Source organism: Stegodyphus dumicola, chromosome 2 (genome assembly GCF_044657685.1).
Source record: "Stegodyphus dumicola isolate Sdum_Otavi_A_Nest chromosome 2, ASM4465768v1".
Lineage (NCBI taxonomy): Eukaryota > Metazoa > Arthropoda > Arachnida > Araneae > Eresidae > Stegodyphus > Stegodyphus dumicola.
The window spans coordinates 7,335,323-7,407,411 of NC_140769.1; the positions used below are offsets into that span (position 1 = coordinate 7,335,323).

General features: G+C 34.1%; 1 long non-coding RNA gene across 1 annotated transcript; it reads right to left on the reverse strand.

The window, feature by feature from the left end:
* Positions 1–3,033: 3,033 nt before the first annotated feature.
* LOC146998353 (uncharacterized) lies at positions 3,034–45,554 on the reverse strand. The gene is made up of 3 exons (XR_015039289.1): positions 45,451–45,554; positions 15,084–15,138; positions 3,034–3,327 (listed from the first exon to the last, which is right to left on the reverse strand). It is a non-coding gene; the product is annotated as an uncharacterized LOC146998353 (long non-coding RNA).
* Between the last annotated feature and the right edge of the window lie 26,535 nt (positions 45,555–72,089).

Consider the following 72,089-nt stretch of genomic DNA (forward strand, 5'->3'; position numbering starts at 1 on the left):
TAATGTACAGAAAAATGGGTTTTTCAGCTATCGCATCACTTGTACCTATATTGCTTTTAAGGTTATGTTGTCATTGAACATACTCACAGGAAATCAGAATTTTATGACTCTACCCATCTGTAGAGACACTTATGCTCGAAAGCAGCACAGTTTAAGAATTGATTAATTTTTTAAATTACTTGCAATGCAATCAACACTACCGTTTTTATTTCCTAGTACGCAGTAAATGAAGTATTTCTACCGCTCTTCAGCCATTTGAATCCATCTGAACGATGTTTCTGCATAAAATTTCCCCATGCGGACAGAATAAAAGACTTTTTCTTTTTAAACGGATTGTTAAATGGATTCACAAGAATTTTTTTAGGACGTCTCTACTTATACCTAGAGTACGTATCTTTGAGACGTCTCTACGTACGTACGTTTTTTTGGGACATCTCTACGTATACGTACGTACATATCTCGCATAACTCAAAGACAATTAATTAGCCGCAGAGCGTTGAAATTTTGTATATAGGACTGCTATAGCATATAGTTGCCCACATCCCGATTTCATTGCAATCGACTGCACCAAACTTATATATATATATATATATATATTGTTTCACAAGAAAACAGTAAATTTAAATTAAATTTAAATAATTCTCTTGCGCCATTGCTGCAAGGAATGAAATTTGAATTTAACAAATATTCACTATTCGTAGAGAGCAAGTATAAATTAAAAAATTAATTAAGAAATTTTAATTGCAAAGAAATAAAAATAATTATTGCTACGAACTAATTTACAATATCATTTAAATTCTAAGAGCATATGTAAATTAATTGCACTTATTTAAAACCATGAAAAAATATATTATTCCATAAAATTAAAATATTATTCCTAAAAATTGCATAAGTGAATAATTGTTGAGTGGCAGGAGACAGACTTATCAAGGGGAAGTTGCCCCATACCTAACTCTTCACTTACTCAATTTCTGTTTCGTCATCCATATAGGCAAGGGTAAAAGGAAAATTCAAAACCAAAAGTAAAATCAAATGTTGTGCATTACAAAAAATTAAAAAAAAATAAACAGTGTAATTTTGAGAAAAGCAAGTAAATGACTAGATGTTAAAATTAATTAAGTTAATTAAAAGTCAATTAAGAGTAGAAAACCAAATTTTTTAGAAATCCAAAATAATTTAGAAACTCTTGCCTACAGGAAACTTACCCTACACGAATTATGCATGTAAACCTAAGAAAACTATATACAACAATTAAAATATAAAAATAAAAATAATGAAAAAGACAAGTAAATAACAAGTTTTAATTTAAATTACCTAGTTACATTTTTGAATCTCTGAGCTGTACCAGCATTTGCTAAAGAAGTTGAGTTGAGTAGTTTGTACTGCACTGCTAACTCTAAAAAGAAATCTGAAAGGATTCAGATTTTAACGGTCCACAAATTAGTTTGTTAAGGTTTCTAACGCTAAAAATAGAGGTCTGTAATGCAATGTAAAGTTGAGTGTAAATCTGCTACCTGTGAGAGCTATTGTAAAAAACCATCTCGTAAATCCCCAAAATGTAAAAGTAAAATGCTTGTTAGTGTGCAAAACTGTTGCCAACTATGAGTCATTGTAAAAAGTGTAAAAGCAAAGAAATCTGAAAAAAATGTAAAAAAATTGCATTGCTACTTTATGTGAAAATAGAGTTGCAAACAACTAAAGAGTAAACATTTCTTAAAAAAACATTTTTTTAGTAAACAAAATTTCGAAAAATTGTTTAATTGAATTCGAATAAATAATTTAATTCAATTGAATAAACTTAAATTGAGTTAGAAGGGAAAAGAAAATTACGAATTGCAATAGAATTTTTTTGTACTAGACTACATATTTAAAACTGAGGTTACAAGTTTAATCAAAACTTTAACTAAATACTGCCCAAAGGGTAAGGAAATTGGAAAATAATATATATATCTTCGCTCAATTCTGGCTATAATTGAGACTATTGAAAAGAGTTGGCCCTTCATTAATGTAAAGGGAAAAAATCCAGTATTGATAAAATATACACTTTTATAAAATGTTTAGAAGTGCGAGATTTGCTTAAGTTTACTCTTAGTAGAATAATGAAATAAGTGATTTGGTGCACCTCTTTCAGTGTCTTTTTATCAGTGGGACCAAAAACTAACTTGATAGTTAGCTTGAGGTTTTGTGCGCTGAAAAATGTACCTTCCTGCCTGGTGGCAGATTTTTTTTTTTTCTGCATAGAAACTCTAGTTTTTGTAGTAAAAATTGTTTTTAACTGTTTTTGGCGTTTTAGGTTTTTCTGCATTTTATAATTTTTAATGAAGATGTTCTGAGTTTATGTATTTTTCTCCTGCCGCAAAGAGAGAATTGCGTTACTTAAATGAGAAATTTTTCACTAATAAAATTCAAAGAAATATGTTGAAAAGGTATTTTTCTTTACACAAAACCCTCTTCAGCGGTAGAAGATATTGAAGCTCTATACACCGGGACGAGCAACTGGATATTGTCCTAAAAATCTCTGAACGATATGAGAAAAGTCCTACTCAAGATAGAGCCCACCAGCGGCCGAGCGGTAAAGTCGCTGAACACTGGTAGTTCGGTCCGAGGTTCGAATCCCGCGAACGGGCTGGCTGCATGGGCGTTTTCGGGGTTTTCCCTATGTGTAACGTGTATACGAGCCAGTTTCCCTTAGAAAGTCCTCCACGAAGGCATCCCTTCCCTTAGACAGGTAGCCCTCGAGGCTTTGCCATAATCACATACACACACACACCTACTCAAGATAACATAGAAGAAATATCAATGGTGCCATATGAAATTGTGTATGTGATTTGATTCAAGCTGAAAGCAGTTGAATATTTCTGACAACATTTATGGATTATGGATGTATAAATGCAATACTATTTGGTGATTAGATGCAGTTACCACAGTCAAATGAAGTCAAGCTTTCCATCACCCTCTATCATTTCATCATGAATGATATACACAAGTACAAAAAAAAAAAAGGATCAATTATTTTATTGCTTTATTTTACAACATAACTCAAATTTTGCATAGTAATGAGCAGTGAGTTTAGCAAAATAAATCAACACGTGAAAATTAAAACTTTACTGTACACAGTGTATTAATAATGATACCTAAAAGGTAATAGTGAATTTCATCGAAAGTAATGCTACAGATTACGCTTCCACTTGACCGCATGAGGATAGGGAAAATTTTGGATGCTTTCTCATATTGCGGGAGGACAGGAGAAACAGGTTTTCCCTTTCATCCTTGTAAAAATCAGTTGGAAGCGTCCACACAGCGCACAGGTGTTTCTCTTAGCCATTTCTAATGTAAAATAAATGCAAAAGTAAAAGAATTTGTTGGAAGTAAAACAATCAGTATATATTTTTGCATTATTTTTATTTCCGTTTTTATCAGTAACATGTTACTGAGAGTAAAAAGGCGAAAAATGAAATACAACTAAAAACGCTTTTATACAATATTTTTTTATAAATTGATATAATAAGGAAGCAATTATAAACAGAAAAATAATTTATCAGAGAATTTTATAGAACTAAGAAACTAAGCAATTTACAACATTCATCTACAATTTTATATCACGAATTAAAGCCTGGGGTACCACTGAGAATAATAAATAAATTATTAAATATATTTATAAATGATTATTTGCATATTTTTGGCAAGGGAGCCCCACATATTTATTATTCGTGGTATAAAATCGTACATGAATTTTACGTAGAGAATTCCTTAATCTCCTGTTAGAATATGAGAACAGATGTTTTTAAATTTATAAATAAAGCTTGTGCGCAATCTATACACATTCCTTTCCAAGTAATCAGAACTCCATTGGATTATGAAATGCGTACCAAACCAGAAACATATTGTTATTAGTGTATGGGTTCGTAATTGATTGAATGTACACAGACCCGATCATAACTTGATAAAATTTATTTTTACCAAAAGAAGCATTTTAAAGTTCTAGAATTTTCCATAAAAATACTCTTATAGTTATTCACAGTATCACAAAGCACAATCAGTTGTTACGCTTCAAAGAATTAAGAACGTTAAATAAAATCCAGAGCAAAGCATATCCAAACGGCGAAGCTAACACGGAGGTATCTCAGTACTCTGAACTCATGCTGAATAAACATCCCGGAAACTGATGTTCTCCCCGGTCTGGTACAGTTCTCCCGTGGTCGTCGAAAAATCTCTGGTACTTTCCACTTCTCAAAATTACTGGAAAGCATATGAAGGCCGGATACGGTTACAGTTCCATATATCGAGTAATTACACTTATTTAATTACAATACCAATTTACAATTAAACATGGATCGGACAAAAATGTCACCAAGATGGGTAATTTTTGGCGATTTCTCGCCAAATTTGGATACAACATTCAGTTGCCCAAACCACTTCGAGCTTGGCGGTATCTGGATATCTGGACAAATTAGCAAGATAGCCATTTACTCAATGCTCAGTGCTACTACTCAGAATGAAGAAAGCTTAACCCTGGAATCTTATTTACCAGAAAAGTTGCGCCTCTTCAGCTTTTCTTCAATACAAAAAATTTACATATAATATTGCTAAAAATATTTTACATTCATAACAATACTTTTTTCTAAAAGAAAATATCATCATTCGTCTGGACGCTTTTGTAAATGTACAGGTACTGAAATACACTGAAGTGACAAAAGTCATGGGATAGCAATATGCAAACAAACAGATGGCAGTAGTATCGCGTAGAAAATGTATAAATGGGAAGTGCTTTGGCAGGGCTTTCGTTTGTGTTCAAGTTATTCATGTGAAGAGGCTTTGACGTGATTATGGCCGCACGACGAGAATTAACAGACTTTGAACGCGGAATGGTAGTTGGAGCTAGACGCATGGGTCATTCCATTTCGGATATCGTTAGGGAATTCAACATTCCGAGATCCACAGTGTCAAGAGTGTGCCGAAAGTATCTAATTTCAGGCATAACATCCCACCATGGACAGCGCAGTGGCCGACCACCTGCACTTAACGACCGAGACCAGCGACGTCTGCGTAGAGTTGTCAGTGTTCACAGACCAGCAACACTGCGTCAAATAACCGCAGAAATCAATGTGGGACGTACGAGGAACGTGTCCGATAAGACAGTGCGGCGAAATTTGTCTTCCTTGGGCTATGCGAGCAGAAGACTGACTCGAGTGCCTTTACTGACAGCACGACATCGCCTGCAGCGACTCTCGTGGGCTCGTGAGCATATCGGCTGGTCCCTAAACGAATGGAAAACCGTGGCTTGGTCAGATGAGTCACGATTTCAGTTGGTAAAAGCTGATGGTAGAGTTCGAGTGTGGCGCAGACCTCACGAAGCTATGGACCCAAGTTGTCAACAAGGCAGTGTTCAAGCTGGTGATGGTTCCATAATGGTCTGGGCTGTTTTTACATGGCATGGACTCGGTCCTCTGGTGCAACTGAACCGATCATTGACTGGAAATGGATACCTTCAGCTACTTGGAGATCACTTACAGCCATTCATGGACTTCACGTACTCAAACAACGATGGGATTTTTATAGATGACAATGAGCCATGTCACCGGGCCACAATTGTTCGGGATTGGTTAGAAGAACATTCTGGACAATTTCAGCGAATGATCTGGCCACCTAAATCGCCCGACATGAATCCCATCGAACATTTATGGGACATCATCGAGAGGTCAGTTCGTGCCCAAAACCCTGCACCGTCAACACTTTCACAATTATGGACGTCTATAGAGGCAGCATGGCTCAATATTCCTGCAGGGAACTTCCAACGACTTGTTGAGTCCATGCCACGTCGAGTTGCTGCACTTCGCCGGGCAAAAGGAGGATCGACAAAATATTAGGAGGTATCCCATGACTTTTGTCACTTCAGTGTATAGCGGATTTGCTCGGAAAATTTAACTCACTCCAGATGTACATGAAACATCGCTGAATTTGAATGAGTGGAAACGTGAAGGGTGATTTGTATCGCATGGTTTTAAACTAAACTTTAATGCAAGAAATATTAAAGGTATTTAAACGAGAAAAATGCTCCAAAAAATACGATAGAAAGTTAAAAAAAATAATTGTAAAATATCTGATATGCCCAAACTGAATTGATATTTATGAAATATGAGGACATTGTCCTAAAGTTGAGCAAATATTCATGGAATTTCGCACTGAGTTAAAATTACTATCCTTATCTTAAATCGTTTATCTGAAGACAAATGCTAGATAATTCAAAGCAAAATAGTGCCAAATATAAAACTACGTTAGTTTGCAAACAATAAAATCAATCTATTGTAAGGCTCTTAAAGCAGCATCCTTAGCACATGATTAACGCTTTGGTAGTTTCAATAAGACTAAGTATCTTTGTCATATTTCGTGACTGCCCTCCATAGATAACATAACGTTCTGTTTATTTTTATATAATTATTTGAATATTCCCTGTAGCATCCAAAGAATAATTGCATATTTTGATTTGACTATATTGCAGCTCGTCAATTTCGTGCGGTTAAAGAAACTAAACAAATGGCAAAAACGAAAAAACGAAAAAGAAAAAAAAAATTACGAATATTTTGCGCAATTACTCTTGTTGAAATTTCAAGCACGTTTCAATTATTATAGTATACGCAAAGAATTTCAAGCATCCGCTTCTGGTGCGGGGCTGAAATTTGAGATATACAATGGCCTATGTTCAAATAGAGCCTACTTTCTACCTACAAATACAATTTCAAATCGATGGTTTCAGTAAAATATTCAAGCATATATGCCTAGATATATGGGTCATTTTTTCTTGGTTATTTGATTTTAGAGAAACAGAGAAAAGTTATCTTGCATGCAAAATATAGAAATAACATGTTATATATTTTAAAACAAATAGAACCTTTCCTAAAACAGTAATTTTTCTCAATAGCAACAATACATTGCCTCCATAATCTTAATTGAATTTAGTTTATACTCCAATTACTTTTTAAAGCACTGAGATTTCTTCTTTAAATCCGAAATTCAGCCCATATCACATTCGAACATATTTCGATACTGTACTATGTTTTTTAATATTAAATATTTTTTATATGTTTTCAGATTGGTTTTGATTCTTGTAAATAATTGTGCGATTAAATTGACATTTTTCTGAGGTATTTTACTGATTTGCATTTGACTGCTGTAGAGTGAGTGATATCGGTGATCTTCAGTATTCCTCGCACGTTGAGAGTTTGCATTGTCTCTGTTGCATACATTTAAAGCTGTTTATCAAAACGTAAATACTGAGAGTGAATTCTGTAAAATTTCAGTCACTTCTTTCGACTATAGCATAATTATTAAAGAAAATTAAGAGATTTCTATGAAAGCATAATTCACAACAATATATTTTCTAAAGCCTTTTACTATGTATGAAAAAATTTACAGCATTTTAAGCAATACGTATAAAAAGGTTGCACGTGTAATAAATCATATATCAAACACGCAAAGATTCGGAAATGAATGACATTTTAGAGAAATTTTTTTTCCAGAAAGTCCTCGAATTCATTTTCTTCCATTTTAATTATTTTTCAAATAAATAATTTAAAATTAGCTGAATATTTCTGAAAGCATAAAAGTTTTGTTATTATAATATAGAGTTAGCAAGTTTAAAGATTTTAACAAAATTTTTATAATTCTGAAAAATTAAGAAATTTTAAAGATTTAGATTTTGGATTTAAAGATTTAGGTTTAGTTTTCGGAATGGTTAAATCTTCTTTATTATTCATTTACAAAATTTGATAGTTTTGCATGATTTCAGGCTTAGATCGAACTATAGAAAATAAATCGAAGAAGAATCTATCGTTTGAAAGGAAGCCAAATTTTACGTCAAACTCCATATTTTAGAGGAGTATTATATATAAGATATATATAATTACAAAAATATACTTTTTAAAACAAAACCCAAAAGTGACTAGTTATTTTTGTGCTTTGAGCTGCAGAAAAATTATCATTAAAGACATAAAGTAAGAAATTTAGAATTAATATTTCACAAAGACCAGAAATTGAAAATCTGAATTAATAAATTTCAAATAAACATATAAATGAAACAATGAATTTCGTCGATCAACCAACTAGAACGGAATGATCACTACTATCCGATTTTATATACTTTTTTAATTATGTATGCATATAGACATACATATACACATCATGTGTAAGTGTGTTCTGAATTGAAATAGCTAAAATGCTTTACATGTGAGAGCTAAATGAATTATTTAATTATTTTTGGACGAAAAGGAAGTGAACCTCATTTCGCAAAAGCTTTTTAATAATTATAATTATATATAATTATATATAATTATTAAAAAGTTAGAAAATCATATTTTTTGCAACCATTGCTTTTGTTTACGAAGATTAATCTAAAATGTTGCATTATATTTATAAAATCCTTGAAGTTCCGGACAGTTGGAAGTCTTTTATTTTTGTCCTGTTAATTTTCTCAGGAATTTAAATTAAGATTTGGAATTAATAAGTTGATTTCAAATTTAGATTTGCAGTTTTAAAGCAAAGATTCATATTTCAAATTTTTTACTTAGTAATCTTCTATTTATAAAACCATTTAGACACATGCCAAATATATGTTTTTGTTTCTTTAGTTTTATTACTTAGTTTTGAAAGGAAACCAAATGAACCTTTTTCTTTAGATAAAAATGATAAATTTGTATATTTATAACCCACAGCTTTAATAACTCACATTCGACATCAAGAGGGAAATAGATGTTAACAGTGAAATCAATTTAAAAAGAACACAAAAGAAATCCTACGAGCCTTGCGTTGCAAAATTTTCTCTTCTCATCCGCTCAGCTTTTCGCGGTTTATCGCCAATTTAACAGTAAATTGCTATGTATAACAATGCATTTCAATTTCCTCCCGCATCAAATCTATTACGTTTTTCAAAGTGGTTCCAAAATAAGGGTGAAATGTGTCAACGGCAGGTTTCTTAAAATTCAAATATGAAGTGTTTACTCATTCAAATATTGTATCTCACTTTTGACGATTCTAAGTACTTTGGAGAAAATGATTTCAGCTTTTCCTCTTACATTTTTGTGTAGTTTGTTATGCCATACAACTAAGTCTTGTCTGAAATTTATTTTTATACCGGACAGCTCAATGCATACAGACTTCATACAATATTATATTTATATTCAATACATACAGACTCTCTTAACATGATCGAGAAATTTTAAACACGGACCTCGTCTAAATTGAATTTCTATCCACAACGTTCTTTAGCTCTTCAAAAATAAACGTGATTAGAGAAGCGTTTAGTTATTTTCATAGTGAGCACCTAAGAATGCATTTCAGCAATCTATACTTGGAAGAACGCAATTTTACACAATTGCTTTTCTCATCTATTAGTCTCTAAAAATAGGCCTTTAGGCTGGTAGTTAAATAAATATCTTGCCATGTAGAGTTAATACTTAAAATTCTTTTAAATGCACCTTAAAAGATGCGAAGTCGTATATCAGGAAAATATTCGGTTTTGATATGACATGTGGATTTTGATTTGCTCGCGGGTATTTAATTCGCCAAACAAATTACTATCAGATTTTATTTTATAATACTGTGATCGACAATCACTTTGAATGAATATTATCTACACTATTAAAATATGTGCGCGTCAGTCTGTTTGTTTGCTTGCGACATAATCTCCTGCGGAACGGCGGGAAGTCGAGTTTCGAGAGAGGTACTTCGGATTCCAAAAATTTCTGGGAAGTCATTTCGACCATTCTCTCTTACGGACGACATCAGTCAGCCGAGATTTTAATTAAAAACTCCTAGAACGCTAAATTTTTAACCCACTTTTCCGAGTGGCAACAGTCTCGCACGCGGAGATAAAAATCTGCTTTATTTCGAAAATCGCTGCCACTGCTCGCTTCCAAATTGTAAAGTTTGTTAATTAAAAATTTTTAAGCTTTACAAAATATGAAATAAACATAGCACTGCGAAACATTAAATATAATGGATTTTAATGAAAATTTCACGCTACCGCAAATATCATCTACACAAACAGTTCGATTTGGAGTGTTTAATCATATTTTGTCAAAGGAATTTTGGCATTTGAATGAAACAGACTTACTTTAGAATATTGTGTTGTGAAATTTGTAAAAGCGTTGTCTTTATCATTAAGTATAAGGCGTTTGAAAAGAATTATCACGCTTCCTTCCAGAGTAGAACTGTCATTAACTTCCAGTTCTGTTTCAAAACGTCAGCTACAGAATGTCACCAAATCATGTATACAGCTTTAGGTGCTAATGTTGTATCTGTGAAGGTTTGGTACCGGAAGTTCAAAAACAAGGGCTATTACATTCCAATGTCAGAGCGCTCCGGCCGGCCGGCCGGCCTATCGATGTTAATGATGCGGCCCGGCTGCGATAACTTGTGGAAGGAGAGCAGTATTGTTGCCATGCCATTGTTGTACAATTAAACTATTGAAGAATATAAACAATGTAACATAAGATATTACAAATGTATTATTTACTTCTTAGCATCATTTCTGTCTAATTAAATAATCACGTTAATACCTATATTGTAGTAGGTAATTGTGTGAATAGGTGCATACAAAAGGATAAATTTTCCTTAACCAGTTCTGTATATAACACATTAAATAACCATTCGAGTAATGATCACAGTAAAACATAAACAATATAGCAATTCTAAATTACAAAACATTATAAATAACATTGTTTGCGTTGTGTGACATAATGTCGGGCAGTAACCCGTTCAAATACTATGGTTCAGTGCAAAATTAATTAAAATTAATTACAGTACTCAAAATAACGTTTATTTATGGTGATAAAAAGTAAGAATACAAGTTAAAGTTTGCATTGGTAAATATCGGAAGAAACAACGGAAAAAGTTAACATACCTTCTTTAAAAATTTAACATTGCACAGTTCCCGGTTGGGATCCCTCATACAAAATTTGGATACTTGATATAGGTGCAAACCTAAGACAGGATATCTGTCACGAGGCAGGGAATAATAACTATACGTCTGTAAGATTAAAAGACAATATGAGAAAAGTTAATCAAGGGCAACTCTTTCGGAAGCCAGGCTTTCCACCCCACAGCTGCTTCCAACCGGTAGGACTCCGGTCTTCCCAAAAAGCACCGGCCATACTTAAGTCAGGAAATACTCAGGAATTCTTGCTTCAGTACGACTTTCTTCTGTGTAGGTTGTTTAATCGTTCATCACACCAAGGACTCCGAGCTGCAGGTCTCCACTCTGTACCTTAGATGTCATCACTTGTTTTTTTTCGAACGTCTAAATGAGAATTTCTTTTCTCCGTCTCTCTGGCTCAGGCTCCGTCAAAAAAAGGTGAATAGAAAATCTTTTCTCCGTCTCTCCCTCTCTGTAAAACACTGCGCAGCCACTTTAATAGCTGACGCGCTTTTGAAAAATTTGGCGAAGAAGGTGATCAGCAGGAAGCCAAGCACAGCAACCCAAACAGAGAAATCTTCACGGGAAGGGGTTTCCCGACTACCAGAAAGAACCCGCAAGCGCAGTTCAACCATTCGGCCTCCAAGGCCACTCCGCTGGGTCAATAACTCTCTGCAGACGAAAACAAGGGAGGGGGAACTAGCCTCGCTCGAGGTGCAAACCAACATGGAGAGCTTCCTATCCAATGACTTCCCCCCCTCAATAACTCGCTGTAGAACCTTTCCCTGCTAGAGATGTCACAGCAACCGGGGTCTCGTTTAAGTAAAACTCCAGATGGTGCAAACATCCAACATGTGTTCGAACGCTTGGGCGAAAGAATTTCGGGGTGCAGTAATCCTCTGATAAGGGATTCTGAGGATGAATTCCAAGCCGACGGTTGGGATGAGAAAATTTTCAGAACCAGTGAATAGTTATTCAACACAAACGAATTTGGAATTAAAAATTAAACTTTTACATAACAATATAACTCATTAAAAATGTGAGCACTATATAAATTGTTTCTTCAGCAGCATTTTAAGTATACACACACATTAACCAGATTGAGTTTCAATTACTATTGATTTACCTTACCACCAGTCAGAAAATATGTATTCGACAACTTTAATAGAAAGAGGGGTAAAAATTAAGTTACCTTGAGTTAAAAAAAAAAATTAACACACTAAAAGTGCAGCAAACAAAAGTTTAAAACAATTAAAGTTAAAAGTTAAATAGCCTTAAGGGTCAAAAACAAAAACTAAGAAAACCAAGTAAACTTAAGTCTCTAAACTCAAATGAAAACTAAACAACATCCACTTAAGAAAACTTTTAAAGCAAGTAAACCAAAATTTAAAGTTTACAAAAGTTACAGTTTAAACTTACAACCAACTTTAAAAAACTAAAGCAAAAAAATTAAGAACTTCAATTACAGATCAAAACTGAATTAAATAAGCAAAACTTAAGCTTGTAAATAGCACCAATTAGTCGCGCTATGCATCACATAAACTTGATGTACAAGTTCAGTCGCTAGGTGCTTGACGCATGAGCTGACTCAGGCGGATAAGGACAGACGTGTTCGGCTCTGCACTAACCTGCTAGAATATCAACGCAAGTTCAAAATTCTGGGCTAGATCTTCACCTTATGATGAAACGTGGATTTCCTTCAACAACGCAGGCTGAAAAGGGTACTGGTCTTTAAATCTTCAAAAAAATCGATTTTCCGATTTTTACATTTTATGAATATATAAACATTTCTGAACAAAATGCAAAATACCGCGTTGTAAAATTCGTATTATTTCTTGAGTTATGAAATTTACATCGTATAGTAAATCAGCGACGCTCTTTTAAAGGGACAAATATGGTGGTTGTTTACATTTTGGTTACCCTGTATACAAGCTCATATTTTTATTATTATGCAAAGAAATATTTAATACTGTTTTTTTAATTTCTTTTTCGTGTAGGGAAAGAAGGATGGCAACTACTCAACTTCACTGCTGGTAGTTTGTTTACATGATAATTCTTATTACCACGCTGCTAAATCTAACCTCGTTTGAGTGTTTCTATTTCGGTCTTTCATATCAAGTTCGTTTTACTGAGTAAACGTTTATGTAAAGATATTTGTTTTGAAATTTGAAAATGAATAATAACATCAAAAGAGCTTCAGGTCAAAGACCGAAGAAAAGGAAAAAGAATAATTTTTGTGGAAATCAGCACACAAGAATGAATGATAAAGATGCAAATGTCTCTGCATCAGCAAAAAAACTTCTAGATCATTTAGTAGTATCAGGTGGCGGCGAATTTGAAGGGTATGAAATCATTGATAAAAGTTTATTATTTTCTGGATTAGAAGAATACTTATGCTGTCATATTTTCCATAATAAAATTAGTATTACTTCTGAAGTAGTATATGGTTTAAACATAAAAATAAATATTTCATGCTGCTCTTGTAGGGTACTAACATCTATAAGAAATTCCAAGCTTGTAGGTGAAAAACAAAATGCTTCTGATTTAAACAGAAGATTTACTTTAGCAATGAGGTATATTGGAAAAGGATTGACAGAATCCAGAACAGTTTGTGGAATTATGGATCTACCATCACCTGTAACACAGAAGTAATACGACAAAATTGTAAGGTATATGCATGCTGCTACACGTAATATTACAGAAAATAGTATGAAGATAGCAGCTGACGAAGAAATAAAAATGACTGGTTCTTCAGATTTGGGACATTCTTCACGTTTCGGTGTAACTTCCATTATTGGTGGTGAAACGGGTAAAGTTATTGATCGTTATGTCTCAAGTTCCCACTGCAAAGGTTGTGAGACTGGAAAAAATATATCCTCAAAGGAAAGGTATTTGAAATGGAAAATGGAACATAAAAAAGTATGCAGTAAGAATCATTTAGGTTCATCTGCACAAATGGAAGTGAATGGCATGTTAAATATGTTTTCTCGATCCGAAGAAAAGTATAATGTTCGTTACGTTAATTATATAGGTGATGGAGATTGTAAAACTTTCTTAGCCCTTACGAAGGGCCCGTATAATGTTCCGATTTCGAAGATAGAATGTGTAGGCCACATTCAAAAACGAATGGGTGCCCGTTTGAGGAAATTAAAACAGGAATTCCGTGGCAAGAAACTGTATGACAAGAAACCTCTTAGCAGTAAAGGTCGACGTACGGATGTGATGATAGATCAAATTACATCATATTATAGTAATGCCATTAGGAAGCATTCTGACAATTACCATGATATGCAAACAGCGATATGGGCTATTTAGTACCATAAACGCTCAAATGATAATGAAATAACGCATGACTTTTGCCCCGACGGTGTTGATTCTTGGTGCGCATACAAAAGAGCAGTTGTAAATGGCAAAAATGAAAACTTTAAACACAAAAATTCAGTTCCTATAGCAGTTATGGATGCTATAAAACCTGATTAAAGATTTGTCCCACCCAGACTTGCTAAAGAGATGCATTAATGATCGAACGCAAAATGTGAAAGAGTCATTAAATTCATTGATCTGGACGTTCTGTCCGAAAACAACAAACAATAGTAGGAAAATTGTAGAAATTTCTGCAAATTTACCAGTAGCCAACTTTAATGATGGAAAACAGGCAACGCTGTTCGTCATGAAAGAACTAGAATGTATACCTGGAGCTAACTGTGTAGCATTTGCGGCAGAAGCAAATATAATTCGTATTGAATTCGCACAGAAATGAGCCCAGGGTAATACTTTAGAGGCTCGAATTACCAGAAGAAGGGAAGAAAAGGAAGCTGATGAGCTTCATAAACAAAATGAAGGAGTAGTTTATGCTTCTGGTGCATTTAAATGTGTTTTGAAAAATATACATTAGATAAAAAGTGATATTGTATCTTTAAATTGGATTTTCTCAAATTGATAATTTTCAAGTTTGCGCGCAGTCTTATTATCAAACCATATATGTTATATTATCAAACCATAGTCTTATTATCAAACCATATATAAACAATTTAAGTGTTTATGCTACTGTTGTTACTCTGCATGCTAAAACCAAAAAATTTACATATGTCAATACATATACGTATAGCTGAGGAAAAGATGTCCTAGCTGAGGAAAAGATGTCCTGACTAAGAGAGAAATTTTGATACTTTACCGAAAATGTTCCGTTCGCAGCTATGTCCCGCATAGAGATCAACCAGTAGTTGAACCTTCAAAAAGTGATAAAAAATTACATATTTTTAAATTTTAAAAATGTTTTCTTAATTTTTCAAATTTAAGATATGATTTTTTATATAGTTTGGTTTTACAGTAGAGGTTAATGTATTTCGAATACATTTTTACCAAAAATTGTTTTCTATATGCAATATTTTCAAATTTATGATACGCGCAACATTTGACAATTTTTATCTCTTGTGTACATTTTTAAATTTTTAATTTACAAATTATTTATTTATTTACAGTGTTCATTTCATTTATTTATTTCATTTCCAAATCTATTTAAGGTATAAAGAAAAAAAAAGTATAACTTTTTAATTATATAATATGAGTTTTCTGTTTTCGAGTTTGAGTATTTTTATGATCGTTTCGACGAGCCCAAAGGTTCTGTGCCCCCTTAAACTGTAGGGTTCTGTGAAAAACCAGCACGACTGGAGGCGACGTTCCGTCTAGCTGAGGAAAAGATGTCCTGACTAAGAGAGAAATTTTGATACTTTACCGAAAATGTTCCGTTCGCAGCTATGTCCCGCATAGAGATCAACCAGTAAGACGAGAGTTCTGCTTCTGAAGGATCACGGGTAATTTCTGATACGGCGATATCTGTAGTTTGACATCGTGTACGAAAAAAATGGATGCCGATTTCATTAAAGAAATACGAAAAAAAAAAACTATATTTACCTGCTGTTTTATGATAATATAACAGTCTAAGCCATTTTTTAAATGTTTATGTACTGATTAAATTTGAAATCGTGGAAATTTCAGAATATACATTATTTTAGGGCATTCTTGTACTTTTGGTGATTTGTTTACAAATTTTTTGTCCCAAAATTTCATCAAATTTGTTATATTTCATATTGACCCTACACATGTAGAAATGTTATCATTGTTAATATCATGTTATCATGTTAAGAAAATTTGTTTTTACTAAATTTAAGGTGATTAATTTTTTAAATTCTTTTTATATGCGCGACTTTTTACCAGTTACTTATCACTTAACTTTTGTATTGCATAATCAGCGACATACTGTAAACAACATAAAGGTGCATAAAAAGGAAAGCATAACTTAGGTAATAATGAGAATACTCGTTGAATTTGTATGCTATTATTTTATGTCATTAATAAAAAACCTTTTAGATTATAAATACATTAGGAACTATACTTTTATTGTAAATGCTATATATTGAAACATTTGAAATTTATGGGTTTATTATTAAGCACGATGAAAACGATTAGTATATATATTCATTATTATAAATCTTATTCATCATATTAATACTAATAACATGCATCAACAACTTTTAAACTATCACAATTCTCTCTCTGTATATCCAAATATGGGACTTATTAGATGTGTATTTAACTGTATATATGAATATAAAAATGAACATTGGCGAAAAGTTTATTTGAAGCACAGCCACTGTAGTCATCAGTTCTCTGCACATTTTCCTCGCTATGGAATGCACAGCTGAAAAATAATTGATAAGCATAGACACAAAAGAGTTTAGACGTTTTTGTTTTGGGGATAATACATAATTATATCCTATGTATGATTTACACAGTATTAGCATGGCATATGAATAACAAGAAATTTAACATTTGATCACTTTAAACATACAGTGCAGAACGAATTATCGTTTGTGTATTTATGCTTTCTACCACCTTTCTCTTACCTTCCATGCATAACAAACAAGTTTAAAATAAAGAGAGTGTGAGCGATATAACACGGAATTTGAAAGCAAACGTCTCTTTCACCAATCTGGGCGATAACTGATTCCTGTTTGTTAACTGATTATCATGGCATATGAATAACAAGAAATTTAACATTTGATCACTTTAAACATACAGTGCAGAACGAATTATCGTTTGTGTATTTATGCTTTCCACCACCTTTCTCTTACCTTCCATGCATAAAAAACAAGTTTAAAATAAAAAGTGTGTGAGCGATACAACACGGAATTTGAAAGCAAACGTCTCTTTCACCAATCTGGACGATAACTGATTCCTGTTTGTTAACTGATTCAAGTCTGTTTACCAAGTGAATATGGTAACCCAGCTACGCAGTTTCATGGAAATAGGGGTTCTGAGAAATGTGTCTTTCGACGCCATGTTCCTGCTAGCAATAGCAAGCAAGATAGCGGTTTCAGGTGTAAATTGAAATGGTAGTACGTGTTGACGCTGCTATCAAGGAAAAACGTCGAACTTAGTTCCGGCTCCAAAAGGTAATGCTATATTAAGATAATGGAAGATTACAAGTGACTGCATTCACCAGCTGGACTCAGTGCGACCTCGAATGGGATCTTTTGCCACGCCTGCAATATAGCCTCGACGTCCGCTCCTTCGTACATCTGCCTTTTTCTCACACATACAGCTGCATCTTGTTGATGCTATCATCCATTCTGCACAGGACGTACAAAATAAGGTTGATCTGTTTTTCGACTCACGACCACTAAGTTTTTGATGAATTTTAGATGTCCAAAGCTTGCATTTTATTTCATGGCTGCATAATCTCGGTTAGATGTTAAGTTTATTGCTGCTAAGTTCTAGTTTAACCTCCAATAGCAAATAAAGTATAACAATGTAATTGCAATTGTCGCCCAGAGGGTATAGTGGTTAGGGGAGGTAATCCGCTGAGTTGGCTTCCGACACAGGTATAGATATATCCATGTAGAATTGGTTACCAACTCGGCGGGAGTCAACCACTAGCTACCAGGCCGCAGCCCTGGGCAGCCGACATTTATAAAATGCAAAAAAGAGATATACATGTGCATACAAGGCACTTGAAGAAGAAATAATATACAAAGAAATATATACATGTGCATACAAGGCACTTGAAGAAGAGTACAACAATGAACAAAGAAATATATACATGTGCATACAAGGCACTTGAAGAAGAGTACAATCAATATATATGTAATAATAAAATTCCATAGTCAAGAATATACTTAAAATTCTAACTGTATGTTCTTTTCATTTTTAATGGCGATGTTCTCTTATTTGAAAGTACGTGAAATTAAATCCACAGCCCCGTAGTCAAGTTGTTTTTCCCGCCTTTTCTACACGTACAGTTTTAGAATGTTCTGGAAATATTTCAAGCGAACTGGATTGGCTGACGAGGCTGACGTCATTTCATGGAAGCTCCGCCTTTCCAGAGGCTATAAAAAGACTCGCAAAAAGGAATATTGGGAGCTTTTTCTTAAATGTCACGATGCAGTAAACTTCATACAAAATACAAAAAGTTATTAGTAATTCTTTTATTTACTCCGGATATCTGATTTTTGTAACTGCTATTTTCTCCTGAATAATAAATAATGGATCCTGTTTTTTAAACTTATCGTCTGAATATTTAAGCTACGACTACATTTATGATTCTTCAGCATTCTATTTATTCCGGACAAAAGCTGATACATCACACATATATATATACATATAAATAAAACTCATATACAGATATATACACACTTACATACATAGATATTCCGAAACAAATAAAAGTATACATACTCTCACTCATATTGATATTTACACCCATGCATATACATTATCATGATAGTTAAAGTTTACAAGAAGCATGCCATTGAGGTAAGCGTGATAAATTAGGTACCGTAAATAAAAGATATAAACATGTACAGATACATTACAGCATTCAGATACAGTACAAACTTTATGTATGATAACCTGGCACAGCATAAATACAAAATTACATATTGAACATACATATCACATACTTTGTTGCTGACATATTGAACCAGCTTATATAGACTTTTATGACTACTATCTTCCAGTGTTAGAGGAGTAATTGCTAGTACAATAGTCAAATATTGTTTTCAGTTTCTGCTGGGCAACTTTGTTACTTTGTAGATTCTGGAACCAATTTGGCCAGAATCTGGCTCCCGGTTGCTTGAGGCTGTTAAGTGCTGTGTGTGGGCAGAAGAACACAAAATGATCTGACTCCTTTCCTTCATACATCTTCCGCTTTGGCTTGAGTGGTTAGGGGAGCCTACTACGGTAACAAAGGGCCAGGTTTGAATCCTGGAGAATACATGGATGTTTGTAAATGTACAGTGTGGGTGCGGCATGGCGGCATTCTAAATATACGGCGAGCTGAAAGTCCTCTCGTGTAGATTGGTGGAAGACCCTGGAAGACCCCGGATCCTTCCCCCGGCCTGCTCTTCCTCAAAATTGGGGGTGGAAAATAGAAGTGGCTCTGGCAACCATTGTTCCATGTAATATGGGCAAGACAGTAACAACAGCAATCACAATTAAAGTTTCTTGCAGTTAAAGAGTCTTATTTGTAACAGTTTTGTAATTCACATCTGACAGACTGATTATGAGCGCTTTTCATTCAATAACACAAGAGTCTCTGTCCTCTTTCGCTTGTTGTGATCAACTATTTTCCTAGTGTAATTTAGTAAGAAATGTACATGGAGATCGCAAGAACATTATTCGATTAAGAATTAAAATTATTTGAATAAATTCTTTGTTTTAATCTGCGTTTCGTTTCTTTCTAACTGCAAACAAACATTTACCGTATAGAGACGCGTATTTCAGGGACTGTTAGGCGTTTCGATGCGTAACCTCTGAAAAATCAGCCATTGCTCTTCCTGGAATTAGAACTACCAACATTCGATTTCCCAACAGAACATGCTAACCAGTTACACTACTAAATCAAGCAGAGGATAACGCGAGAATTTCTTTAAATGGCGCCTTTGAAGGAGGTGAAATACAACACTCAGTCAGCCACATTTGGCCGAAGACGAATTATTATCCAAAATATTTTAGATAGTTTGTCACTGTAACGGCGCTTATGCTACTGAAAACAGGATATATGAAACGTAACGTGTCCTTGACAAAATTCAATGCATGTATCTTCCAAATGCTAGCTGAGGATTCAGAAACAAAAGGTGAGCAGACTAAACTCCAAAAACTAACAATATCACAGGAAAAATCTCAAGCCATGATATTTCATAAGCCTTCTCAAAAAATGACCAGATTACCAATATTCCACATTGACAACAACAAAATCAAAATAGTCAAATCCTTAAGATATCTTGGAATTACAATAGATAATAAACTTAACTTCATTGAGCACCTACAGAAAATTAAGAAGAAAACCTCCAGTATAGCTAACAACCCGAAAAGAATGCAAGGTGTCGGATGGGGCTTAAACACCCAGATACAAAAGCTGTTGTATAACACTCTTATTAGAAAAGATAGCACTGTATGGTGCAGCAATATGGGCGTCACCAATGACGGTGAGAAAACAAAAGCAACCTCAATCCATCCAAAGGCCCTTTCTTTTAAATTATTCCCGTGCTTACAGAACAACCTCAAATGCTGCAATGTTTCAGCTCACCAACAGCATCCCCCTATTCGTAGTTGCGGAGCAGGAACATGCAAAGGCTTGAGTTCTTCAGCTAAGAAAAGACTGAAAAATTAAAAATGAGATAATAGCTGCCAGCTTCTACACCTCACCGACTCATCCATATGAAAGACATCCAGCTAGCCGAAATAATATAACACTATGCATAAGGCAGAATAGATACCAAGCATTATATCCAAAGATCTACACTGATGGTTCTGGCATAAACAACGGAAAAGGATGTACTATGAAAATATATCTCAGTGACCATGAAACAAAAGACTTCAAGTTCCAACTTGACAAAGAGAATAGCGTTTTTCAGTCGGAGCTGTTCGCGATTTTGCAGGCAATCAACGTAAGCACACATCATCATTTTCCAAAGACACACATCTATACAGATTGTCTCTCGGCAATGCATGCACTCGCGAACCCAAATAATAGATCACCATTAGCTCAGGAAATTCTTAGAAAGTCCTCCAATGCCCAAGGCCAACACTTCTTTATAATCTGGATCAAGGCCCATGTTGGTCATAAGGGAAACGAAGAGGCTGCCAAATTAGCCAAGAAAGCTGCACAAGGAATCAATGCCAAGAAAATAAGCATCCCCTGGCCAGCTTCTCACCTCAAACTAAAACTTCAGATCACAACTAAAGACTTATGGCAACAACGGTGGGACGATGCAAATACAGGCAGAAGAGTTTATAACCTCTTCCCCAAAGTTGACTCTCCTCTAATCCCTCTCTCCAGACATATCACGTGGTTTATCACAGGGCATGGTCCCTTTCAAACGTACCTCTATGCAAGAAATCTCTCTTCATCAGACTCCTGTGCACGTGGTGAAAAGGGTCACCCCAAGCATTATCTTTTTTTCTGCCCGTTGACAGATTCCCTTCATCTAAAGAAGCCCAATTCAGAAGAGGATTTATTCCCATTTCTAAGATATGCAGTCAAGAATAAGCATTTGAGGAATAAAATCACGAAGGTTATTGACTTTTTGGCAGTTAGAAGTCAAGAGCTATGTAGTGTAATTTAACCTTCAAAGAAATGCTCCAGCCATAGCAAAATAAAGCAATTAAATGCAGATATAATATACTCGGGAGTACCTTTATAGGAAGAAATAAGCATCGCAAAACCATATGAAGCACAAAATAGGTCACTCACAAGTAGGGTAAGGGGCTCCTATCTGTTTACTTCAGGTAAATGGTAACAGATGACCCCTACATTTCTATGCAACATAAGATCACCAATTACCTGATAAGTAAATACATATAATAAATAGCCAGTGTGATAAGGTCACATAAAAGAAGAAGAGACTGAAGATTAATATGGACAAGGATGTCTCGTGAGAATAAGCTGAAAATTATTATCTTTTTAACTTACAAACACGTTTTCAATAGTTGTTAAAATAGTCTTTATTAAAATAATTAAATCGTTGGCAATGTTAAAAACGCAAGCTCGAGAGCCACGAATTGCTCTCGCACGTAAAATGTATAGAATTGGATTTTTAAGGAAAAGACAGTTTTTTCTCTTCAGAATGGTATGTAGCTATTTTTTTTTAGCATTCAATAAATTTTATTATGCTGTGTTTTGTTTTCAACCTGATGTCACAACCCAGGGTTTGCATAGCGGTTTCGGCCACTATACCACAGCAGTAAATATTAAAAGTTGGTGGCAGCTTTTAGGGATTGTTCCTGAGAGTAAATTTAGGAACGGACTTTTTCGCCTATGAACTTGAGTTTTATGTTAACAGTCAAGAGTTTCTTCTCTTCAAGAACGATCTAATTTCGCGTGCAAGGACAGTTCGCGTGGTGAAGCCTCTTCAGTGACAAGTGACAGTGTGTCAAAAGGGAACGCCAGAGGAAGCGTGATCTAGTGCCACAAAATAGTGGGTAAAGGTGTAGAATTGGGTGGCCCTTGTTTTTTGGCCATTCTTTTTTGACGCCAATATCGGCGCCAAGAAGGTACAATTTTAAGATGGCCGCAACTCAAAACCAAAATAAGAACAGAAGACACCATCAGTTTTGAAATTATTCCTAATGATATTTCATATTTCACATTTTATAAGAATGTTAATATTTTTAAGAATAATAACATGCAACACTTACTTGAATATATTAAAACAAGTTTTTACGTTATAAAAAGAATAAAATTTATGTAATATTAACGATGGGTAAAAGCTTAGAATACACTTCGTAAACAAAGTTGCGAAGGCGGAGCTAATTGACGTCCATAAATGGGTGGGACTAAGCTTGTGACGTTACAATGTATTCTCTCATAGCCAGAGTTGATTGTGGTATTCTCTATAGATATAGAAATAAGTATAAAAATTGTTTATATTTCAAATTACCATGGTACAGTAAGTGAATTCTACCAATTACTAAAACTGTAAACGACGTTCTTACAAATTACCTTATTGCTATGTAACGGCAAAATCTGCATTATTTTCTAACAGTTTTAAACTTCATATTAATGAAAATAAGAAAAATATATTTATTGCATATCAGAATCATACACAGCTTTCATATCACTGTTTCTTAAATTCCTAAATCTCGTCATATTCTCTATAGGCATACTAAAATTCTAAAATTAGTAAATAAAAAATATATTTTCTCACAATGATGAGGAAATAAGAAAATAAATACTACAAATTTGGAACACTAAGCAATGTTTTTCACTCACAGAATCAATGAATTCATATTATCAAGTGCAATTACGATAACACTGCGTATTAAAATAATAAGTTACTTTTAGGGTCAAAGTTTACAGTTTTGCTACTGTTGAGTAAATCGTCGGACTATCAAGATTTATCGTAAGTCGGAAAACATTATCAACATATAAAAACCAAGGAATTAAAAATAGAACTTAAATACAACAAAAAGTTAACTAAAATATAATTTACCATCAAAACAAATTTAATATATACAAACGAAATATTAACCATTTCACATTAAATATATCACATTACTGCGCGGCATCACACACATCCTCGCTTTGCCTATGTGCACAATGATCTATATTTACTCGAAAAACACTACTTACACAAACTCGACGTCCATGTGCACATCGATATATTTTCACATAAAAAAATCCGAGAATTTCACAAACTCGGCATCGCGCACAACCTCGGCATTGCGCACTCCCTTGACTTTTCCCATGTGCACATCGATCTATTTTCACTTACAAAAAATCCCAGAATTCCACAAACTCGGCATCGCGCACAACCTCGGCATTGCGCACTCCCTTGACTTTTCCCATGTGCACATTGATCTATTTTCACTTAAAAAAATCCCAGAATTGCACAAACTCGGCATCGCACACAACCTCGGCATTGCGCACTACATTTCCCATGTGCACATCGATCTATTTTCACTTAAAAAACATCCCAGAATTGCACAACCTCGGCATTGCGCACTACCTTGACTTTTCCCATGTGCACAGCGATCCATTTTCACTTAAAAAAATCCCAGAATTGCACAAACTCGGCATCGCGCACAACCTCGGCGTTGCGCACTACCTTTTCCCATGTGCACATCGATCTATTTTCCCTTAAAAAATCCCAGAATTGCACAACCTCGGCATTGCGCACTACCTTTTCCCATGTGCACATCGATCTATTTTCACTTAAAAACATCCCAGAATTGCACAAACTCGGCATCGCGCACAACCTCGGCATTGCGCACTACCTTGACTTTTCCCATGTACACATCGATCTATTTTCACTTAAAAAAATCCGAGAATTGCACTAACTCGGCATCGCGCACAACCTCGGCGTTGCGCACACCCTTGCCTTTTCTCATGTACACATCGATCTATTTTCACTTAAAAACATCCAAGAATTGCACAAACTCGGCATCACGTGCAACCTCGGCATTGCGCACTACCTTGACTTTGTCCATGTGCATATCGATCAATTTTCATAAAAAAAATCGAAGAATTGCACAAACTTGGCATTGCGCACTACCTTGGCTTTGCCCATGTACACAGCGATCTCGTTTCATGTAAAGGAAATCACACAGTTGAATAAACATTTATAATTAAAAAAAACCGCGCAGTAACATTATAAACCTAACATTTCAACTCAGTTAAAATATAACTTACGTTTTCTTCAAATATGAAGCTATAGCATAACAAATTGTTTTTAACAAGAAGCGTAGGCAAGATTACGACATAAAACGCATATCCAAGCCTAAGATAAGTAAACAACGAGACTTGTGCAACATCTTCTAAAATTGAGCCTGATGATGTAGTTTACAATTCGTAAAAAATAGAACTTACCTAGACCGCTACTTCGACATCTCTTCCGCACCGTCGGAAAACTGCGGCACATACAGATCTTTTATGCAATTCAAAAAGTCTCGGAATAGATCTGCTTCCACCTGATTTCTATATTGTCTTCGCCACATATACTCCGCAAAATAGGAATAAAAAATATCTTCCGACGATATCCGAACACTGTTCTTACGGAATTCCCGCTTTATATTGCTCCACATACTTTCAATGTTGTTTGTACGAGCACCAGTAGTAGGTTCAACAAAGTTCAACGAATGGTTAACTCATAAGTGCTGGAAACCTTCATTCTTCCAACAATCATACGATTTCCAGCAATCTGAGATAATCATCGTCCCAGGCAGAATTTTTCGCCTTATAACCTCCAGCAAAGTCTCTCTCGATCTGTCTTCCACAACCTCAAAATCCGTTTCCACTCTCTCTTTCGATTCCACCAAATACCCATTAACCCTTCACTCGTCTACCTCTATTATACTTCCTTTTACCAAACTTGCTTTCATCAATCTCCACAATCATACCAGGACCTCCGATCATCTCACTCTTTTTCACACATACATCCATACACACTTCTCTACAAAAATTACGCCATTCAACCACAGTTTTATTCGATTTCACATTCACCTCATTCATAATCAGATTCGTACCGGATTCATACACCCACAAATATGAAAATATTAAAATCTCAATAATACTCATATTACTCTCTTCAAACCTCTTACAATGATGAGCATTCACACTTTTTTCACGACAAACCCATTCGTAGCCATCCGATCTATCCTTGCTTTCAATCAAACGCATATCTTTCATACAAACAGGACAAACAGACCGAGAACTAATCAAACCTTCATGTATACACCAATCAATAAAAGCTTAATTTTTTTTCATTTTGTTCCAATTCAAAAAAAAAAAAAAAAAAAAAAAAAAAAAAAAAAAAAAAAAAAACGCATATTAATTTTTCCAGACATTCTACTTTCCTAGATAACAGAGAAAGATAGCGCTAAATTTCAAGCGGGCTACTAACAGTAAAAGAAAATGCTCACGCAATCAAATAAATAAATAAATAAATAAACCAATAAAATTTTAATTTAATTTTTACTTAAATTACTTACGCAGTCACAAAAACGATCAATAAAATTTACATTTAATTTTACATAAATTACTCCCGCAATCACGGAACAACCAATAAAATTTACATTTAAGAAAGTCGCAATGATGACGTCATATCAGGTTGAAACAGAGTTACGTTAACCCTAAGGTGACGGTACGGATGCTGAAACTAAGTTAAAACTATCGTGGTAACCAGAAAGGGCGTTTTATCGCCAAAATTGAACAAAATTTTTCGCCAACCGAAGGGGCACCCAATTCTACACTAAAGCCAAATAGGGAAATTTTCCGGAAGAATATCGAAGTAAGTGCCAGGAGAGTTAATCGAAGGCGTCTTCAAAATTGGCGAGTACCATTTTTGTGATTTTGGAGAGGTTATGCCAGTTATTCGAGACTAGGCTTATTTTGGATATAGAGCAGGAAAAGGTTGTCTCTTAATTAGCATTTTTTATATACGCTTTGTTTGTAGGCATAGGTATTATCATTAAGTGTTGTAAAGCAATTTGTGTTCAGAATTGTTAGGGAATTATTCAGTTTTGGAGAGATAGACCTGTTGTTTTTTTGTATTATTGTTTTTCGGGGTAGGTTATTTTTCTTTAATTTTCCATAATGGGTGAGTTTATGAGGAAATTTACTAAAGCTCTGCTATTGGAGTTAGCGGAGGAGTTTGAAACAAATGTGTCTCAGGCAAATAGAGTAAGAGAAATTAGGCAGGCTATTCTAAATGCCGAGGACTATGAAGAAGAAGCTGCGAAAGAATACGCGGCAAGAATTTGGGCTGCAATTCAGCAGAGCAAAGCAGAAGAAATAGCCGAACAAGAGAGAGCAGAACGTGAACAAGAAAGAGCAGAACGGGAACGTGAACAAAAGAGAGCAGAACGGAAACGTGAACAAGAGAGAACAGAACGTGAACAAGAGAGAGCAGAACGGGAACACGAAAGAGCAGAGCGGGAACGTGAACAAGAAAGAGCTGAACGTGAACAAGAGAGAGCAGAACGGGAACACGAAAGAGCAGAGCGGGAACGTGAACAAGAGAGAGCGGAACGGGAACGGGAGCGAGTTTTTGAACTGGAAAGGTTAAAACTGATGAATGTGGTTCAGTTGAACAATCTAGAGAAAAAGAGGTTAATTTGAAAGATCTAGTACTGCGTTTTAAACCGAGTAATATAAATATTTCATTATTCTTTAAGCTATTTGAGAAACAAGCTCTAAAAGAGAACGTTAATGAGATTGATTGGCTCTCGCAATTAATTCCTTTATTACCTTACGATGTAGCCCAGTTAATAGTGAAAGAACCAGCGGATAAAGGGGATGATTATCAGCATGTTAAGAAATTACTCATGCAGAGATTCAAGCTTAGTTCTTGGGCACTAAAAACAAAATTTGAAGAACATTCTAGAAAAAACGGAATGTTATGGGTGGATTTAGTGTATGAATTGAGAGTGTATTTAGAGAATTGGTTGGATTCAGTAGAATTTCAAGATTTTGAAAGTCTTAAGGAACTTATGCTCACTGAGCAAATTAAGCGGCGAGTCCCCCTAGAAATAAGAGAGCACTACTTAGACAATTGGGAAGAATTTAAAACAGCTTCCATTTCAGCAGAGAAATGCGACAAGTATGAGGCTTTGCGAAGAGATACGAGGAAGTTAGAACAGAGAGCGGGGCTAAAGAAACCATTTGAGAAAGATAGAGAGCGGTATATAAATTCTAACTGTAGTTATAATCAGAAAAGTAGTGGTCATCAAAGAATTAAATCAGAGGAGCATAGAAAAGTGGAGGCTCCTAAAAAAAGGCAAGTTTTCAATGAAGCAGGTTTCGAGAAATAGCGGAAAATAAGGTGTTGCCAATGTGGAAAGGACAGACATATCCGACCTAACTGTTCATCGCTGGAAAAGAATAAGGCTAATCTGGTGAATAATCTAGGAACGGAGAGTTTAGGAAAATGTTTTGAGCCGTATTTCAAGAAAGCAGGAATTAATGGGATAGAGAGAGAATACCTGAGCGATACTAGAGCTGGTATAGATCTGTGTAATAGTATTTGAATTAATACTAATGACTTATTAGGGGAAACTGTATGGGTGAAACAGCCTTTGGACACATAATGTAAATGTTTACCTTTGGCGAAAGTCACCATTGAAGGTGATTTTGGTGTGGTCACCACAAAAGCAGCGGTTACTCCGGTAGAGTTAGATAAAGAGTACTATTTGTTTGGGAATAAAGCTGCACAGTTGATTGAGAAAATTAGGGAACGACCGGTTCTCTTAAATGCTGTGGAGACTCGTAGTCAGGCGCATGCGCGCAGGAGTTTAGAGAGAGCGTGTGCAAAAGACTTAGATTCCAGATCGGAAGAAAAGAAAGAGATAGAAAATGAAAGGGCCGTCAATAATGAGCATTCGAAAGAAAGGAATTTAACCAGTAATACGGAGGAGGCAATTAAAATTGCAGACATCAGTTTAGAAGAAAGGTCTATCCTTGCGGATGTTTCGCAGAAGAATTCTCGGAAGCACAAGCAACAGAAACTCATGATAATGTTCAACACCAAACAAAATTTATTATATTGCATACTGAAGGAACACAAGATCTGCAGAATTCGATATTCGAAAAACTCACTTCTATCAAGACGTTTTCTTCTGAGAAATTGCTTCCAAATAACCTTGCTGTAAAAATGATGTTCAATTATAATGCTGAATCAAATGCATATGCTATATGGCGTACAATGTATAAGGAGGCATTACCAGCCATTGGCGAGTTTTCTTTGGGTGAACTGACAAATCATAAAGTCAGGAAAAAGAAATTGGGACCTCATCCAAATATAGTTGTAAATGTTAAAGAGTGTCCTATCTCAGTGATTGATTATTCGAGATCAGATCTACGGACAGCAGGAACTTTAGCATATGAAGTATATGGAGGAGCCAATCATTTTTGTTCTGTAAACTGTTGTTTGAAAAATGATTTTTGTAGCGTTTTGGAATTATATTTTTGTAGATTTAAATTTGTTTGTATAGTGTGTTTCATTTTCAAAATGGTTAGAATCAAATGTTTAAGTATTAGCATTTTGTAAACTGAAAAGGTACTTTGTGTAGATTCAAAATTTAAATCTTTTTGTTGTATTTTTGCATTAATGTTATCTAGAAATAAGTGCAGGGTAATGTAAATGGCTTCTCTATTATCACTTAAATGGTTACCACTTGTGTTTTGAAAGCAGTGAAAAGTATTTAGAATTTTTCCTTCCATAGTCAAGAAAAATTCCTTTATGAGGGGAGGAGTTGTGATGAGGTCGCATAAATCTACGACGAATGATTTCAAATTGCAAATTCAGAGTGCAATATACGTAATGAAATCATGGGACTAAATATAATTATTTAATTGCTATTAAAATAATATTAAGTTGTAAAAAAATAGTTGTTATTAAAATAATATTAAGTTGTAAAAAATAGTTGTTATTAAAATAATATTAAATTGCTGGCACTGTTAAAAACGCAGGCTCGAGAGCCACGTATGGCTCTTGCACGATTGATGTATAGAATTTGATTTTTAAAAAAAAAGGTTTTAAGTTTTTTTCTCTTCAGAATTGTATGTAGCCATATTTTTAACATTCAATAAATTTTTTATGCTGTGTTTTGTTTTCAACCTGATGTCACAACCCAGGGTTTGCATAGCGGTTTCGGCCACTACACCACAGCATAATCGTCTGTAGTAACGGCAACCGCCGTCAATAAAAGGTGGTGCTTTTCTGGGTAGCGGAGCAGTTCATTTTCAGTTCGAAGCAGTGCAGACCTGTAAAGAGGAGATCTGAGGGTATGATGGTTTCCAGTTCAGTCTGGGTTCCGGTCCATTCCAGTTCCAGTCAGGCGTTTTCGAATCCAGTTCAACTTAAATGGGGAGTTATGCCAGAGAGACCACACGGATTTTTGTACTTACTAGATGTGTTCTTTTCCTCAGCAGCCGAAAAGCTGACAGTTCAAAGCATTCCTAGGAATTTGAATGTGCGGGTAATTTTCCAGCTAAGATGTTAAGTTTGTTCATGATGTTAAGTTATCATCATTTTGTAAATTTTAGTTGAATAAACCTTTAAGTTTTGGACAAGGTTTGTGTTCTTCACAGAATCAAGATTCGAAGTCAGATATATAAAATAACAAGAGTCACATAAGTCACAAGAGCAAAAATTACAAAATAATTGAGACCCATACAAGGGGAATATAGACTGGTTATAATAAATTAAGGAAAATCACAAAAATAGCAATAACTCCCTCAAAAATAAGCCAAACCGTGTAAACTTTGAATATGTTGTCAAGTAAGAGTAGCTGAGTAAAACTGCAATATGCAAATTAGTGGCGCTGCACTCGTAATACGTCATCTGCGAGGAGAATAAAAGTCCATGTTTTAGAGCAAGCCCACATATTTCACTGTGATAGTGATATCAGAAATCTGAGATAGCCAATTCGTAACAATGACCTCCAGGTATCATCTGTCTGCAGAACTACGATGGAGAGTGTTAGCATAAATTTAGGTATTTTGCATAATGAAACTCGAAAGGCATACGAAACGAACGTGCGCCAAGATATATATTGGCGAGAGAAAGTAAAGTTCGTGAGCAATGCAGTATATTTGACTTTCACCTTAGCTACGTGGAGTGTATTGGTTTAATACTTCGACATAGTATAAACTATACTTTAGTTTAAACTATGTCGAAGTATGTTCCTGTTTTTCTTTTTTCTTATTGCCTAAAATAGGTAAGCCTGATATTTAGGACTGATGATGATTCTATGTAAGTTATTCTTTTCAATACTTCAGTGTTTTAATGTCTGTGAAGATTATTACTTTTTGTTATGCTTAAATTAAGCAAAAATCTCCTATTTTATTAAATAAAGATTTCGTAGTTAATTTTTTGACTTAAGATTCTTTAATGAAAACTGTGCTTGAGGAAACTTACTCATTACGCCTTCAGTGCTAATGCACAATCCAACAAAATATTATGAAACTGATTAGGGTAATTGCCTTGTGGAAATGCTTCTAAACGAAATTCTAAAATTGAAATTTTGTAATGTTGTAAGATTCCAGGGGCATAAAGTGTTAAAAACTCTTTGTTGAAAATACTAGTTACAAAGTTTATAAGAATAATTGTAACAAATAATTATGTCTATTCTAAAAGAATAAATTTGTATAGAAAAATTAATAGATGAAAATTATTCAGTGTGGGAATTTAAAATAGAACAACTTCTAATAAAAGAAGGTTTAGACAATGTTGTATTCGAAGAAAAACCGGAAACTGTTACTGATATTTGGTTAAAGAATGATCGTAAAGCTAAAGCTTTAATATGCTTAAACATTTCGGATTCGCAAATTATCCATGTTTTGCATAGCAAATCTGCAAAAGAAGTTTGGCAGAAGTTAAAATCTGTCCATGAACGTGTAAATTTAACAAAAAAGTTATTTCTTCTTAGAAAACTATATTCCATTAGATATAATGAAAGATCTAAAATGCAGGAGCATATCAAAGGAGTACTAAAATTGGCTGAAAAGCTGCGTAGTATAGGTGAAGAAATTAAAGAAAATAACTTAATAGCAGTATTACTATGTTCTTTACCAAATTCATACAACTCCTTAATAACTGCAATAGAAAGTAAATCGGAAGCTGAATTGTCGCTAGAATATGTTAAAAACAAACTAATAGATGAGTATTGTAGACGTGTGGAAACTAAGAATGTTCAAAAATACGATTCAGTTGCTTTAAAAAGTAAAAGCGAAAATAAATCAAAATATGTTACACAATATTGTACTTATTGTAAGAGAAATAACCATACGATAAATGACTGTTTTCATTTAAAACGCAACGCTAGAACTTCCCCGAAAACAGATGTGGGTAACAGTAAAGTAAGAAATTATTCTCAAAATTATAAAAGCCAAATAGCAAATACGCAAAGTGTAGAAATAGCAAATACGCATGCCAAATAGCAAATACGCAAAGTGTAGAAAACATAACAAAACTTAAAGAAAATAATTATCTTAAAAGTATTGAAACTGAAAATTCGCAGATTCAGTTTAATCAAGTTCTAAAAGTGGAAAATAAACATGAAAACACGCAAACGCAAGAATGGGTTATCGACTCAGGAGCCTCAACTCTTATGACGAGTGGTAAGAATTTTTTCTCTCAGTTAAATGTATCTAATAAACAAATAGTAACTGTAGCCAATGGTGCTAAATTAAATTCTTATGGTATCGGTGAAAGCTATTTTAAAGTTCAAAATTTAAAGGGTCAGATTACACAAATAAAAATTAGAAAACGAATTATATGTACCAGGTCTAGTTAGTAATTTACTTTCTGTTCAATCTGTTACGAATAAAGGTTGCATCGTTACATTTGATAGTAATAAGTGTTACATAAAGCGTAATAATGTACTCGTAGCCGACGGCAACGCTCAGCAAGGTTTATGTGGTATGTTCTACTTGTGTAAAAGCGAAGCTAACTGAAAAATCTTATCCCAAAACTAGTTTTAGATTTAAGAATCCACTGGATTTAGTGCACACAGATGTGTGTGTGTGCCAATTGAAGTCAACAGCTTAGGAGGGAAAAGATATTTCGTAACTTTCATTGATGACTATTCGCGTTATACTCAAATTTATTTTATTACTTCAAAAGATGAAGTATTCGACAAACTTAAACAGTATGTTGCATCGACAACAAATAAGTTTAGAAAGAAAATAAAGGTTCTCAGATCCGACAACGGTATAGAATACTGTAACGAAACAACTGAAAATTATTTAAAGAAACTCGGCATTTTTCACCAAACTTCGGTTCCTTATTGTCCGACACAGAACGGCGTCGCAGAAAGGAAAAATCGCTCTTTAATAGAAATGACAAAAGCTATGCTAATAAACTCTAAATTACCGAAAGGATTCTGGGCTGAAGCAGCAGCTACTGCTGCATATCTTCAAAATAGGTTACCAACTGAAGCCACAGATAGAACACCATATGAATTGTGGAATGGTAGAAAACCAAACTTAAGTCCCTTACGAGTATTTGGCTGTAAAGCATTTTATTATGTGAACAAAAAAAAAACGGCGTAAATTCGACAACAAAGCTGAAGAAGGAATATTCGTAGGATAAGATTTACGAAGTAAGGGATACAGGATTTATGTAGGCGGAAGGAAAATAATAGTAAGTAGAACTGTTAATTTTTCAGAAAACTCGTCTTTATCTCACAAGCATGCAGAAAATAATGCTGAAGATTTAGAATTAATTCACTTCAATAACTCGCAAGGAGATAAGGAAAATAATGAAGAAACATCTCTTGGCGATGATTTTACAGAAGATGCAAAAAGTTCTGAAGAGTTAATTAAATGTGAAGAAAATGTAGAAAGAAGGGTTTCTAGCAGATCAACCAAAGGGGTCCCACCGGAAAGATTCTCTGATAAAGCAGAAGACGAAGAATCAATCTTACCTAAAAATAAAGATTCAGAAAGCTTTGAAGAAATTCTAAACTTGAAACGTGAACAAGAAGAAACGAAATTCTAAACTTGAAACGTGAACAAGAAGCTTGGATCAAGGCTATGCAAGAAGAAATACATTCTCTAAAAGAAAATGAAACCTATACACTTACAGAATTACCACCAGGAAAACATGCAGTAGGCAGCAAATGGGTGTTTAAGACAAAATATGATGAAACTGGTAAAAATATAAAATACAAAGCACGCTTAGTAGCCAGAGGATTTACTCAAAAATACGGCAGTGATTATGATGAAACGTTTTCACCAATAGTGAAACACACTACGATAAGAATTTTCTTAGCATGGGCAGCGTATAATAATGCCAAGGTACACTGCTAAAAAAAAAAAAAAAAAAAAAAAAAAAAAAAAAAAAAAAAAAAACTGGGACAGTGCTATATCTCCCGTTCTACTGGGCCGATTGACAAAATTCAAACTGCGTTTTTCATGTCTCGAAAGCACGACTTAGAATATATATTAGATTTATATATAGCACTATTCTAACATAGGTATTTTGACACAAAATCGGACTTTTTCTGAAATAACATACCAATTCTTTTCCATATTTCGATTCTACGGCTCAAATTATGCCAGAATACCAAGTTTTGTAAAAATCGTACGAGTAGATTTTAAAATATTAGCTCACAAAAAAATGTTAATTGAATTTGGCAAATATTTATTAATATTTCTTTTTTTATTAAAACCTTTTTGATTTTTCCTTTCACATTTCGGAACTTAGGTTCATTCCAAATAAAATTTACCAATTTTTGTGTTTTATTTTTTAAATTTCTATTTTTAAATAATTTTTATAAATTTTTCGAAAAAAATTTTGAATTATAACCTATAAAATTTTTACCATCATCTTAAAGTAGGTGTATTTTTAAGCATATCTGCAAAAAATTAGACTTTTTTATTCAAAATTTTCTAAGATATACACGAATTTACATATTTTCGCGTTTTAATTTGGCATCTTTTTTTTGAGCGATAATAACGCCAAATGTGGTTTATGGATTTTTGTTACAGTGAATTGCCACAGCTATTTTTAACCTTAAATTTCAAGTAAAATTTTACGGAGAATTAATATGATATTGTTTCTCTCAAACAATATTTTCTATATTTCAAAGATGCGTAATAAATATTTATTAATACTATATGAAAAGTTATTTTTTTTTAAATTATAGATGATATTATTCAAATTTTTAACTATTTTTTTAATTTCTCTCTTTCTTCCTTTTTTTAAAAAAATAAGAGTAAATTTTTGTAAGAGTAAATTTTTACCTTCGGCGTTTTGTCGTCTGCTACTTTACTTTAACTTCGCTTAATTCGAATTGTCTAAAACTGAGAATTTTCTTTTAATGTTTATTTGAATTTTATGAAAATATTTTATGACATTAACTGTATGATATATTTCTAAACAAACTGTTGCTTATGAAGTGGCTGAAAGAGCGGCTGATACTATCATCCATATTTTTAAATCACAGTGTATTTTTATAGAAATATAAGATTTAGAATAATCATTTTTATAAAAGTCAAATTATGATATAAACATACAACCCTCTAGAGACTGAATTAATGGAAGTTCTATGGTTATGTAGAAATGATCTGCAGCTACTTAATGGCTGGATAAGTCATCAGGTTCTGTGGACAATCCTTAAAATTCTAATTTAGAATGTAATTGTCAAGAACTGAATCCTTATCATCAGTAGTATAATAAGTAATTATTACGGTTATTAATAAATCCTTCTTATAAAGTAACTGCAAATATTTCAAAAAACTTTATGTATGAATGCAAATATTTTTAATTTTATATTAATCAAGATTGCACACGATATTATTTATTTACACTTCAATTTTTACCGTCAACTCTAGTAGAAGTTACAAATCAATTATATTTAATTAAGGATTGAATTGGATTGGATGGATTATTTAATTATGGCAAAGCACACGAGGGATATCTGCCTAAAGGGAGGGATGCTTTCGTGGAGGACTTTCTAAGGCAAACTGGCTGGTATACACGTTACACATGGGGAAATCCACGAAAACGCCCATGCAGCCAGCCCGTTAGCGGGATTCGAGCCTCAGACCGAACTACCGGTGTTCAGTGTCTTTATCACTCGGCCGCTGGTGGGCTATTTAATTAAGGAATGACCATCTAAGTTTAGAAACAGCGTACCGTAACAGCAATTCAATTATTGGCGCCGTATCTTTCATGTTACTCCCGATTGGCAAGCTACATGATTTTTAATGAGTATTCGAGTTTTGCTAGTAACTTCACTTGGAAATCGCGCCTTAAACTAAGTTAATTGGTTATTTGAACATAGAAACAACATGGGAGCTATTTGATTAAGATGCTTTCATAGAGAACCTTTGTAAAGAGAACATAGAAAACTATGAAAACCAACCATGCAGCCTGGGTTAGACGTCGCAACAAACAATTAGTATTTAATAATCTTCAAATGCTAGGCAACTGATGAGGCTCCAAGTAAATCTCCAATTTAATATTTTATTTGTAAATATTTAAAAAATATTGTATTCTTAGACACAAAAAGCAGAATTTAAGTTTTGTTAATTCGTTAGTTAACTACCAAGCCTTAGTGCAAATGAATATTCAATTTCTTTTGCAATAATTGTATTCACTTAATATTCTTGGAATATGAGCTAAAGAAGGTATGTTCTCGCAAGATTAAAGAAGTGTTTAAATCCAGTGATATTAGGTTTGTCTTACAAGCTCAGGATCAAAACGATTCTGCAATTGCCGAGTAGTTGACTTGTAAATGGCTCTGAATTAAGCAGATGACTTTTAATCTTACGTTATTCAGTCAGAAAACGTATTCCAAATGTTTTGAATTGCATGGCAATGCATCTTTTCATTATTTAATAACCAGTCGGAGAACCGCTTGTGTTCCGAAAATAAGTATGTGCACTCAATCGTCCTGCATGTTCTTCAAATTTGTCTTCTTGTGATTTTTTTTTCTCTCCCAAATACTAAAGTTGCCTCTCAAAGGAAAGTTTTTTGACATTGAAGAGACAAAAGGAGTATGACATCTAATTTTAGAGGCATGTCAAAAACAGATCTCTACAAGCCTTCTCTTCCATTACATGTTGTGCAGTCAGACAAAAAGTTGCATCAGCGCAAATTCTATAATCTATTTTTATTACACTCTGATTACATTATTAACATACAGTGAATATATACTAAATATTTTACTTCAGCTTAAGTAATTCGGAATTTTTGACGGAATTGTTGTCGGAACTAGGACTTAGAAGATAAGTCAAATTAAATATTTCGATAACCCAATAAATTCAAGGTCGAAGTTTCAATATTTGATTTTCGGAGGGAGGGGAAATTTTTTCAGTTTTGGTCCATTACCCTAAGTATATTTGCTTCGATTCTTTATTTTTCCATAAAAGTAAAAAATTTACGCATGGTATACATATAACGCATAGCTTGAAATTAAAATTTAATAATAAACAGAGTAGTTATAATTAAAGTTCCACATTGAAACTGTCATAAAAGGAAAACTACTGGATCAAATGTTATCAAATTTGGTAATCGTGTAGAGGAGATCATGGGAATTTATTTTCCGCGAAAAAAGGAAGTTCGAAACCTCACCACCAGGGCAAAATGGCGCTGTATACAATATTGTTAAACGAAATATGGGTCGGAATTTAACTTAACCTTTTGTTACACGAGTTTAATATGTTGTATACCCTTAAGAAACTTTGAATTAAGCAATATATCATTTAAAGGCGTTAAATTCGATAAACGTCGAGTGCGCCATCCGTGTAAGTGAGAAATTCGTCCGTGAAAACCACGAATTAGCGATTAGAAAATGTGAGATCGCAAATCACTCGCACAAGTGCGTACAATCTGGAAATCGTTTTCTGACAGATCGCTAATTTGTAATTTTTGAACCCTGAATTCGGCCCTAAAACGTGAAGACACTGATTCAAAACGCTTTTAATCGATTTGGGCGAAAGAAGTCCCTCATGCTATCTACCTAGTTGCATTGCATTCTCCTACTGCATTCGATTGCATAGCAGTCATTCCACACCGTTTAGTGTTGAATGACAGCTAGTTTTATAATTGAACCATTTTTCTCTGAAGAGCAGTCGACAGCTGGACCACTGTGATTGCAGCTCACTTAGAGTCAATGTTAAAATGTTTCGTGATACATGAACTGCAGTAACGTGGCATTTTAGATACTACGATTTTTACGCAGAGCTGGGCCTAACCTCACGTGTGTCGCACAGTTACTTAGGCAACATTTCACGAATGAACGTCTTATAGGCCAACACTTCCCCTCTTCCCACCAGACCTCAACCTCTGTGACTTTTGGCTATGGGTTTATCTCAAAAGCACTGTTTATGGTGATAATCTAAACAATTTGGCAGAAATGAAAAATGTGATACACTAACATGTCCGTAACAGTTTGGTTCATGTCCCAGCTTTAAATATATATATATATATATAATCTTTTATATTAATCCTCTTAATTTTTTTCTCGCGTTACAGATTGTATAAAAAAACATGATCTTTTATATGATTTAGATTGTTTCAGCCGATATAAGAATCGGGTCACTCGGTGATACAGAATAAACCCTGCTAGACTGTTTTATTTCTTTGTCATTTAGCAAAAATCTTTTAATTAAAATATTTATCCTTTGGACTTCGCTTTAAACTTTATTTATAGTTAAAATGACTAGAAAAAGAACTGTCTTCGGCTGAAACGCAATTCATGTAATTCATATTTTAAAAAATTGAGAAGAAAGCAAAATTTATGGGAGTCTAGCAATCGAAAAATCTAAATTTTCTTGTGTGAGCACTGAAAATAACTGTAGAAGAAAAGAAGAAAATTAGGGAAAAAAGTAAGCAAAAATTTGCTGGGAAATTTGGATGTCAGACATACCAAGATGTTTCAAAATGTTGGACACTTTTGAATATACTTTCAGTATACTTCAAAGAATTTAGGTGCTCAAAGAGAAAACACTTGGACGTGTACACCAGCAAATACCATCAATTGAGTTTGTGTTAACAGAAAAGATAAAAACGATATCATTGCAGGTTAAAGTGAATAGCGACTGGTTTTAGTTTATATTGTTGTATAAATTTAAATTACGTTATAGAACATCATATCGTATAATAAATGGAGAATCCCATGATTTTCTCATTCGAATTATTTGAAGATTCAGGAGTTTATCCAGTGATGTATGTGGATGTAACCGAAAGAGGTTTTTTTTCCCTCCTGGTGAAACAGCGACCGAGCGTAAAGTCGCTGAACGCTGGTAGTTCGGTTCGAGGTTCGAACCCCGCGAACGGGCTGGCTGCATGGGCGTTTTCGTGGTTTTCCCCATGTGTAACGTGTATGCGAGCCAGTTTCCCTTAGAAAGTCCTCCACGAAGGCATCCCTCCCCTTAGGCAGATAGCCCTAGTGTGCTTTGCCCTAATTAAATAAACCAAAACCTCTTGATGAAACTCTTTCCTTTCATCTCATACCTTCAAAATGTTTAGCCTCTAAAGACTGATAAAGGTTTAGACCAAATATTGCTGAAATGGATTGAATTGGATTATTAAATTACGTCAAAGCATGGCTATCTGCCTAAAAAGAAGGATGCCTTTGTGAAGAACTTTCTAACGGAAACCAGTTAGCATACACGATACACATGAGAAAATCCACGAAAACGACCATGCAACCAGCCCGTTTACCGGGATTCGAACCCCGGAGTGAACTACCAGTGTTCAGAGACTTTACCGCTCGACCGTTTATGGGCCTTTATGAAATCGAAGGCGATAATTTTATTTAAAATGATTGTCAGAAATATCAAGATATTTCGAAAAGTTGGATGCTTTTTAATATACCGGAATGTTACATTGCTGGGGCACTGCCCAATAATTAGTGCTACAACATCCTCGTGCCTTTTATCAGTGTTTTTATCTATGTTCTTAGCGACGCTACAATAATCAACGCCTTAGCAATCTAACCGCACTCTTCTGCACACATGAGTATTCATGAACTCATCATTCTTCATTCAAGATGTACCTGTATTTATATACAACAGAACTGCCTTACACTAACATTGTGCTCCAGCTTTCATGTGACTTCATGTACTCCATTTATCTTTTTGTGCCTTAAGTGACTATGCGTATGTACCAGTTTTTTGTGCTCTCTGTTTATGCATTTTATGCATTGTGCTCTGTATATTGTTGCCTATGCATTTTTATGTCTTTTTTATGCGTACGTCTTATTATCCAAGTATTTTTAGTTTAACTACCTACTATCTGTAACACCACAGCTTGCCTCTTCAATCTGTAATACAATCCTACTAATGCCCTTGTAAGGCCATGTACTTCCCTTTGAAAACCTCGATAATCTCCTGGTGCAGCCTCGTGTGGTTCCAGGAAGCTCTTGCCGTAGTTAGAAGAGGGCTTGGAACACATGCCTGTTTACCTCTGTTAGACACCAGGCGTTCCAGTCCTCCGTAACCTACCTACCTACCTACCTACTTGCGGAATGCCTAAAGAAAAAGAGCAAGAATAAAGTATAATGCCTGAAGAAAAAGAGAAGAAAAAATAAATGTTTGGGTAAAATTTAGTATTTGTATTTTTTTTAATTTAAAACTTTTTAATCTTATGATATTTGATTCTTACGATTTCAAAAATAAAATATTTCACTAAAATATGAATAACATTTAAGAAACCAAATGTAGGATAAAATTGTGTACAATGGGCACAATGATAAAACTGTTTAACCCGCTAGCACACGTGGCGGGTATGACATACCCATGTACATTTTTCTTTTTGTATATTTCTCGCCCATTCTTTCATAAAAGGACGAAACTTGGTGTAGCTGAGTTCAAGGTCGCATACTTAAATGGGGGGAAATTGCTGAGGTAGCAAGTGCAACGGTTTTTTAGGACCAGCATTGTTCGGGCATGTCATACCCGCGCGTGTACTGGCGTTTCTCAGTGAGTCATTTCGCACTTCTCGTTTTCAAGCTTTTAGTATAAGTTTTTCTTGAGTAAGCATGGCGCCGTACATTCCTTACGATGAAGAGATGAAAAGATTGAGAAATCTCCTTGAAACAGTTTCTTCTGATGAGGTTTCATTTAGTGAAGAAGAGGAAGATGTTGATGACGAAGAATATAATTAGTAATCATGATTCATCCATGTAGAGTAGTGAATCAGATACAGAAACAGAAAATGAAACTCTGGAATGTAGCAATGAGTTCCATGTTGGGAAAAAATGGAGTAAAATGGAACAAAAATAAATTCTGGACTAATGTTAGAATTGGCGCCCAAAATATTATAACTAAACTCCCTGGAAATACAAAGTATTCTAAAGACTTCTCAACACCTTTGGAGTCCTTAGTTGACAATGAAAATATTTATATTGATTCAATACGAGAAAATTTCACTCGTGAACGGGATGAGTACTTTCCTCAAAGCCTTAGGGATGCAGCTAATAGAATATGTTCAAAATGAACGACGACGAGCATCTGTGGTTCCTGATTTAGGACGAACACTGACCACCGATGAACATGTTAACAATGGACCGCCCTCCAAAAAACCTAAAATGACTTACAAGAGGTGTACAGAGTGCTCCAAGAAAAAAGATAGAAAGACTAGATTCATTTGTGAAAATTGTAGCAAAAGTATATGTATGGAACATATGACCTCATTTTGTAAACAATGTTAAAAAATTGTAAGTAAATAATTTTTTCCTTATTTTTCCTTATTTTTTCCTATTTTGTCTAAAATGAAGTATTAACTTGGTTTTACATTTTAATTTCTTTTAAAAAACCGATTAATTTTTTTTGGCAAATTTTTATTTACAACTTTTTTATTCGGGTATGACATACCCGGCGCGTGTTCTCGTGTTCGTCGGATCGGTGCGTGTGCTCGCGGGTTAAAGCAGTGTACGCAAGTCATCCTAAGTTAAAATGTCGGTTATACATCTCTCCTATTTATATATATCTTTTCTGAACGGAACATTGAAAGGCGTGTTAACTGTGCTTTACTGTATTTTCTCTTTTAATAAATGCAGTTTTCAAACGCATCGTAGTCTGGGTTACAAAGTATTCCTCCGAAAGAAAAGCAATTCAAATAAATAAAATCAAATTCTGGAAAATTGATATTAATAAATATATTTAAAATGCTCAGTTCGAAGGAATAAATAGAAAATTTTAAAACAATTATCTGAAGACACAATGCAACACAAATAATTAAAATAAAAGTATAAGAATTCAAAAAATACCTAAAATAATAACTATGACAAAAAATGTATACAAAGAAAACTATTTGAAAAAAAATAAACGCTGCACCTTTATTTACGCAGTTCGAATAGGTAAATAGAAATTTTTAAAACAGTTATTCGAAAAAAACCATGCAACTTAAACAATTAAAATGAAATTCGAAAAAGAAAAAAATACTTAAAATAATAAGTTATAATTAAAAATATAATCTAAAGAATATTATTTGGAAATAAGGAACGATGGTGACTTTTTTTCCTCTCACGGGAAAGGAAACTAGGTTGCCATATATTAAGAAGTTCGCCAAGTGAAGTATTCTTGGCGCAAACTGACAAAAAAGTGCCAACATAAATTTGTGAATTTCTCCGTAAACTTCGCTCCAAATTTTACAAAATTTCATATTTAGGCGTAATTTGAGTCGTAGAATCGAAATATGTAAGAAAATTGGTATGTTATTTCAGAAAAAGTCCTATTTTGTGTCAAAATACCTATGTTAGAATAGTGCTATATATAAATCTAATATATATCCTAAGTCGCGCTTTCGAGACATGAAGAACGCAATTTGAATTTTGTCAATCGGCCCAGTAGATCGGGAGATATAGGTCTGTCCCATTTTTTTTTGAGCAGTGTACATCAACTAGATGTTAAAACAGCCTTTTTGTATGGCAACTTAAATGAAGAAATATATATGGAACAACCAGAAGGATTCTTGGTTCCGGAAGAAAGACATAAAGTTTGTAAATTACAGAAGTCGATTTATGGTCTCAAACAAGCAGCTAGTTGCTGGAATGCAGAAACTGAAAATACATTGAAGAATCTTGGGTTCAGTCAAAGCAAAGCAGATCCGTGTCTTTTCACAAAAGTGATTCGTGATAAAAGAAATAATTTAATAGTGTATGTTGATGACATCCTAATAAGTTCTACAGAAGAAGAACTAATTCTTCAAACAATTAATGATTTAAAGAAAAGTTACCAAATAACGCATCTTGGTGAAGCTAAATATTTCTTAGGCATGGAAATAAATCGCAAGGAAGATGGAAGTTATCTCTTATCACTGAAAAATAAAATAAATCAACTTGTCAAGCAATTTCAACTTGAAGAAGCGAAACCTGCTAGCACACCAATGGAAACAAACTATTATAATATAAACAAGGAAGAAAATCTCCTAACTTCAAATGATAAATTTCGCCAAGCTATTGTATATATATTGTATACGTCTTTTGTATATATCGTTTATCACAAGACCAGATATCACAGCTTCAACTCACATACTCAGCAGAAGGTGTAATAATCCACGTCAAAAGGACTGAAATGCTGTTAAAAGAATCATTAGATACTTAAACACGACAAAGAATCTATCCTTACAAATTTGGTCGAGTCAAGAACCTAATATTACAGTTTATCCAGATGCTGATTGGGGACAAGATATTGAAGATAGAAAATCAACATCAGGAAGTGTTATTTTATTGGAAAAAACTGTATTTCGTGGTTTTAAAGATAACAAACTTGTGTTTCTTTATCCTCAGCAGAATCTGAATATGTTGCACTATCGCAAGCTACGCAAGAACTATTATGGCTATTAAAATTAACAGAAGATTTCAATCTACCCCAAACTCTACCGATAAAAGTATTTGAAGATAATCAGTCTACAATAAGACTTGTAGAATCTGAAAAATTCTGTTTGAAAACATATTAATACAAAAGTTCATCATATACGCGACATGAATAACAAAGGAATAGTAAAACTTGCTTATCTTTCAACAGAGCAAATGGTTGCTGATATTATGACTAAACCAATTCCTAAAGCTAAATTTCAGTTTTGCAGGCATGAATTGCAATGAGTTTCATTAGCAAAACAGGGGCAATGTTAGCATAAATTTAGGTATTTTGCATAATGAAACTCGAAAGGCATACGAAACGAACGTGCGCCAAGATATATATTGGCGAGAGAAAGTAAAGTTCGTGAGCAATGCAGTATATTTGACTTTCACCTTAGCTACGTGGAGTGTATTGGTTTAGTACTTTCTCTTTTCAGGTACTATGTCGAAGTATGTTCCTGTTTTTCTTTTTTCTTATTGCCTACAATAGGTAAGCCTGATATTTAGGACTGATGATGATTCTATGTAAGTTATCCTTTTCAATACTTCAGTGTTTTAATGTCTGTGAAGATTATTACTTTTTGTTATGCTTAAGTTAAGCAAAAATCTCCTATTTTATTAAATAAAGTTTTCCTAGTTAATTTTTTGACTTATGATTCTTTAATGAAAACTGTGCTTGAGGAAACTTACTCATTACGCCTTCAGTGCTAATGCACAATCCAACAGAGAGCCTTGGGAGACTAGAGGCAGGATAAAGTCAAACAGAAGTGGCCAGATGGCTCCTTCTGTGGTTCATAGGCTTTGGAGGCGATTTCAAACCACAGATTCGCCCTCTAGGAGGTTCAGCCAAGGACGGCCAACTGCTACGACGAGCGCTGATGACCGATATTTGACATTATGTGCACGCAGGAATAGAAACGCTACTCCGACTCTTAGATCCTCCCTTGCTGCAGCCACCGGAAGGTTGATGTCAACGTCAACTGTGCGTAGAAATTTTATGTATGCGAGTGATTGTAATGGGAACATGACTTTCATAAAATTAGCATCTCCATAAAAATATCACATTTGAAATACGTAAATGTGGTATTCAGCGGTTCTAGAGGTATATAGGTTTTCTATCAGATAAAAAATCCCTAGTTTATGAATTTCGAATCAGGCCATTCTAGATGGTGTTTTTTTTTTTACCTTTCGGGGAAAATCACTAATTTATGCCTTTCGAATTGTTATAATTTAGATTGTTTTACCTTTTGCGGATTTCATGCAGTCGGCACATGTGTGTATATAGATTAAGCTCTATTCTATGGCGCTCAGGTTTTCTTGGTAATTATCACCAAAGCGCATAACACTGTCAAACCAACTTAATAGTATCAATGATTTAACACGACGAGCCTACCTCGGTGTTTTCCATAATGGAACCGATCCGTAACTTTACTCAGTCACCGAGCAGTTAAAGCTGTGAAACAACGGTGTAATTTACACTCATTATTATAACAACTCAAAGCGGGCTAAAGACAAAAGACGTTAAAATGCTGGGTTGCTACTGAGAATATGCATTTAAAGTACTATGAATTCTTCAAAGACGTTTTGCACTGGTCATTGTAATGGAACTTCTGTAATGAGCAGTTGTTATAGCGAGCAGTGACTGCAGTTGGCTCCCGTCTCATTTCTGAACGGGTCGATTGCTTGAGGTTTTCCTGGTGTGCAATATACTTGATGTGTAACGTAAAGAATAAAAAGGAGTCAACGAGGCATGTAGCAAGTACGATAGTACTAAAAGTAATAAATTAGCGCAAAGTGCTGCTAAATTTAAATGAAGTTTAAAAGTGAGTGTGTATCCATTTCATCAGCAAGAAGACATGAATTCCACCAATGTTTGTAATACATGATAAAGGCAAAGTAAGAATCTAGTATAGTAAGACTTATACTGATCTGAAATACAAAAAAATTAAAAATTAAGAAAGTAAAATAGCAAGTACTAATCTCCCATGTTTGGAGCTCCAAAACAGTACTTGTCAAGGGAAAAGTGTTTGAAATTCCATACCCTCTCGATTACTTAGACACCTAAAGCAAGCTTCGTACCGTCTAATTCACTGAGACTCAAAGCGTAGTATAGACAAGGTACTCAAGTTACAAGTTACTACTACTGCTCAATGAAAATATTCCTTTTGTAGGGTGATAAATTCAATATATAAACAGTAATTAATAATTGTCAGTATGCTTACCTTAAATATAGACAGAATTGTAGATTAATAGCGACACTTGACTCTGACCCAAATAAATAAAGTTTAGACTTTAAATGCGCTAATTAGGTTTTTTATATTGTTATGAATTTGGTATTTAAAAAGCTAATGTTAGTTCAATTATAAATTAAATGGTTTTATTTCTCGCGCAGTGCAGCGCGTGACGAATATTAAAAGAAAGCTAAGCCGGAAAATTGAAAATACAAGAGCGCGTGCATTAAATAAATAAATATCTCATTTTGATTTCGAGAAAGTACTGAAAAATTCTAGCGCGTGATTTTAAAATCTTCTAAAAGGAGGAAAACATCTCAGTTTGTAGTAGTTGCTTAGTTTATTGATGTTTAGAAAACTGCTCTTGTTGATTGTAGCGAATTCGCGGATTAGCGTTCTTTAGCTGTTTTGAATTACGTTCTATTGGACATTTGAGTAGTTAAAAGATAACTACTGTTAGATATTGTAATACTGCATGATAATTTGAGAAAATTTAAGCATTTTTGTTGTGATAATAATAAGTTTTTGTTCATTTTTAATCGGACCTGTGAAATCATTTCATAACGAACCCGTACGCACGCAACAATTTTTGGTGTCAGAAGAGCAATTAAGGCAGTTAATATCAGCCTTTGCCTCATTTAAAGTAGAAATTAAAGAGGAAATTAAATTGGGCCAGGAATCCGTTAAAGAAGAAATGGAATTGGGCCAAGATTCCGTTAAAGGAGAGATGAGATCCGTTAAAAAGGCAATGGAAGCCGTTCACGAAAAGTTGGAAGCTGGTCAAGTAACTTTTAAAGAAGACATAAAAGCTGTACAAGAAAAGATTGAAGCAAGTCAACCCGAAATGAAAAGAGAAATAACCTGCGTCATAGAAAGTAAATTTGAGGCTATGGAAGACAGAATAGGAGCTGTCGAAAATAAAGTCGGGTAATTGAAGAAAAGGTTTCTTCTGTCAAAGATGAAATAGAAGATAGAGTGTCGTCTGTGGAGCGACGAGTCGAAGGAAGAGTTTCGGCCTTCCAACAACAAATTGAAGAAAGAGTTTCTGTCGTCCAAGGACATATTGAACAAAAAATCGAAGACAGAATTTCTGCTGTCGTCGCCAAAGAAGTTGACACTTTAAAGAAATTCGTAGCGACGGCAGAGAGCACTTCGGATGGTTTAAAATTTCTACCCATGACTGCTCGTTCCTCACTGAAGCTATCGACATATGATGGGAAGACCTCCTGGCAGGTGTATAAAACACACTTTTCTATCGTGGCGGATGCGAATGGATGGGATTCCCAAGCTAAGGCCTGTCATCTCGCCGCTTCTTTGAGAGCAGACGCAGCGGATATCCTGCAGACGCTTCCCGAAAACCAGAGACTAGAATTCGAAGCTCTATCCGGCGCATTGGAGCTGCGCTTTGGTGAAAAGTGTTTGAAAGACTACAGCAGGCTTAAACTAAAATCCCGTCAGCAGAAGCCCACCGAAACACTTCAGGAGCTCGCCACGGATGTTGAAAGGCTGTCACATCACGCCTTTTCGGAGTGCCCGACAGAAACAAGAGAAATCCTGTCGCTGCAATATTTCATCGACGGCATCCGGGATGCTGAAATACAGAAAGCTCTTCGAATGGCAGATGTAAATGACATAAAAAGCGCTCTGTTGTACGCCATGAATTTCGAGGCAGCCCAGCAAGCAACTAGTAGAGATCGCTACCCAGTTAGAGCTGTGCGAGTCCATGAGCCAGTGGATCAACTGATGGCTCGTTTAGATGATTTAGCCAGACAAGTCGACGCTTTGATACGGAGTAGGAGCGAGAAGAAAGTGGCTCTAAGGTGTTGGAGATGTGGTAGTGAAGGTCACCTAAGACGGAATTGCAGTACACCCCAGGGTACGGAATATAAAGCAGATGATTTTACCAGACAAGTCAGTGGCTTGAGACGGAACAGAAGTGAAAAGAAACTAATTCTAAAGTGCTGGAACTGCGGAGTTGAAGGCCACATACGAAGAAACTGCAGAACACCCCGAGGTACGGAAAATAAGACCATTTCCCAGCAACGACGCAGTAAACAAATTAGTGACCATATCGAGGAACGGAGGTAAGCCAGATAATGAAAAACCTTGCTTTAAAGCGCTTAAAATTTATACAGTGAGTGGCAACAGTAACGGAATGTCCATTAATGGGAATATCGATGGAGTTTCTTGCAATATGATCATTGACACAGGAGCTAATGTTACCATCATTAGGAAAGATTTAGCTGAACAGTTTAAAGATAAACTTATTTGGACGCCATCCTGTGTTACCCTTCAGACTGCGTCTGGTGATAAGATCGACATAACTGGGAAGTCAAACGTAAGCATCACGTTTGGAAATGCCTACCATCACACGGCTTATGTGGCGGATATCACAGATCCATGCATACTCGGATTGGACTTTTTAAGGAAATACAATTTTTCCTTAGACTTGAAAAACAACAAACTGCTTTCAGCATCTGATGGCATGACTATCCATCCTCAAAAGAGATACTCACCGGAAACGCCGACGCCCTGTGTAGAAGACCTTGCCAAGAAAGCTGCCGATATTGTTCCAGGGTGGAAGCGAAATACGAGCTGCTGACTCCGGTCGCAATACAAATTACAACATCAACATCGGCTGATTGAAAACCGTGGAGTGATGATGAAGTCAGGAAAGACCAGCTGGAAGACCGCGACATTAAGCCCATAATTGATTTAATGGAGTCATCAACCAGAAAACCTACCTGGCAAGACATTTCTATCTGTAGTCCTACAACAAAACAATACTGGGCACTCTGGGATTTCACTTCACATTCGAAACGGCGTCTTATACCGGAAATTCGAATCGGATGATGGGAAGACGTTCCGATGGCAAATGATACTTCCAAGATCCCGGATTCCTGATGTCCTTAAAGAACTACATAACAGCCCTACGGGAGGTCACTTTGGAATAATGAAGACCTTGCAGAGAGCTCGTGAGCGCTTTTATTGGAATAATGCAAAGGATGACGTACAAAAGTGGTGCCGATCATGCGATGCCTGTGCAGGTCGGAAAGGACCGAGGAAACGCAGCCGAGGCAAGCTGCAACGTTACAAAGTAGGTGCGCCGTTTGAACGTATCGCCTTTGACATCTTGGGACCTCTGCCACGAACTGCTGATGGCAACAAATACATACTCGTTGTCATTGATTACTTCACCAAGTGGCCTGAAGCGTATCTTATTCCTGATCAAGAGGCTGTCACAATAGCTGAGGTGATGGTACAGCACTGGATTTCCAGGTTCGGAGTTCCTCTTCAGTTACATTCTGATCAGGGAAGGAATTTTACGTCGGAAGTAATCAAAGAACTCTGCAAATTACTCGGCATTGACAAAACCCAAACGACGCCATTACATCCCCACTCGGACGGCATGGTAGAGAGGTTCAATCGAACAATCCTTAATAACCTCTCATTAGTGGTTTCCAGAAACCAACAGGATTGGGACAAGAAATTACCACTGTTTTTACTGGCTTACCGCAGTGCTGTCCACGAGACTACCGGCTATTCCCCATCACAGATGCTGTTCGGTCGTGATCTTCGTCTGCCTTGTGATATATTGTTTGGCCGCCCTCCGGATGCTCCTTCATCGTCTGAGGAATATATTCAAGATCTCCAGGCCCGGTTTGAAGTGATGCACAACTTTGCACGAGAGCGAGTCGACTTGGCGACGGAGAAGATGAAGACCCGCTACGACACAAGAGCTACTGAACATCAATTCCACGAAGGAGACAAGGTTTGGTTGTGGAATCCAACTCGACGGAAAGGACTTTGTCCGAAATTACAGTCACCTTGGGATGGCCCATACACAGTTCTAAAAGGGCTGAATGACGTCGTGGTTCGGGGATTCATAAGTCTTCGAACTCTAAACCTTAAGTCGTTCATTACGACAGGTTAGCTCATTACTATGGCCATAGTACGTAATGTAAATAATTTTAAATAGTGTAAGACCATGGTCCTTTTTGATTTTAAATGTGTATTTGATTTGATTTGTATTTAGTGTTTGATTTGCATTTAGTATTTGATAGCATTTGTTTAAGTTATCTATTGCATTTATTTTTCATGTTGTTTATTATTGTAATATAATGCTTATTAATGCATTTAAGCCACAGTTGTAAGTTTGGCTTTCTGTCCAGGGATTATACTGCCCAGGACATGCAGTCCTTGGGAAGGGGGCAGTGTTATGAATTTGGTATTTAAATAGCTAATGTTAGTTCAATTATAAATTAAATGGTTTTATTTCTGGCGCAGTGCAGCGCGTGACGAATATTAAAAGAAAGCTAAGCCGGAAAATTGAAAATACAAGAGCGCGTGCATTAAATAAATAAATATCTCTTTTTGATTTCGAGAAAGTACTGGAAAATTCTAGCGCGTGATTTTAAAATCTTATAAAAGGAGGAAAACATCTCAGTTTGTAGTAGTTGCTTAGTTTGTTGATGTTTAGAAAACTGCTCTTGTTGATTGTAGCGAATTCGCGGATTAGCGTTCTTTAGCTGTTTTGAATTACGTTCTATTGGTCATTTGAGTAGTTAAAAGATAACTACTGTGAGATATTGTAATACTGCATAATAATTTGAGAAAATGTAAGCATTTTTGTTGTGATAATAATAAATTTTTGTTCATTTTTTTCATCGGACTTGTGCATTCATTTCATAACGAACCCGTACGCACGCAACAATATGTTGTCATGTTCATGGAATACTCGCTGTAAACGAAATAATCCTGCAATGCATTGTACAGGTAAGACTCGAGTACTGCCATATAAACACTATTTTTTTTTCATCGCCCATCGAATTTTACATACAGCCAAACTGAACGTTCAGTTTCCCTCTACCCTTTGATCATTTCAACGCCCCCTGAGAATTGTGTCGGTAAAGTGAAATTATGATAATATTTTCTCTCAAAGTGCTCAAACTTCAGTTCTTTCGTCTAAAATGAGTACGGTATTCTAAAGTGTTTGCTCAAATAATTATTATTTTAATGGGTACGTAAGTGACCTAAGATAAGAATTTCACATGAAAGCAGTAAGCGTTTGATTAAAATTGCCATTCCCCTAAAGTAAACATGTTATTTCTCAAAAATGGTCAATGAAAAATAAGTAACTTAAGGTTAATTAATGAGGAAACGAGATTCCAATTATATTGATTTTTCTTGCAGTCGTTATGGTACACGTTTTACTGCAGAAAAGTATTTGCAAGAATGAATGATGCTTGTACACCAAAATACGCAACTGAGAAATAAAAAATAATCTGCTAACTTACTTGTGGAAAGAGAAATATATCAGAACTTTTTAATTAAAAAATGAATAGAAACAAATAACACCTTTATATAAAAGGCGGGTCGTGATTTGTAAAATATTGTTGTTAGTTGAAAAGTTTTTTCAATAAGTTGGAAAATTTAAAAATATTATTGTCGCATGTAAATATTTGGTTGTCCGGAAAATAATGCACTTTTTTCAATTTTTCATATTTGTTGTACATTTTTAGAAACAAACATATTTTGAATTACATTGGTTTATATATCATTTTGAAGCTCTAGTTTCGCTCTATATTTCTATAATAATCATTTTGTTCCAAAATTATTTTCAAAAATATTTACTAGGTGTTTTTGTTTAGATGTCAAAACGGGAGTTTCTGCAAATTTACTTTCAGAGGATGTTTTGCAAACATTAAACGATTCAATATATTATGACTGGCTGATAATAAAATCACTGCTTCAAACCAAAAAATAAATTTTTAAGTGTTTCTAGTCCTTTATTGCCGTATACAATTAAAGACATTATGTTTCAAGAGTAGCCAAAAAGGAAACATTTAAATGCGTTGTTTCAAATTGTTGCCACCAAATATTATTGCCCAGTGTTACAATCAAAGAAAATAAATAATAAAATATATGCGTGAGTATATGCATGTTTCTCGCATTGTGAAAAAAATAGGTACCTAGAGACATCAAATTTTGAATAACGTTGTCCTCCACGGAGCATGACCACCTAGAGGCCCGAATTTTGAATTTCGAATTTATTTTATCATCATATTTTACAAAATGTTCACGAATGTTTGATGTACAACTCAACGAATTTAAAACGAGCAGTAGAAATACTGTACGAAACGGAAAAGGCATTTTTATCTCCATAGCCTTAAGACTCTCTACCGGAAATTCTAAAGATAGGCTGTTTTTATTCATTTTATAATTGTGCTGTTGAATAGAATGTTATGTCACGTAAGCGACAAGAACGTGTTATTTAATACATGAAGGAAGTACACAAAATATTAATAATAAAAAGACAAAAAGAGAGTTTTGTAAATGCATCTTAGTACGAAAACTTAACATTTATATAATGAATTGAGAGAAGATTTTTATAATTTAATAATGAAGCTAAAAGAAAAAAAATGGATTAGTAGGAGAAAGTGTAAGAACAGACTAGTGGACTGAGGCTATAGCGACAGCGTCTAAGCCGAAACAAAAAACATTTTTGAGCGACCGTTAAAATCTGAAAACTTTCAGATCTTTTTTAATAAATATTTATTAGACATTATTAATAAAAATGAAAATAAAGAAATTTCATATAAATAATTGTCAGTAAGTTATTTTTTATTAATATTTGTATTAAAATTTAATTTTCTTAAAAGAAGTGTTTTTTCTCACAAGTGCGCAGAGTATTTATAATACATTAAAGATGTGTTTTGGAAGCGCTATGTAGTAAATTATATGCGATATACTTTTAATATATTATAGACTATTTTAGTTGAAACAGTTGTTTTCAGTTGTATCATTGTATCATTGTTTTTCTGTTAGTGTTAAACAATATTCATTCACCACGTGTTTTAGCGACTGGGAATACATTTATAATTTGCATCCCTCTCCCCCCAAAAAAATGAGGAACTAGTTCAAATCATGTTTCAGATTAATGTCACATAATAAATATGGGATCAAAATAATCAACGGAATTTTTAAATCATCCTCGCAAGGTGGGAACCTGGTGCAAATACGTAAAACTATATCTTGCATATCAGATCAAAGTGTAAATTTGTCTGTGATAAGAACACTATTCCGATTTAGAATTCACAAAGCAGCTACTTTATCCAGTCAAGAGTAAAAAATTGAAAGATGTTGATTACATATGTGTTACATTCACTCTTACAATAATACCCTTGTAGCGTTGCGTGCCTCCAACTTGCACGCAACCAAGAGGTGACTGTAAAAACTGGATAAAAGACAGAGTCTTGTTAAGGGTTTAAGTCCCTTTTTATTCAACGTAATAAATTACAAGTGCGTGCTCTTGACGCTCACAAACTGCGCCAATTCGGCGGTCAAATAAAAATAATAACCTGAAAAGAAACTAAAGACAAGACTCTAACTACGAGGCTCTCTAAAAGTAACTAACCTCACCGCGTTTTACAATACCGCTGCTAATTCAGCAAACTTGAAGATCACTTGAACGATTAACAATTCTTCCAGGCCAGCACACACGCCGAAACGCGGGGTTCTTCAATTTCTGGCTAACTACCTCCGCGCTCGTGAAGTAAGAACAGCACACCTTGAACTCGTTTCCTTTCTATTTAACTCAGAATACTTCCGCTGATAATTTGAATCCTTGCGCGTTCTACTAAACTTTACATACTCTGGCATTGTCAGTTCCAGGGGAAAAGTAAGGCTTGACAGGAAAGGTAGTTTAAACTTAAAATAAATGTTAGTTAAAATAAATATAAACCCTACACCCTCTTCGAAGATATTTAGGATTTTAACATGTAGGACACTTAAATAATCACCATTATATAAATGTCGCGTTTTGAATTTTGAACAAGTAGTATACAAGTTATAAATGTGTTTGTCAATGAGTGAAATATCCTAAAAATGATTAAACAACGCATCTTTTTGAGTTAAAAGGATCTTTAAAAATTATAAATAAGGTTAATTTTAAAATTATTACGCATTGAAGTGTATCTAACTGGACAAACTTCTGAAAAAATTTACCAAAGTGATATAGAATGAATTATAAGAAAAGAAAAAAAATCTGAAAGTTTTCAGATTTTAGCCGTCGCCTAAAAGCTTTGATAAGGTCTTTTACGCTTTCGCATGAGCTCGCAGGCTACCAACCGGCTGTTTACATTCACACTTACTAACCCCTTTTTTTTGTCTTTTTATATTTACTATTTAAGCAGCATTTTCTTCGGACTTACGCCATATACAATTCACGAATAAAAATCGCAAAAATTTTAAAAGCAGCTTATCAGCTTTAGAATCCCCGATGCAGCGTTAGTATTAGCATATATTTTTCTGTTTTTTTTTCCTGTCTTTCTCAGTTCATCACATCAATGTTAAGTTTCCTTGCTTAGAATGGCTTTACAAAACTTGTTTGTATTTTTATTATTAAAGGTCTGTGTGTTTACTTCATTTATTAAATATCACGCTCTTGGTGCTTACGCCGCATAAAATTCCATATAACAGAGATATAAAATATTTAAAAACTGCATATCTTCAGATATCTGATAGAGAGTCTGGCGAGTTGGAGATAAAAATATTTTTTATCTCCAATATGCCGTTGCTATCTTTGAAATCGTTGAGTTTGTTAATGAAAATTTCATTCAAATTTTACAAAATATGAGACAACTAATAAAACAAATTCGAAATTCAAATTCTGGCATCCAGCTGCTCATATTAGTGTGGAGTACGCTATTCAAGATTTGATCTTTCGTAATGCGAGAAACATCCATACTTTCAAACAGACTCATTATTTATCATTCATTATTTAATTTATTTAAACATATTATTCGGTGGCAACACTTTGAAAAATGATACAAAGAATTTTATTAGTGTTTCGACGCAAAATTTCGTGTCGGAACAAATATCCCATTGGGTGCTAACGTTCCTTCTGGGCTAAAAATACAAACACACTTCGAAAAGAATGGAAAGTAAGAGTTTTCTTGAAAGGATAGATGCCAAATATGTGCATTTATAAAACATGAATCAATTTAAGTGATAATCATATGACACTTTCAAATGCACTTCAGTGAGATATCATACTGTTTACCCATATGTCCTGCCCATGTAAAGCCCTGAAACCATCCGTGCATATTTCACCATATGACTATACTTGAGGAAGAAAAGTAGACACCTAGCGATTAGGTGCCCAATAGTGATTAGCTGCCGAAATTGGCAGACGTAGTTCCTCAGTTTTAATGTGCGAACTTCAAATGTTGCCTCGCGGAAAATTTATGCTATGATCACTTTAATAAAGAAAGTAAAATGTCGTAAAAAAGTAAATAAATTGAGATATGCTAGCCTTGAACGGCGGTTGAGAATAAAACAGTGAACAGTATTTTCCTCCTTCGCCTGTTTCCATGGTAACTGGTCCCGCTGAACAGAAGCATGGTTTTGAGCTCTTTTCTCCCGCTTTTCTTTATTTTGTTTTTAGAATCTGGAAAAGCTATAATTGTCTTCAGTCGTCACTCGAATCTGCTCCTTGCAAATAAAGATCGGGTAAGAAGAGGAGCCATCGTTGTTAATCGACGATGCGTAATCCTTTTTTTATTTATCGTCCTTTCCATAAACATGAGTTGATCAATATAGATACTCGGCCATTTTATCTTTAAGTATATTATCTAGAGCTCTCCAGTTTTGAATATGTGTTTTTCAAACCCTGAATGTTTTAAAAATTGAAAACCAATTTTCTAACACTATATAAAAAGGAGTTTGACAGCAAAATTTCTAATTGTACCTTTTGGCAAAACCTCTGAATCACCCCCCCCAAATGAATGCTTTTGATGAAAACTTGCATTACCATATTGAAAACGTATTAGGGCTGCTACTTACCACTTGTTTAATCCAGAAATGTTAGATTTTTCAAATTTCTCGTGCACTATTTGATTATCGAATGAAAACTTCGAATCGAGCACGAATTCCATTCAAAATATCTAAAACATTTCTATGAAACCATCAATATAGAAATAGCGAAGCCAGTGCTTCTACGGAAATTGAAATGAATTATGAGAAAATAATGAAATGGTCATGACGTTGTCAGGACTGCTGTTCCTTCTAATTGCCATTGGAAACATAACTGGAGTCCTGAGTGGGAACAGGGAGTGCCACATGCGTGTGTAGAAGATACATACAAATACAAAGGGTTAAATTTACCCTTTATTTCTCAAAGCGTACAGCCGTTCTCGCACATCAGGATACAGAGACCAGCACTTATGGTCTAAAACGTAGAAAATAAGAAATAAACTAACTTAACTAAATAAAAACTAATCTTACATGCTTTACAGAGAGTAGTAACGCGGAGATTGGCCTTTTAACACTACGTATGTAGTGAGTAGAATACAAAAAACTACAATACGTCTTTAAATATCAGCGAGAACCAAGTTCTGGCCTTAAAGGCAGACATGAACTGATTGAAAAGTACGCCCGTGGCAGGGCATCAGGAAGGCTCTTCTCTTCTCTTGGCTAAAAGCCATTTCTTAAATACCTTTACAGTTTGCAACTCATTAACATAAGATTCCTACTCGCGCTTATTCTGGCCGGAAGTGGAAAATAAGAGAGGATAGCAAAGTTTTAAAATAAAGTAAATGTTAGCAAAACTTAAAATCCTTACAATTTAAGATAACACATTTGAGGTCTTGAATTTTTTTTAATATTAAATTATCCTCCGAGGAAGAAATGTCTTTCCACCAGACAAATGTAAAAATGTAAAATTTCCATACATAATTTTTATGTCATTTTTGCGCGTGCAACTGGGATAGTAGATAGCGACGCTGACTGCTCTACCCAAGGGCTTAGGTTTGCATTCCGGAGAAAGTATGAGTGTTTGTAGATGTGTAGTATCTGTGCAGCATGGGGGCACTCTTAATGTGCGGTGAGCCAAAAGTCCTCTCGAGAAGTTGTGGTAGAGGTAAGGAGGTGAGAGGTCCTCCAACCCGTCCCACCGTGATGCCCTCCCTCAAAATTGGGGACGGAACTGAGCAAAGTCGCACTGTCACTTGTATGGTGCTCAAGACTCTTACCAACGACAAGAGCAAACTTGCACTCCTTGTCACGAAGCATTTTGTGCAGCTGGGTCGAAAACTGTTAAAAATCTCCTGAATGTTGGGGATTGTCTTCCCATAGTTGGAAAACGAAGACGCCGTTGAGATCGTTGTACATAACAAACATGAATTGCCCAATGTTGGATTATGAAAAGAATGCTTTACCCTGTACTGTACGATGTAAAAATCTATTTCGCATAATAAAGTTTTCCAGACTAGTAGGTGTGCTTATAGTAAGTCGATCGATACGAGTGGGAGGTGTGTATCCCACCATTAACTACGGCTGGGACGCAAGCGTTCATATTTTGTTCACATGGATAGAAAAGGAGGTATTTTTTTTTCTTTAAATTTTTACTCAAAGGGTTAATAAAGGTTTTTTATTTCTAATTTCCCATTTATGTAATGCACCTTTTTAAAAAACACGTGAGAATCCTTCGCATAGCTTTTTGTTTGTGAAAGCAGAATGTGTTTTAATGTTCAAATGGATAATATTAATAATAATAAGAAAAAAATATTTAAAGGTTTCAGATTTCAACGGATCACAAAGGAGTTTGTTAACATTTTTAACGCACTCGCTAAGCTCGTAAACTACGAGTCTGCTGTTGCACTCACTTCTGCTAACACCGTATTTTCTCTTTGTAGATTTATTATGAAGCATAATTTTCTTCGCACTTATGCCATATACAGTTCAACAGTAAAATTACAAAACTTTTAACAGCAGCAAAAATGTGTAAGCTCAGAATTCTCGATGCAGCCATATTTTGTTTCAGCGTTTTCTCGATTCGTAATATCAATGTTCAATTTTCTTACAAACATGACTTTTTTGGAACTTTTTTGTCTTTTTATAATTAATGTTTGGTGTGTTGTTCACTTTAATTACTAAATATCTTGGCGTGTATGCCACATAAATTTCGATTCAACAGCAGAATTTCAATTTTTTAAAACAGCCTATTTTTAGAATTTTCGAAAGGCAGTATGTTATTTTGCGTAGAGTTGCCACAACTCATTTTGAAATAGTTAAGTTAGTTAATCAAAAATTCATTAAAATTTTAAAACATATTTCTTCCAGGTGCCCATGTTCATGTGGAGGACTATTATTAAATTATTCAAAATTTGATGGTTATAGGTACCGTTGTTTTTTCGCAGTGCTGGTAACATGCATTTATTCATGCGGAGTTGTCATTATTTAATTTTTTTACATATAATACAGAGCGGTAATATTTGGTGGCAACAATTTGAAAAGTGATACACCGCTTATAGTGATTCAACGAACGTTTAGGAAATATATCCCATTAGGGACTAAAGCCACTTATGGGCTGAAAGTAATAACAACGGCCCATGCAACAGCGTAAAGAGAAGCAATATAAATTTTCTTTTGTTTTGCACCTTTTCACAAATTTTCTGGAAGAATCAACTAATTTATTTTGTAGCAGAACTTGCTTTGCTGCAAATCCAGAAAGAGGCACAAACTGCAAATCCAGAAGCAGCTATGTATTAGATTAATTTGAAAGCTGACTCATATGCAATTACTATAATGAAATATTTCAGAATAGAACTTTTTTCTTTATTATTTGACTTTTAATTCCAAATTTTCTTACCCAACTTTTATAATTTTAATATGACCCTCACCAAAATACTACAAATGAAGAACTATGTTGACTAAATGTAAAACAAAATAAAATATTGTATGTCAACAAAATAGTAATAAAAATGTTATTTCTATAATGTACAGAAAAATGGGTTTTTCAGCTATCGCATCACTTGTACCTATATTGCTTTTAAGGTTATGTTGTGATTGAACATACACTCACAGGAAATCTGAATTTTATGACTCTACCCTACTGTAGAGATACTTGCATTTACTGCTCAGAAGCAGCACAGTTTAAAAATTGATTAGTTTTTAAAATTACTTGCAATGCAATCAACACTACCATTTTTATTTCCTAGTACGCAGTAAAGGAAGCACAGTAAACCGAATCATTTCGGGTGTTATATACCAAGGAAAATATCTATTTCGACCGCTCTCCAGCCATTTGAATCCATCTGAACGATGTTTCTGCATGAAATCTCCACATGCGGACAGAATAAAAGACGCTTTCTTTCTAAAACGGATTGTTAAATGGATTCACAAGAATTTTTAGGACATCTCTACGTATACGTAGAGTATGTATCTTTGAGACGTCTCTATGTACGTACGTTTTTTGGGACATCTCTACGTATACGTACGTACATATCTCGCATAACGCAAAGACAATTTGCCCCAGAACGTTGAAATTTTGTATATAGGACTGCTATAGCATATAGTTGTGCCCATCCCGTTTTCATTGCAATCGACTGCACCAAACCTATATATATATATATATATATATGTATATTGTTTCATAAGAAAAGGTAAAGTTAAATTAAATTTAAATTATTCTTTTGCGCCATTGATGCAAGGAATGAAATTTGAATTTAACAAATAAAAATATAATCGCAAAATAAATCGAATCGTAACGAAAGACCACATGGAACTGATGAAAGGTATATTTTCATTCAAATTTCCATACATTATTAAGATGTTCTGAAGAAATGAAAAAGAATTCATTTTTCCTATTCATGTGAATTCATGTTACAGGTCACACCTTCCCCCAAATTACGTTGCTGATTTTAAATCAAGGAATCTTTAAGAGGTAGACTTATCCGAATGAAATATAAGGACCATGTAGGGAAAAAATGGTAACATTTCCCAATAGAGTGGCTTTTTGCTAGGTGTTCCTGAATACGAGCCTTCAGAAACATTTTTTTATGATCAAGCTGTTTCGTTTTATCCACTACATATTTACTGTCTATAAAGAGAGCTAGATTTCTGTTTTAATTTCTGTACTACAAAAACTGTTTTAAATCCTGAAAATACTACTGGTCAAATAAGATTTCGGAACCATAGAGGATATACGAGATTCCGCAGATTTCAAGCAATGCCTTTTCATCTACATAATGAAGATTTTCGTATGCGATAGTAAATATGATTATTTAGAATATGAGCAAAATTTCATATATGAGAAAAAAAAATCTGTATGCTTGAAGATCTTGAAAGCAAATGTTATAAATTTCCAGAAAAGTTCTGAAGTATACTTAAGGTACAAAGCACATGAAGCAAAATACAGAATGCTATGGAGATAAATGGAATAAAATGATAAATCACTACATATGTTTCACTTTAAGGAGCTGGTTAGGTTAGGTCATTTCGAAACGGTAAAGTACAGAAGGGTGATCAGCCTACAGGAACGACTGACTTCGTGAAGGACTGTGATGGAAATAAGAACTTATTCACATTCCACACGATAAAAACTAGGAAAACATCCATGAAGTCAAGCTATTTGCCTGAATTCAAATCTGGATAGAAGTGCCAGTATTCAGATCCACTCGGCCACCGGTGGGATGCTTTCAGAAAATGCACTTTGGTTATGTGTAATAACGCCAGCATTTATATCTGGTATTGTTGTTTTTGCTAAGGTTTACTTGTTTGATCTATACTCAGCCGAAGCCCACGAAATTCCTCGTCGCCAAGAGCGCAAGTTTAAGCCTTTTGTTGGCAACAGCCTCGAACACCTTACAGGTGACGGTGCGATTTCGGTCAGTTCTACCCCCAGTTTTATGGAGAGCACCCCGGGGGGACGGGTCCCAGGGTCTTCCATCCCTCTTCCCCTACTACCATCTTTTCGAGAGGACTTTCGGATGGCCGCATATTTAAATTTCCCCCATGCCACACGGGCGCTATACATTTAGTAACATCCATGCCTCCTTCGGGATTCGAACCCGGGCCCTTCGGTTCGGCTGTCAGTAACTGTAACCACCGTACCGGTTCTGCGGCAGCATTTGTATCTTTAGTAGCAAAAGTAATTTCTCCTATCGTTTTCATCATCAACAAAAAAGAGAAAAGTAAAATTTAAGTTATTTAATTTTTAATTTTCTTTCTTTTCGCCTTTAGACTAGATATTTAATCTTTAGAAACCCAAAGATGCGAAATACATTAAACATAAAGTAGTTACCACTTGCTAAATAATTATCTTTCTCCTAATCGTAGACATTCTCAGAATTTCCTCGATAAGTGCATTTACACTGAAGTAAACCAGATAGAAAATGTGAAATTCCCAGCGATCTCTTTCAGGTAAACAGTTTAAAGGTTATCTTTATGTAGGCTTGTTTTTTAGATGTTTTGATTAGCTGCAATTCTGTTCAAACGAATTTCACTAACCGCTCCCGTTAACCTGTAGCTTCCTCTTTCTATCAAAGCTGCCCACTGGCTTCGAATCAGTGGAAACTGAAAGATATTCCTCTCGAAGCGGCTTTCGATCTAATAGCAGGGTATTCGTGAAACAATATTGGTTTACTGTACGAGTTGTTTCTGAGCGCTGCCGCTCAAACAACTGCTATGGAAATCGAGAAAATTTATGAGAGAACTAGTAAACGGGTCTCGTTTAATCTGAAAGAAACAGAAACAAAAATAAAAGGGAAAGGGAATGTATTTCGCAGATCTCCCGCAACACCTCGTTTTTTAAAAAAAGAAATATTCTGGGAGGAAACTGTGGAAGATATAAGAAGCATTCCGGATGAAAAAAAGAAGAAACAGAAATGTCTTTGTCAGGTTCTGGAGCTCTATTTTTAAATCAAAAAGACACTAATTGTTTCTGTGTGTGTGTGACTCGATCTTTCAAGGATATAAAAACTAGGAAAATAGGTAAGCACTATTTATATTTGATTAATTTTATGGGAACGAATAAATGTTGATCTTTTACGTCTTATAGTTGTATTAAAATCAATTTCTATGAATACTTTAACTCATTTATTTGCTGCGGAGGAACTAAACTTGTAACTGAAATTCATGCATAGATTTAATGCTAAATTTCTACTGCAGAACTGAACTGTCTTGGTGTTAAAGATATGTGTTTAGCAACTGTAAGTAAAACGTCTTTTATCTACATAGCAAGTTTAATTAAAATCCCTATTATTGTTAAAGTAATAATTCAAGAACTTTCAGTATAAAAAATGTTAGGTGATTAAAGGAACTCAAGGTATTTGGGATGCCATGCAATATTTAATTAAATAATCAACATACACATTTGGGTACGCAGCTGCTTAAAGAATATCATCATAAATATACAAAGGCTTTTCGCATACTTTTGAGATAAATTCCATTATATTTATAGAAATATTTTACCTAAAATGTTTGTGTTTTAAATGTTCTCTTTAGTATCTCGTATTTTTTACTATCTTTAAACTCCTCAATATATAAGAAAATAAAGTTTTTTGTAGTATCGGAAGAGATATTTTATCCCATTTCTCTTGGACAGTTTTCGAAGTGTTCAAGCAGGGTTGCAAGTCGAACTTTGGAAATCCCTTTTTACTTCCTTTTACGAAGTAAAAAGGAAGTACTGTAATCTCGAAACGTTTCAGGCAGCATATTTCAACGAAAATATCCATTTTGACCGCTATCGAATGCAATTTTTTGCGTGACATCTGTGCGTAAGGACAGAATAAAAGACTCTTTTCCTCCAAAAAAAATTTAAAAACTGCTTTAAAATGAATTCTGAACGTTGAACTTCCGTATATAAGATTGCTGTAACATGTAAATGTGCATCACATATTTTGTTTGCAATCGACCGCACCAAACGTATATAAATATATTTATATATATATATATTCACTCTGTTATCAGGCTCAGCGATCTCAGTTCCTTTACTCTTTTATGTTTGTAAACTGTGCATTTTTTCTTTAAAAATAATTTAATTATGTTCCGGTTAAGGTTTTCATGCCTTTAGGAAATCTGCAAGCAGTATTTGTAGAATTATCAACAGCTGTTTAAGTGCAGTTAAGAGTAATTTTTAAATAACATAGGGATATATTTGTTTATATTTGAACCAGAAGAATAGCAGATTTGTTGCCAATCTAGAGAGACTAAGCTTCGGGAAAAACAAAGATAATGCCTTTATTTATTATTGCGAATTAAATCATGATTAATCCTTTCTGCAATTGTTCCGAGAAAGTAAGTGTTTAAGATTTACTTCGTAATTTTTAATATAAATATTTTGAGTTTTTATGCATTTTTGCCTTGTCGAGAAGTGAGAACTGAATTAATTGAATGAGAAATACTGAATCGTCTGTGAAAAATCGTTTCTTTTTTGTTTCTTTTGCTTAATTTCTTTTATATATTGTTTTAGATTTATTATAATACATGAATAGAATATGTGGCAACGGTTAGATAATTCTTCAAATGATATAAATTTTGTGCATTCTGAGTTATAATATGAACGAACTATGACGCTGTTAAGTGAACCTAGCGCCCCAGAGTGTCGCTATGGTAAAACAATATTGTGAATTTTAAAGAGTGCATTTATTCTCTTGTGGTTTATGCGCTATCGACGAAGTAGATTTAATTCAATCCAATAAGTTTAAATGAAATGCAAGAAAAAATGCGTATAATTTAATATTCCGTACAAAGAAGTCATGTGGTGCACACATCAGATTTTTTAACTAATTAAAAATTTTATTAATTTTTATATAATTTAAGTCTAAAACCGCAAATTTCTATGGGTGAAACGTCAGGAGATTCAGTACGGATCTAAGTGAAGGGATGTGATTAAATGAATGTAAGTGAAGGGTGAGTCTTGATACCCGTTTCAGAAATCAAGAATGGATTTTGACAGGTGGCTGTGTGCTTTGTCTTGATGCAGTTCTACTGATGGGTGGCACTGTGGATGAAGAGAAAGTATTTTATAATTTAAAAACCGGGTATAAAATATGTTCATGTATTTATTATCTCACATAATTAAAAATAGTCATAAATCTTTTCAAAGAGTTCTTCTCTATTACTAAATTTAAATCTAAATTTCATTTTCTTATATTACCTTAAATTAATGTTTGAAATTTGAAGACTCATATTCAAAATTTGTTTGCCCTTATGTTTTGAGGCAAAGGATTTTCAGTTTTGAACGCGTAGGATAAATAAGATGAAAAATTTAGTTCTGCCGTGTATATTCAGAAGACGTCAATGACAATCCTACTATGTTTAAAATATTTAAGATCTGCAGAGAAAATTATATAGTTACAAACAGGGAGGTCATTGATATCAATAATTATTTGATAAAATGTTTACGGTTAGTTGCTGGTTATGGGAAATTTTTAGTCATAAATGTATAATCAAATGGAATAGCATATTTCAGAAAACGAGAAAGAACGTTTTTTCTGAAATTTTTTCGATGATCCTAAATTATCTATATAAGAAAGTTATAATGCTAGTGCGTAAATATTTTGCACTTTTAAAATATTATTAGCCCAGAGGGGATTTAGTTCAGAATGGGATATTAGTCTCGAAACGGCATTTTGCACTGAAACACTTAAAGCGTTGTATTCACTTTCAAATTTTTGCCATCAAATATTATCTCGCTGTACTATATGTAAAGAAATTAAATAAGAAAGAATCTGCATGAATATGTGTATCCTTTTCTCACTGGAAAAAAATAACGGTACCTGTAGTCATCCAGTTCTGAATAATCTAGTCCTTCACCCGAACATGCGCACCTGGAAGTCTGAAATTTTAATTTCGAATTTGTCTTATTATCTATTTCACATTTGGTAAATTCTTAACGAATTTTAGATAAACAAACTCAACGATTTGAAAACGAGTAGTGGCAACACTGTACAGAATAAAACATTTTTATCTCCTACGCGCGAGGCTGTTTACTGGAAATTCTAAAGGTATGCTGGTTTTAAGTATTTCGTGGTTTTGTTGTTGAATCGAACTTTATAGGGCTAAAACGTGATATTTAATAAGCATAGTAAACACACAAAATGTTAATAATAAAACCTTGTAACAAAACGGAACATCGATATGTTGAAATGAGATTAAAACGGAAAACGAAAAAAAAAAAAAAAAAATGTGTACACCACATAATTTCCTTGTACGGAATATTAAATTATACGCATTTTTTCTTCTATTTCATTTAAACTTATTGGATTGAATTAAACTTATTTCGTTATTTAGCGCATAAACAACAGTAGAATTAATGAACTCTTTAAAATTAACTCTATTTGTTTATCTTAGCCACACTCTAGCCTTAGGTTCGCTTAACAGCGTTAAATTTCATTCGTTTTTTAACTCAGAATGGACAAAATTTATATCATCATAAGAATTATCTAATCGTTGCCACATATTCTATTCAAATACTATAATAAATCTAAAACGATGTATAAAAGAAATTAAGCAAACAAAACAATAAAAGAAACAGTTTTTCACAGACGATTCAGTATTTCTCATTCAATTGATTCAGTTCTCACTTCGCGACGAGCCAAAAATGCATAAGAACTCAAAATATTATATTAATAACTCAAAATAATTATATTAAAAATTACGGAGTATATCTTAACACTTACTTCCTCGAAAAAATTCCAGAAAGGATTAAGCATGATTTAATACGCAATAATAAATGAAGGCGTTATCTTTGTTGTTGCGAAGATTAATATCTCTAGATTGGCAACCAATCTACCATTCTGCTGTTTCAAAAGTAAGCAAACATTGCCGCCATTGCAAAAGGCTTAGCGCTACCTAAATCACTTTTAAATTGTAAATAATTCTAAAAATATCGCGTGCAGATTTACTAAGGGCATAAAAACCTTAACCGGAAGATAACACCAACATAATTCAGTCATTTTTAAAGCAAAAAGTGCCCAATTTACAAACATATAAGAATAAAGAAACTGAGATCACTGAGCCGAGTAACAGAGTGGATATATATATATATATATATATATATATATATATATATATATATATATTCGTTTGACGCGGTCGATTGGATCCAAAATACGAGGTGCACATCTACATGCTGTAGGAATCCTATATACAAAATTTCAATGTTCTGAGGCTGCTCGTTTTTGAGTTATGTGAGATACGTACATACGTACGTACGCACAGACGCCACGAAAAATTCTCTTCGGAATTCATTTTAAATTAGTTTTTCAATTTTTTTTGTGGAAAAAGAATCTTTATTCTGCCTTTACGTACAGATGTTAATCAAAAATATCGTTAAATTGCATTCGATAGTGGTCAAAATGGATATTTTCGTTGAAATATGATGCGTGAAGTTTTTTGCGATTACAATACTTCCTTTTTACTTCGTAGGAGGAAGTAAAATCATAAACTCCAATACCTAACGCTGCAATGGGAATTTTGAACATGTCCTGCTATGCTGCTTTTAAAATTTTTAAAATTTTGTTTTTGAATTGTACATGGTATAAATGCGAATAATATGATGCTTAATAATAAAGCAAAAAAATGAGTTTGTAGGAGTGATTGTAACAGCAGATTGGTAGACTGTGAGCTCAGCGAGAGCGTAGGAAAAACTTAACAAACCCTGTTTGGCAACCGTAAGATCTGAAACGTTTCAGGTTTTTTGCTACATTGTTTTTATGAAAGCCTAATAACATTAATTAATTACTCCAAAATATTTGTGTTTATTTCTGAGAAATAATTATTAAAATATACATATGTGTTTAACAGACATGTGAGAGGCTCTAAGTCAATAAATTAAATTTAATATAAGAATGTAAGTGTCATATTTTGTCAAAGAATATTTATTTCCACTCAATGTACAGTATGAAGTATTGCTTTCTCTTTTAATTACCCTATCTACCGTCTAAATAAAGCTTGTCTACGTTAATTTAAATGTGTTCATGATTAATGTTTTGCAGCGATAGTTTTAGTGTTTTAAGTTTTCTAATCTTAGTTTTACTAAATGCTTGCATTTTTGCATTACGTATTATCAAGATGTATATTATAGTATAATTATAATTGTCTTTTGAAGTATTATTAGTATGATTATAATTGTCTTTTGAATAAATCAAATTCATCTGAAAACCCTAGTAAAATTTGTTTTGTTCCACTGGCAAATACAGATCATATTTTGACCTAATTCATAATGCATTTTAGCCTATCATGAATGCAACAATTTTTGTTGCTTTTAATATTAAAATATGTGAAAAAAGAATTTATTTTATGCATTTGACTGTGGCTTTTTACTTGTGATCTGCTATTTTTGAAAATTAATTTCACAAAGTAATTATTGACTTCCATGCTTGGTAATTAGTGTCACAATACAAATGATGTCATAATTCCATGACAACGAATAAGTTTTTTAATTATTATACATTTGCAAATGGCGTATTACTTTACAAAGCTGAACTTTTCTACATGCTGATTTTATGTATATTTCTGAGATTACTTTTTAAATTTATTAAGTTAGATCTTTTCTAACCGCAAATTACACCACAATTTTACATATAATATATTTAAGTTGGGCTTTTGAAATAATCCAGTTTCCCTATTAAGCGATTTAGTTCGAAAAAAGTAGTTCTTAGTTTAGGTTAGTTTATTTGAATATGGCAAAACACACGATTGCTGCCTATGTAAGAGAAGGAATGCCTTTGTGGAGGACTTTCTAAGGAAAACTAGCTTGTATTCACTATACGTATTAAGAAAAACAGGAAAATGAACAATGCAAACGTATTTCTTAGTTAAGAGATATAGTAACTATAATTTTTGCATTAAGTTTTTAAATATATACATAAACTATGTAAACGATAACAATACAAAAATACGGAAATTACATTTCATCGTTTCTTATTCATGAAGGAAGCTAAAATCCCACTTGTGATACGATAAATTTTATTCGAAATAATAATTTTATTTTAAATTAATCTATTTCACTTCTGTAGATAATGTACTTTACTTTGTTATTAGAAATTTAAAAATTACATCTAACCCTCTAATTATGTCTAATTTAATTATATAACTTAAACACATCTAGTTTGGGTTTAATGTATCACTTGCAGAAATAGACAATGAAACAATATTATTTTCTGCAATCGTATTTAAAAAGCTTAGAAAAATTAAAAAATGATTCTTTCACAAGAGAATTTTAAAATTTCATTGTGATAATTTGGAACTTTGCTTATCATAAAATATTGATTTTTTAGAGTCTTTGCCACTATCCGGTGACGAGTATCTGATTTTAAGGTGAAATATAACTTCAGGGAATTCTTTTTATTGGGGCAGACCCTAGTTATTTGCTACATTTAAATAAAGAAATAAATTCTTTCTTCGGAAATTTCTTTACATCAGAAAGCCAATTCTTGGAGATTCCATCAAAGGCTCTGAAAACTCCGTATAATTGCCCTGCCTTTCGTGCTGGACAAATAGCTATTTATTTTAATGTACAAGAAAAAGTTTTATGTTTTCGATATTTTTTAATTTTAGCAAAAGTTGTAACATTTTTCCTACAAAATTAAGTAGTAGAATTTCTTATATTTTCAAAAATACAACCAGTTTCCATGTGAACTAATTTAAATAGCTGAAATTCAGTTTTAATTGCTGCGATTCTAAAAGGAAAGACATAAACATGTTTTCCCACTTACTGTGGCAACAGTAAATAAAAGAATAATTTTTTACATTGAAGAAATGATATAATCTATTCTTCTTCAATTAAAGGTATATTAAAGAAAATATTTCTTTAATTACCGTTCCATGATAAAACGATAAAATCAATACTAAAATACGTATTATTGCCTTTTTACAGTTTGAAATCGTTTCTGACATTAAAAAATAAAATCAAAAGAAATCTTTAAAGAAAGGCCAGTATTTTAAAGCATCAGAGCCTTCCGAACAGATTTTTAATATCTAAACTAATATCGGAATTGTTTCTCTTGAATATTTTTATTGTCTTCCAAATCATTCTTTATGCAGTATTTGTGCCCAGCTACTACAAGTGCCTGATTCGCTCAATAACGATACGGCTCTGTGTAGTACAGATTCACTTAGACTAAATTAACAACTTTTTTAAAATAAAGTATCTTTATTTTATTTCAATGAAACCGAAATTCTGAGTCATGTTCTTGTTAAACAAGAAGAATAGGAAGAAGGCGTGTATCCCAGGTTACTTCATCTTTACCTCAAAATATAGTTTCCGAATCCACATATTTGCTCTGAAAAATCATAGTAAAATCATTCCAAACGACAAAGACAATGCATGGTTCTGATTTCACAATATGTTTTCAGAAATTTGTGGACAGCAAAGAAACTTAATTAAAACTTCAAAAAATTCATCCACGTTTTTCTCAAGTTCATGAACCTCTGGTATTTTTCCTGACGCTAACCGCTTTATTCTTAATGCATTCTTAATAACAATTTTAAAATTTTGCTTCAGTTATTATATAATAATTGTTACTGCAACCATTAACGTTAAGAATACAATAAGTGTTTACTCTCCGTATTCGTTGGTTAAATAAAGGAATTTACGAAGTTGTAGAGATATTAGGCATTTTTTAGCAAGGAACAGAGATGAAAAATTAGCAATCGCCTTCGCCGGAAATCGAACCACGGACCTCTGAAATACCGGCTCAGTGTGCTGACCACTACACTACGCTACGAAAGCGGCAGAAATACCTTATATACTCTCCCTTTTAAAGGGCGACTGGGGTTTTTAGGGGACTCAATCGCCAAATCCTGGGTGAGGAGAATCATCATCCATCACCCTTTTAGTTCGGGCTCCACTGTAGAGACATTAGGCATTTTTTTGGAAGGAGGAGAGATGAAAAATTGGCAATCGCCTTGGCCGGGAATCAAACCACGGACCTCTGAAATACCGGCTCAGTGTGCTGACCGCTGCACCACGAAGGCACGCTAGAAAGGCGGGAGAAATATCTTATAAAATTTACCACATAAACAGCTGAGTTTCATTCAGTTTACCGTACGAGCTACTAATAGTAGTTAAGTTTTGCTATGAAGGCTAAAGTATAGTTTATGTTCTCAGAAGCAGGTAATACAGATTTGCCGTAATTCAGCTTTGGTAACAATGACTATTTCATGAAATGGAATTACCAATTAATGCAAATTTGATATGCGTTTGCCTAATAAACTGCGTAAAATTGTATTAATTTCAAATTCTAATTGTTAAGACAAGAGAAAAATGCGTTTAGGAAGTGCATAAATATTTAAAATAAGTGATTCACATTAATTAATCTTCTAATGAAACAAATGATACGATATTTTTACTTAATAAAATTATTTTAATATATTGAAACTTTGCAGTGTAAGAGTCATAGCAAACTCATAGCTTAAAAATTTCGTAAAATTGTAATTTGTCAATGGAGAAATAATGGTGAAAGAGAATGCACATTTTCCATGAGTTTATAACTAAACATAAATATATATTTTCTGTAATTTATTTTCCAGAAACTCAGACTCCTGGTTGAGGACCTATGTGGCGTACAATATTAAAAGCAGGATCAGCACGCTGCTCTGGGCGCCTCCAAACACGTCTTCGATGAACAGCACGACACAGTTGGAAGCGGGATTCGCTGACACATTGGCTAAAAACTATACGTCCCCAGTCAGCAGCATTCTAGCCTACTCCAACCAAGCACCACTGTAATCTGGCTCGGCAGTGTGCAAGTGTGAGCATCAGGTGACGTAACTGTTGGTACGAGAGTTGTCCACCCATTCTTTCCAGCATCTTCTAATCACCGCGTCGCTTCAGTTCATATGACGAGCGATTCTCCGAGCGAACCTACCTCTTTCAAATTCTAACAGTTGCTTGTGATGAGCTAGAATCCTGCGGCAAGGCATTTTTTCAGTTGTTGAAAGATATCCTAAATTGCAATGCAGCAGAAATTTTTAACAACAGTTCAAGAACAGTTCCTTGTTCAAAAATGCCAGAAACATCGGTCAGATGAATTATCTAGGAAGATAAATCGAGCCCTAGAATTCATAGTTTGTATCTCATGTTTTACATTAGCCACTGTTGAACACTATAAATATTTACTTCTTTGATTTACATCTCAAGACAATGTAAAAGTATCATATGCGAAGAAATTTATTTCCCACTAGTGAAGAAGTTTAAAACAAATACTACAATTTCACTTAAAACTTCACTAAAATTTATAAGGTATTTCTCCCGTGTTCTTAGCTTGCTTTCGTGGTGTAGTGGTCTGCACGCTGGGAGCGTATTCCAGAGGTCCGCGGTTTGATTCCCGGCGAAAGTGCTGCTCATTTTTCAAGTCTCTTGCTTCCAAATAACCTATTGTCTGTACAAGTTATTTGCCTGTGTTCAAACTTCGTAACAGTATTAATAATATCATAGAATTTTGCAGCGTGTAATCATGTCCAGACTGCAGTAATCGTCTTCTAAAATTATAACTTAGTGATACGTATCTGGTGAAAAAAAAAGAAAAAAATCAATACTTTGATCTTTTTACGTATGTAGAAAACAAGTTAACAGGAATATTGTCAAACATAAAATTGTATAGTATATTTAAATTTCAAAAATTGTTCATGTTATAATTTTTATGTACACAGAAGACAATAATTAACGTCATTTTCAATAATTCATTACTCAGCGCATAATGCATAAAATAATTCTTAATTCTAATATAAAACGTAATGAGCTCAACAATCTATTCCACACGTGTCAGAAAAATATCTGTTTGTGCTTTTGCTGAGTTATCGCAGAGAAAGTTATTTCGACTGCTCAAATCCAAACTGTTAGATATTACACATTAATTACGATGAATTTCGTCTTTGATGGTAAATATTTTCTAAATGGATTGTTACTGCGAAAACAAACAAGAAGTCTTTTAAGTTTAGTTTCACGGTAATATTCATGGTATTTTTATAAAAAAATGATCATCTTTCACAGTTATATAACAAACAATTAAAAGTGTGACATCACTGAATATAATTTATAAATAAATGTAGTAGAATTTCTGAATTTTCGTTAAATACCTTCATAAAATACATGCATATCTTGCTTTCAGAAACACATTAAATATTTTACTAACTTTTATGATACTAATTGTTAGTAACTTTATAATGTAAATCGTTTTAGTAAAACTAGGTGTTAAATTGTAGTATCTTTTGTATAATGTGACGTGGAATGCTTGAAAAGCGGAGCTCTGCTTGAGAAATAAGGTTACAAGAGCAAGTCTATTTAACATTGAGGTAAATGGCTATCTCTCTAAATTGGAGAGATATTGTCAAGCTGCGATGGTTTTGACGACTAACCTTTGCCGGCAAAATCGCCCAAATTTGCCAAACCTGGCAATCATTTGGCGACATTTTGTTCTGGCATTTGTATAACTGTCATTGGTACTGTAATTAAATAACTGCAATTGATCCTCATATGTAACTGTAACTGTATACGGCCCTTATATGTAAGTTTAACTGTATATGATTTCCAGCAATTTCGAGAAAAGTAAAGTACTAGAAATTTCCTGAGGGCGTGGAAATCTATATAAAACTGGAGACAGCATCAGTTCTCAGTTTTGATTTCAGAGTTAGATCTCCGCTTGAGCTTCGCTATTTAATGCACTTTGCACGGCATTGTATTTGAAATTCTTAGGCGTTTGAAGTGGTAACTACTGGTTGTGCTTTGTTATTCGGAGAAGAGCTGTATACTTTTCTGGAAAATTCTAGATCTGTTTCTTTTTGTTTTCCCAGGTGTTTCTTTTGGCAGAATAAATTCTATAACGCTACCATCGGTTATG